The 71421-nt window shown below is 42.8% G+C and overlaps 2 protein-coding genes and 1 long non-coding RNA gene across 4 annotated transcripts; 1 reads left to right on the top strand and 2 right to left on the bottom strand.

Annotated features, from left to right (window-relative positions):
* Positions 1-17015: 17015 nt before the first annotated feature.
* On the bottom strand, positions 17016-27177 carry RAB33A (RAB33A, member RAS oncogene family). Its single transcript, XM_004465670.5, has 2 exons — positions 26136-27177; positions 17016-17601 (listed from the first exon to the last, which is right to left on the bottom strand). Exons 1-2 carry the CDS (start codon positions 26391-26393, stop codon positions 17146-17148), a joined length of 714 nt encoding a protein of 237 aa, XP_004465727.1. The 5' UTR covers positions 26394-27177; the 3' UTR covers positions 17016-17145.
* A 3764-nt stretch (positions 27178-30941) lies between these two features.
* Positions 30942-31403, bottom strand: LOC139438032 (uncharacterized). Its single transcript, XR_011647898.1, has 2 exons — positions 31267-31403; positions 30942-31145 (listed from the first exon to the last, which is right to left on the bottom strand). It is a non-coding gene; the product is annotated as an uncharacterized lncRNA (long non-coding RNA).
* A 406-nt stretch (positions 31404-31809) lies between these two features.
* On the top strand, positions 31810-71017 carry AIFM1 (apoptosis inducing factor mitochondria associated 1). Of its 2 annotated transcripts, XM_004465667.4 has the most exons (17): positions 31964-32101; positions 37942-38005; positions 38822-38964; positions 45267-45366; positions 46832-46956; positions 47081-47211; positions 48453-48543; positions 60762-60846; positions 61521-61597; positions 62718-62826; positions 63625-63732; positions 64070-64158; positions 64545-64685; positions 66699-66841; positions 68605-68729; positions 70227-70423; positions 70748-71017. In XM_004465667.4, exons 2-17 carry the CDS (start codon positions 37981-37983, stop codon positions 70817-70819), a joined length of 1761 nt encoding a protein of 586 aa, XP_004465724.1. In that variant the 5' UTR covers positions 31964-32101; positions 37942-37980; the 3' UTR covers positions 70820-71017. The 2 variants fall into 2 exon arrangements, with proteins under 2 accessions (XP_004465722.1, XP_004465724.1); XM_004465665.5 differs by lacking the exon at positions 37942-38005 and having other exon boundaries at positions 31810-32101.
* Positions 71018-71421: the final 404 nt, after the last annotated feature.

Genomic DNA, 71421 nt, shown 5'->3' with positions numbered 1-71421 from the left:
CTTTTTAAAAATAAATTTTATTTGGAAATAATTTCAAACTTACAGAACAGTTGCAAAAATAATACAAAACTCATAGAGAGGGCCCCAATCACTATGACAGAGTGAGATGCTTCAGGGCTCCGCCCCCCCTCCCCCCCGCCCCAGAAACTTTGAACAACCAGCAAGAACTGGCAGAAACATCTTTCTCAGAGCTCCAGGAAACCGTTAAAAGGACTGTAGATACAGAGCAAGTACTGAATCAAGAAAAAGGCTATTGAAAGTGGTAGGTTGTAGTTCATGATGAAATTTGTTATATTACTAATAAAGTAGAAGAGCAATAATGGGGGGGGTGGAAATGGTAGGATCTCCAAGTCCCAAAAATGCCCCAATATCACACCTCTTTTCCCTCTCCCTGCCTTCAGCAACTGCCATGGCCACTGTCTCCACATCAATGATATAATTTCTTCCATTGCTAAGAGTCACAATAATAGTAGAATACCAGTAAGTCCACTCATCCATATTTTCTCATGATGCCCTAGCTTGTGTCTCTCCTACCCCTCACAGGCTTACCATCTCAGAACTTGCCATGTATATAGAAAGCTGACAAAGCTGTCCTACAGAATGCTATGGGAGAACAGTCAAGTCATGGCTGCTGGGGCAAGGGACTGCTAGGGATAAGACAGGACAGTGACCAGGACCACGAGGAATCTGTTTCCTGAGGAAAAGGGGACATTTTGTATTCATGTAAATGCAAGATTTCTTAGGGCCACACATGCACAACTAAAATAAGACGTGCAGAACGAATCAGGGAGGCCCCAAAACTTTGGCATGGACCTGTTCTCTAAAATCATTTTATGGATAAGCGCTGAAGAAGAGCACTCACAGGTCAGTCTGCAAAGACTGGGAGAGATTCTTTTATTTGTTTTTGTTGTTATCTCCTGGTATTCAAGGGAAGCTCTCTCATAACATTAGCTGGATATAAGCTAAAGAACAGATGCCTCAGATTCTAAATTCCAGCAATAACTCCTTAAAATATCAGAATGTCTAGGTTTCAACAAAAAGTTAAAAAACATACAACAAAACAAGAAGCAGTGACCCAGGCAAAGGAGACGATTAAAGCTTTAGAAATCATCAGGAGGGCCAGACCAGGAATATACCAAAGACTTTTTAAAATAGTCCTAAATATACTTAAAAAAAAAACAAGGAAAAAAGGGCAAAGAACAAAAGGGTATCAGGAAAATAATAGATGAACACAAAGAGAATGTCAGTAGAGAAATGAAAATTGTGAAAAGGAACCAAACAGAGCTGAGGACCACAGTAACAAATTTAAAATTCCCTAGAGTTCAACAGCAGATTGCAGCTGTCAGCAGAAAGAATTAGAGAACTAGAAGATAAAATAACTGAAATCATTACTTCTGAGAAGCAGAAAGAGGAAAGAGTGAAGAAAAGTTAACAAAGCCTGGGGAACCTTTGAGATACCATCAAGTGTACCAATATATGCATTGTGGGAATCCCAGGAGAAGAAAGAATGGGGCAGAAAGACTATCCAAAGATAAAATGGCTGAAAACTTCCCAAATCTAATGAAAATCATGAATATACACAGTTAAGTTGCTCAATGAACTCCAAGTAGGATAAACACGAATAGACACATCACAGCTTATTATAATCAGACGTCAAATGCCAAAGCTAAATAGAGAATTCTGAAAGCCACAAGACAGAAACTATGCATCACATGCAAGGGAGCCTCAATAAGATTAACTGCTGATTTTTCAAAAGAAACTGTGGAGGCAAGAAGGCAGTGGGATGACATTACTAAAAGTGCTTAAAGCAAAAAATTGCCACCTAAGAATTCTGTATTCGGCAAAATTATCTTTCAAAAATGAGGAAAAATTAAGACATTCCTAGATAAATGCTGAAGGAGTTCATCACCACTAGACCAGCCCTGCAAGAGATGCTGAAGAGTGTTCTGCAGGTTGAAAGGAAAGGACAATAGACAATATATTGAAGTCACATGAAGAAATAAAGATCTTTTGTGAGGGTAATGAGATGGGTAAATACAAATTTCAGTACTATCATATTTTTGGTTTGTAACTCCACTTTTTACTTCCTATAGGATCTAAAAGGCAAATGCATAAAATATGTCAGTGGGACTCATAATGTATAAACTTGTAATTTGTGACAAGAACTACATAAAGGTTTGGGGACACGGGTATAGAAATGTAGTTTATGTATGTATTGAAGTTAAATTGGTGTGGCAGTTTGAGATTATTTATGAATTCCAAAAAGAGATTATGTTTGTAAACTGGTCTGTTCCTCTGGGTGTGATTCGCCTTTGTATTAGATTCAGCTGAGATGTCTTTGATTAAATTATGTTAAGACTAGGGCTTTGATTCGACCATGTCAGTAGGGTGTAACTCAGGGTTGAGTTCCCGCCCCCTTGGTGGGCCATATAAATGAACACTCACTCATGAAGACACATGGAAGAAGATACACAGAGGAAGGGAGCTCCATAGGCACAGTAGAGGAGAGAACTTTGATTCAGTGACCCCAGGAAGAGAGGAGCTATTCACCTGATAGTTTGCAGCTGAAGAGAACAGAGCAGCTGAGCCCTGTGTCAGCCTATAGCAGAGATCAGAAGAAGCTGGGCCCATGGAGCCTAAAGAGGAAGATGGAAGGAGAGACCAGGCAGACATCACCCACCATCTTGCTTCCACATGTGTCACCTGACTTTGAGTGAGAAACCAATCTTGAATTGGACTCTTTAGGGACTTGTAACTGTAAGCTTTTACCCCAAATAAATACCCTTTATAAAAGCCAACAGATTTCTGATACTTTGCATCAGCACCCCTTTGGCTGACTAATAAAGCAAACAAGATTTTTATAGATTTAGGATATTTAAGACCCATGGTAACTACAAAGAAAATATTATCAAAACTCATAGAGACATAGAGTAGAGTACAGTTTACTAGGGGTGGGGAGCAAGGGGTATGGGGTGTTAATACATAATGGGTATAGGATTTCTTGTTTGGGGAGATGGGAAAGTTTTAGTAATGAAAGGTGTTGAGGGTACTGCAATATTGTGAATGTGATTAATCCCACTGAATGGTGTGTTTGGGAGTGGTTGAGATGGGAAAGTTTATGTTGTATATATGTTCCCACAATTGAGGAAAAAAAAAAGAGCTAAAGAGATCGTGACAACTAAATGCAGTTTATGATCCTGGATGGAATCTAGCAAAGGAGGATAAAAAGCTCTAAGGGGCGGCGGACTTGGCCCAGTGGTTAGGGCGTCTGTCTACCACATGGGAGGTCCACGGTTCAAACCCCCAGCCTCCTTGACCCGTGTGGAGCTGGCCCATGTGCAGTGCTGTGCGCGCAAGGAGTGCCCTGCCACGCAGGGGTGTCCCCCGCATAGGAGAGCCCCACACGCAAAGAGTGAGCCCCGTAAGAACCGCCCAGCACAAGAGAAAGAGCAGCTTGCCCAGGAATGGTGCCACACACACGGAGAGCTGACACAACAAGATGACGCAACAAAAAGGAACACAGATTCCCATGCCGCTGACAACAACAGAAACAAAGAAGATGCAACAAATAGACACAGAGAACAGACAACCGGGGTGGGGGGGGGGAGGGGAAGAAGGGGAGAGAAATAAATCTTTTTAAAAAAAAGCTCTAAGGGACAGTATTGGCACATGAAGAAAAATGAAAAATAGGTTATAAGATTTATATCAATGTTACAGTTCTTGAACTTGAAAAGTGTAGTTAAGGTTGTTACATAAGTGAATATCCTTATTCTTAGGAAATGTACGTGGAAGTATTAAGTGTTCAAGGATGATGATGCATACAACCTACAAGTGTTTAGAAAAGCTTTATAAATATATAGACAGATGGGTAGATAGATGGATGGCAAATGTGGTAAAATGTTAAAATAATGGATCTGGATATCTGAGGTGGAAGGAGTTCTTTTGGAGTTCTCTGTATGTGGTTTGTATTACTTTTTTAAGTGTCCTATAAGAATTTCAAAATAGAAAGTTTTTTTTAAAAAGCAAACCAAAAACAAAATCCATACTGAGAACTCCCTGCCCAAATACCCAGATCCACCAACTTTTAATGTTTTGTCACATTTGCCATATCATTCTATCTTTCCATCGTCTATCTATCTGTTCATACACTTTCTCAACATTTTGGAGTAGGTTGTGTACATTATGCTCCTTGAATACTTAGTACCTCCATGCACTTTTCCTTAAGAACAAGAGTATTCAATTATGTATCCACTTTCAGCACACCTGTGAAAGTTCAGGAACTTTAACATTGATATAACACTTATATTCTATATTCCAATTTTTTATATGTCCCAGTAATGTCCTTTTGAGCATTTTCTCCTCCATTATTAGATCCTGCCCAGGATTATGTATTGCATTTAGTAGCTATTGTCTCTTTAGTCTCTCTCTTTTTTAAATTGTGGAAACATATACAACATAAACTTTCCCATCTTAATTGCTCCCAAGCATATAATATAATGGGATTAATCACATTCACAGTGTTGTGCTACTCTAACCACCATCCATTGCCAGAACTTTCCCATCACTCCAAACAGAAACCCTGCACCTATTAAGCATTAAATCCTTGCCTTAATTTCCCAACTGCTATCACAAATACCGTACAATGGGTTGAGTTAAACAATGGGAAGTTAAACAATGGGAATTTATTGTCTCAAGGTTTTGGAGACTGAAGGCTGGCTTCCTCCTGGGGTTGGTAGCATTCTGGCAGGCTGGCAATCCTTGGGGTTACTTGGCTTTCTTGTCAAATGGCGATGTCCTCTCCCTTTTTGTCCCATTTTCAGCTCCTGCCTTCAAAAGTCTTCAGTAATGGAATTAAGACCCATCCTAATTCAGATGACCGTAACTAAAAATCATCACCAAAAGGTCCTATTTACAATGGGTTCACACCCACAGGAATGAGATGAAGAACATGTTTTTTTCCTAAGGTACAGAATTCAATCTACCACTCCCCATTCTCTCCCCCTCTGTCCCCATCCTTGGTAACCTGTAGTCTCCTTTACTTTCTGACTATGAATTTGCATATCTTAGCTATTTCATGTAAGTGGAATCATACAATATCTGTCCATTTGTGTCTGACTTATTTCACTGAGCATGATGTCTTCAAAGTTCATCCATGTAGGAGTAGTCATCAGAGCTTTGTTCCTTTTTACAGCTGAAGAATATTCCATTGTAAGTATATACCACATATGCGTTCAAACATTTGGGTTGCTTCCATCTTTTGGCTATTGTGAATAATGCGGCTATGAATGTTTATATACAAATATCTGATCATTTCCTTGCAAGCTTGCCATAAAGATTAGAGATAATATACATGTGTACCTCAGAGAAATTGCGAGTTTGATGCCAGACTACCACAATAATGCATGGCACATAAATTTTTTGGTTTCTCAGTGCATATAAAAGGTATATTTACACTATGCATCTACTAAGTGTGCAATACCGGTCTTTAAAAAAAAGCAATGTACATACCTCAATTAAAATGGGACACAGAGACACAAAGTCAGCACAGGCTGTTGGAAAAATGGTGCCAATAGACTTGCTCAGTGCAGGGTTGCCACATACCTTCAATTTGTGAAAAAATGCAGTATCTGCAAGGCACAATAAAATGAAGTCTGCCTGTTTATAAGCTGTTTGGTCCAGCCTGACAAAAAGTAGGTGCCCAATAAATGCTGCTGCTGCTGCTAATACCACTACCACTACCATTACTACTATTCCTGCTGTGGCTCCAGCTGATATTGTTTTTACTTATACTACTGAGAGGAGACCCTGGGAACTAACTACACATCAGGGGAATCTTCTTTTCATTTTGAGTTTTAGTGGTACTCCATCAGCACTGTGGTGATTTATAACTTTGGCTTATAGCTCCCGGGTCTTGCAATATATTCCTCCTAACTATTGCATGGATGAAGTCTATCACAGTGCTTTCATTACATGCAATGTAATTCTGTAATGTCAGAAATGCATGTAGTTCTGGCTTATCCTGTCTAAAACCGTGAAAAACACTGCCTTGTTGAAAACGAGTGCGGAATCCTATCTGATTTTGAACTTACAGCACTCCTTTAAAAGAAACAGCTTTATTAATGATTACCAGGAATTAATTTCCAGAAATCTTGACTATATATCCAATAATATTAATTTTACAAAAATGTATCATTGTAATTAGAAGTAATAAAGTGACTTTTTCTTTTGTAGGACTTTGAAACGATTAGTAAACACCTGCTTTTCTCAGAGGTTCAGAATGGACAGTCACTCAGTCATGAAATTGCTCTTTTCTGTCTTTGTTTCTTATCTCCATCTTTCCCTTCCTCCACATTCGTCAGTACACCCACCTGAAGAGAGTCATTATAACATAGAAGTAAAATTTTATGTTGTGCAATTTTCTTTTTCTTGATGAAAGTTTGGGAATAGAATAGGATATTTCTACGTAGAAAATCTTCAGAAGTTCAGAGCATAAGAATCCTTGGTAAGTCAGTATGTATCTCAAGCTTGGAAAACCAGGCTACTTGACCAGTTGCCTGTCTGTTTTACTGGCTGAATAAAATATCCTAAACACCACAACTTGAAGTGATTTTTAAAAGTTGATGTAATGGGCAAGCAGATTTGGCTCAACTGATAGAGGATCTGCCTACCACATAGGAGGTCCAGGGTTCAAACCCAGGGCCTCATGACCCGTTTGGTGAGCTGGCCCACGCACAGTACTAATGTATGCAAGGAGTGCCAGGCCACGCAGGGGTGTCCCCTGTGTAGGGGAGCCCCACGCACCAAGAGTGCACCCCTCAAGGAGAGCCACCCCACGTGAAAAAAAGTGCAACTTGCCCAGGAGTGGCACCACACACATGGAGAGCTGACGCAGGAAGATGATGCAACAAAAAGAGACACAGATTCCCAGTGCCACCGACAAAGAATGCAAGTGGACAGAGAACACACAGCAAATGGACACAGAGAGCAGACAACAAGGGTGGGGGCGGGGAAGGAGAGAAATAATTTTTTTTTAAAAAGTTGATGTAATGTTCCTAGGGAACATCAAAGTTTGTTCTAAGCAAAGTACAATGGAAAAAGCATTGTCAAGTCAAAACCCCAGAGTTGAATACTTGGCCCTCTCAATTGTGGTCAAGTCACCTCAGTTCTGAATAATCTTTAAAAAAGAAAGGACTGCATATATGGATATATTCTACACAACTTTATTTTTTAAATTGAATGATTGGGAAAAATCTAAATGGTCTTCCCTTTCTATTGCCTCCTAGTGCCCTTTAAATCAGGGTAATTTAATAAAGTACACTATGTAAATTGTTATCCATAAAATACTTTTCACATGTTATCTCATTTAAGTCCTCAGAAAAAATACTGTAAAGGTGACTTTCAAACCCATTTTACAGATAAAAAGGTGAGATAACTTGTCATTCTGAAAATGGTATCAGGAAGTACAATGTGTTCACATTACAGAAGCACATACTCCCCACCTTAGTGTTAGTTAAATCTGACCATAATCTATAATGGAAAATACCTGCTATTTAAAGCTGACTTCTGATCCATGGGCAAATAAGCAACCTTTATCCAGAGTCCTACATCATTATCTTCATAGCTGTCTTAAAATATACCTAGCCATAGAAAAAAGCTAGTGCATATTCACTCTATATTTGTTGTTATTGTTCAAGTCAGTATGTTCCTAGATTTTCTGTCCCCCTGCCCTGCCCTCCCCTAATGGGAGGATCATTTTATCCTTGTGTGCCTTACTCAACCCCTATCCCCAGGTTCTAGGCCTAACCCTGAGCTGAGGTATAGTTCACCAGCTCAAGCCCGGGCATCTAATACCAACTCCCATCTACTACTTGATCCTGAATGAAGCTAAGATGGAGCCCAGGCGGAGGCATAAGCCTCAGGTCCAGGAGCACTTACTCCTTTCAAGCCTCCTGCCTCTCTATATAAATCTCCAGAAGGAGGGCAGAGGCCAACCTGAGTCACGCCTCACTGACTTAGTCCAGTCATAAAGAGCCCTACTCCACAGAAATGGAGTAGTTCAAAAATATAATCTTTTTTGGGGGTTCACCAAATTCAAACTGTCACAAGAACTTTAAGTGTAGGGGGTCACAATTCTTACTTTATCACTAGGGAAAGGATGAAGTACCAACCATAGGGTCGCTTTAGGTCATGAGGTCCATTTCTCATTCTATTTTAATTGTATCATGGCTTAGGTGAAACTCTCTGTGCTCCCAATGGTCTCTCTTGAGACTACCAGAGCTATTTACCCACCCAGCTTCAAAATCTATTGCCCTCTATGGGCCCTATTTTGGAATTTGTACTCCTGAGCATGATGGAGCTAGACTCTGATGTGACCTTTCTACACATGCCTCTTCTGTCACTTTTACTGAACCTGTGGTTGGTATGAGGGATGGTGTATGCTGAGACCAGCTCAGCAATAGGTCTGCACGAAGGGAAGGTGACGCAGAACTAAAGAAATAAAAGGACAGAAAGAAAGACAGGAGAGGAAACAAAGATAGGAACAGGGAACTTCACAGCTTTGGAAACTGAGAGCCTCAACCCTAGTTTCCCCATCGTATTTATTTGAAAGCTAATGAGCAGCTGTGGGCTACAAGAAAAACTTGCAACATCTACAATAAGGTAATTTACAATAACAGGGGGCAACTCAGAACATCTTGTACAATAACAAGAAGCAACTAATAGGTAAGCCAGTTTCCCACAACAGGTGTATACTCAGGAGACCTGAATCTCTGGACTGCCCATGTGCCAGCTGGGCCCTGAGCCTCAGCAGGGTTGCAACTCCTATGCTCTGGTTTGTTGGACTTACCCAGGTCAGCTAACAGGGAGGTGAAAATGGTCAACCACCACACCATGGAATCAAGAGTGCCTGCAACTACAAGCAGAAGAATTGCACCCATCATCCATGTGGAATCTAAGTCCCCTCTTGATATAGAGGTAGAGTGGACATCACCATCCCGGGGTCCACAGGATGAAGGAATAAAATATGGATCAGAGTAGACTTACTAATATTCTACTATAAAACTATTGTGACTTGTAATAGAAGAAATTTTAGCATTGAGGTGGAGAAAGTGGTCACAGTAGTTGCTGAGAGTTAAGTCTCTGGGATTTGGTGACAGTAGCTTCAAGGCACCTTCAGCCTATTTCATTTTATTAGGGTAACCTTTCTACTTTCAGGCGTCTAATTGCCCAAGCTGGGACCAGGCTTTGTTCCTTCTAGAAGGAAATAGTGCCAGTGAGAAAACGCCTACTAGTAAACACTGTCCTTACTTCATGAATTCTACCAGCAGGGGGCGCACAGCAGCCATGAAATCTCTTTATTGTATTGGCAATCTTTGTGTCTTGAATTCAGAATGGAAGTGTTTATTCTTAGGTTGGGCCATCAATTGGCCCTCATGGTTAAGAGGCTCTTGCCTAGTGGTTTCAGGCAAGCAGTCTAAGGACATTTTTGGTATGACTGGAACAGTTTCATTTATCAGGGCCTGAGAGGATCCATCTCACCAGATTGGGTTCTATGTTTACCCAAATTGCCCTGTGGCTCACACAGCCAGTTTTGAAACTCTGGCTCAGCAAAAGTAGTTTCTGATTTTAGGGTTCATCAATAAAGGCCCCTCTCAATGAGGGGATGAGGGAAGAGGTAGGAGTAGGAGTGGGCTCTACAAGCTAAAGCAGCAATTCTGTCCCTCAGGTTTTATGAGAGAATAATTACTGGCCTCTCTGCACCTGCTGCTCACAGTTGCAGGAGAAGCTGTGCTGAGCCGTGCTTTCCAGGTTGCTCTCAGCATATCTCTACTTCCCCCCAACCCCCACACAGGTTGGGCTGCAGTCAGCTTCACTTGGGGGGGGGGGGCTTCTCCTGCTGTTCTGGGCTGGATATCCCTCCCTGGCACAGTTCTAGGTGGTGGCGCTCAGAGCAGCATCCGATCTTGGGCTCTCTGAATGAAGGACCCTGCTGAGACAGTTCTCAGCCGCAGCGAGCTTCAGCAGGAGCAAATCCTCAGACTGTATCCGGGGACCTGAGCAAATGAGCACATTTTGGGGGAGGGGAATTCTAGGGAGCCCAGTGGCAAGATCCTACAGCCCCAGTGTCTGAGCAGCATAGTCCTGCCAGCTGTGTGGCTACCAGCTCTTGTCCAGGGCAAGGACATCTTCGAGCTCCTTTGGCCCAGTAGCTGAGGTTCCTTCTGTCAGTAGGCACTCGGACTTCTTTCTGGTATCTGATTAGGTTGCCCTATTCCAGGAGGAATGTCCTGCTGACCAAGCCTCCATGGGTGGGGGGACTGGATGAACTAAATTCCTGCAAGGATTGTAGAGCTTGGAACTAGCTGAAAAGGCCAATATAATATCTTAGAAAGAGCCTAGACTTGAAGCAGACCGATCTCACTTTGCCACTTAATACCTGGGACAAGTCACTGAAATCTTTCCATGTGCCTGTTTTCTTATCTGTAAAATGGGAATCCTTATTCCTACCTTGTAGGTTTGAAGGAATGTTAAATGAGATGGCAAATGAACGTAAAGTGCTTTAGCACGGTGACTGGCACATAATAGGCATTCAAATGTTAGTAGTCCTTCAGGTCCTATCTTATAGCATGGGCAAAGCCCCAAGAGTACAGGTCTGGAAAGTAAAGACTAGCTGTAGAAGAGAGACAGCAGCCATCAAGGATGATTCCAGAGACAAAGTGAAGCCAAATGAGATGCTGGGAAGCACCCTGCTTCCCTTGAATTCCTCCACACTCCACCACCCTCACAGGCACAGTTATCTCACAGTTCTATTGGCCTCCTGGGTTACCTCCCACAAGGTACAGGCCACTCCCAAGTCCTCTCCCTTAACCTGGGGGAGATCCGAGCCCCACTGTGCCGCCCAGCCGTTGCGTCAATCAGTTCTGAGGCTGGGAAAGGGATCTTAATAGCCATGCTGAGGTCTCACTAAATTTCCTGACTCTGTATTTGAATACTACCTTCCCCTGAATTCCCATCACCAGGGAAGGGGAACTGGGGCACAAGGTAAGGGATTGAGAGATCTGTGTGGAGCTCAGAGATTCTCATGTTTCCCAGGGCCACAGTAGGACACCTCAAGACTTCTTAACTATCCCCAGGCAGCTGAGGGAGAATAATCTCATATTGGGGAGGACAGGATCTGGCAGGTGAGGCACAGAGGATTGGTAAGGTACAGTGGATGAGTGCCTGCCATTCACAGCAGAATGGCCAGAGCCTTGGCAGGACGAAAAAGTGCTAGTCTGGGGAAAGGTTTCAGAGTCTGGTTTTGAAAGTGCAGGCCTTACCCTGCATGAAAGTGGCAGCCCTGACACCTACACTCAGCAATCATCCAGGGATACCTATCCCTCTCAGAGTAGCTAAGAAGAAGTAGGGGCTTTCCCTCTTGCAGGTCAGCAAGGCTGTGGAGTCTTTCCACAGGTTACTGAGTCCAGATAATGCTAGAACCTTCCACTGGCTTACCACCGCATTTATTTTATTTTATTTTATTTTATTTTTTTAGATTTATTTTATTTCTCTCCCCTCCTTCCCACCCCCCCCCCCCCCGGTTTTCTGTTCTCTGTGTCCATTTGCTGCGTGTTCTTTGTCCACTTCCGTTGTCAGTGGCACGGGAATCTGTGTTTCTTTTTGTTGCGTCATCTTGTTGTGTCAGCTCTCCGTGTGTGCAGCAACATTCCTGGGCAGGCTGCACTTTCTTTCGTGCTGGGCGGCTCTCCTTACAGGGTGCACTCCTTGCACGTGGGGCTCCCCTATGCGGGGACACCCCTGTGTGGCACGACACTCCTTGCACGCATCAGTACTTTGCATGGGCCAGCTCCACACGGGTCAAGGAGGCCCGGGGTTTGAACTGTGGACCTCCCATGTGGTAGACGGATGCCCTAACTACTGGGCCAAGGCCGCTTCCCCCCACTGCATATAAATAACATGCAGGGACCTGTTTGACCTGGCCTTATCTACTTCTTTCCTCATTTCCTACCACTCTCTCCCTTGCTCACTCTTCTCACCACACTAGCCCTCATTCAATTATACTCAGTTGCTTCTCCCTGGGAATCTCTTCCCACTGATCTCAACCGCTCTTCTTCCATTCAGGTCTCAGCTCAAATACCATCTCTTCAAAGATGCCTTTTCTGACCACTCTAATATGTTTGCCATTCTCTCACCTCCTTCACTTTCTATCCTTTGCCACATTTGATTGCCCTTAGAGTCCTTATCACTAGCTCAGATTATTTTTTTTAAGATTTATTTTATTTGTTTCTCTCCCCTTCCCCCCCCCCAGTTGTCTGTTCTCTGTGTCCATTTGCTGCGTGTTCTGTCAGCGGCATGGGAATCTGTGTTTCTTTCTGTTGCGTCATCTTGTTGTGTCAGCTCTCCGTGTGTGCAGCGCCATTCCTGGGCAGGCTGCACTTTCTTTCGCACTGGGCGGCTCTCCTTACGGGGCACACTCCTTGCGCAGGGGGCTCCCCTATGCGGGGACACCCCAGGGTGGCACAGCACTCCTTGTGCGCATCAGCACTGCGCATGGGCCAGCTGCACATGGGTCAAGGAGGCCCGGGGTTTGAACTGCGGACCTCCCATGTGGTAGACGGACGCCCTAACCACTGGGCCAAGTCCATTTCCCCAGATTATTTTATTTCACTTCTTGTTTAGACTCTATCCCCACACTGAAGCTTTGTCTTGGCCCTGGTATAGCAGAAAGAGGCAGACCGGGGAGGGGGCGGGGGCGGTGCCAGGACCTGGAAATCCATTCAGGACGACAAGGGCACCTACAGCAATTGAGAGGCAGCCAGATCACAGGAGCCAAAATATACCACAATAGCAAGTCAGGAGTCGTACCTGGAGTCTAACACGAGGTCCTGGGGTATTCCATCAGAAGAGAATCATAGCAACAGGAGTTTCAGGCGGCAGCTCTTCAACTGTCAACAGGATCCCAGCCTCTTGGGGATGAGATTCAGAGACAGGGCGTTGGATGGAGCCAACTGGTAAGAAACTGCAGCCCTACTTGGGGTATTAGGTAGGTTCCAAAGATCAGGACCCCGACAGAAGCCACATGATGAGAACGAGACTGGGGGCTGGGCTTCGCCTGCAGGTCAGGTGTGAGTGGAGTGGAGAGGAGGGTATTAACCAGGGAGGGAGGAAGAGGGCTCCTGAGATGAGCCAGGCAGGACCTGACAAGCTCTTATTTCTTTAGGTGGGAAGCACGTCTGGGGAGCGTTGCCATATGCTGTTTGGGGGCAGACCTACATCTGCCGGCCAGAGGAAAGTGCTCAGGGGCTTTCTGCCAGGGACCCTCTTGCAGTGGGATTCTAACAAGAAAGATCTCCTTAAGGAGCAACCTCCCCAAGCAAAGAAATCTCCCTGGGGCTATTGAAGGTATGCCTTTTCTAACCACTTTCATTTACATTAACAATTCTATAAGAGGCTTTCACATCAATAGGACCAACGGTATAAGAAATACCCACAGGACTCCTACTTAAGAACCACCAAAAGCTCCCATTGGCTAAAAAGCCAAGTGCAAACTTCTTATTGTGCAGGCCTTCCCCAGCCTCTGCTCCCCAGTTCTGGCTGCTGAACTCTCATTGGGCCAGACTCCAATCATCCTCCTGCCCAACCACCAAGTTCATTCCTGCCTCCCTACTTTTGCCCACTCCCCTTCTCTTCAACAATCCCAACTTACACTTTAGTTGACATACAAAATCAGTTCATTGTTTTTGTGAACCTTCCCTGATTTTTTTTTCATTTTCCACTTCTCTTTATTCTCCAATTTTTCTACACTAAGAGACTATAATTTCAGTTTGAGCCAGACACATTTTCTCCCACAGCTAACAGCCAGGATGGACAGTGACTTTAGGATGAGTGTGGGGAAAAAATGAGAAGCAGTATTAATATTTTTATCCTATCTTTTAAATATTTCTATACTTTGCATTATAAATACATGTATTTTATAATGTACAGGAGACCTCAGTGAAGTAGTTATATGTGTGTATGTATGACTATATATAGTAAATAAAATCTACATTTAATGGGACAATTGACCAAATTTTTTTCCCGAAAGATGTGCATTATCAAAAGTTTGGAGGGAGCAGATGTGGCTCAAGCAGTTGAGTGCCTGCCTCCCACATTGGGAGATACCAGGTTTGGTTCCCAGTGCCTCCTAAAAATAACAAAAATAAGCACAATGCAAGGTGTTGGTGGAGAAGTGATGCATGATGTTATTATGTATGTTTATTTTGTAAGTTTATAATCTTTACACTTATTGTTTTTACATGTTCCTATAAGAATGGTATACTTCAATAAAAAATATATTTAAAAAAACAACAGATGAAAAGGCTAGCTCAGGAAAGCCAATGTGGCTCAGTGGTTGAGCGCCAGCTTCCCACATATGAGGTCCTGGATTCAATCTCCAGCCCCTGGAACCTCAAAAAAAAAAAAAAAAAAAAACCTTAGAGACTACTGGTTCAAGACACTGTCTTAAGAAGGATTCTGAGACTGTGTCCTAGTTCAACTAACTGCTACAGCATGGAAGTGGGCAGCGGCATCTCATGAGCCACACATTTGGCAGTCCTGATTTAGGAACACACACACGTCCATAAGCCTTCAGATATGTGATCTGTCACAGTCTCTGCATCTTCCCAATCAATCACAAAACAGAGCATATTCATTCTATTGCCAATCGACAAAGTAGGAAAGCTGAGGCTCAGGAAGAGGTGACACCGTTTTTAGCAAGAGAGCCTGAAATTGAACCCAGGTCTCCTGTTTCCCAATCCTGATCTCTTTTTTTTTTTGGAGGTACTGGGAATTGAACCCAGAACCATGTCCATGGGGAGCAGGTGCTCAACCACTATATATCCTCTCCTCAATGAGAGTTGTTTTTTTTTCGTTTGTTTGCTTTGTTTTGGGGAGGTAACGGGGATCATAACTGAGACCTCACATATAGGAAGCAGGCACTCAACTACTTGAGCTACATCCGCTACATACATCCTGTGCTCTCTTTCACTCTACTAAGCCAACTTCCAGCCCCGGGAGACAGCCCCTAAAGATGGGGTGGTATTTCCAGAGACCTGAGACAAAGAAGAAAGGGCATCCAGGCAAAGGAAACAGGAGGGACACAAGCAAGAAAGCGTCAGTGTGAGTGGGAACTGGGCAACAGGACTGGAATCCTAAGGCTGGTGCTAAAGCTGGTGCTCAGGGACAGGAGGAGGGGAACGACAGGAAGTCCTGACTTCGAAGAATTGTCAAAGGGGCTCCTGAGCTCCCGGCACAGCTCAGACCAGCCGGCAGACCTGGGCACCAGGAGACAAAGGCAACTCTGGTAGCTGGGCTGCATGGGACTTGCACTGCCAAATCCCGGGGGCCGCATTCACACAGCCCCTTGGCTATGTCAAGTCCAAGGTTTCTACTAGAAAACTGCCAGCTTGGGAATGGAGACCCAGCCCTGGACATCAGTGGCTCCACCCAACCAGTGGAGAGGAAATGCCTCCTGGTTAAACAGAGAGATAATTGGACACTGAGGGGTCACATGGATTCACCATCTTCTGATCCCAGGACTGGTGCTCATGGCTGTGTGGCCTTGGGTAAGTGACTTAACCTCTCTGAGACTCAAATTGGTTCTCTGTAAAAATTTACCCTCTGTCGAGGACTGATGGGAGGATGACATGCAAGTACCTAGAGCAGGACAGTGCAGAGTAGGAGATAAGTAAGACTTGAGTTCCTTCTTTGAAGGCCCCTAGGAAAGAAAGACCACCTCCAGGAAGGGCCCCCTGAGCACACTTCCTGACAGATACATGCTCCCTGGGAGCTGGAAGGGACACCACTGTTGCCAGCAGAGGCAAAAAGAGTGGACCCCCTTCCAAAACACAAACAACCTTCCCTGATTTTGAGTTCATGATGCTCTCAGTTCCCATAGCACAGCCTTGTACTTGATGATATTGTTATCTACCTTTTGTCCTCAAGCCATTTCAGTGTGTACATCACTCCCTCCACTCGATCATAAGGTCTTTGAAGATAGGGAACCAATCCTCCTCTTGTCAAGTTTCTTCCATAGTACCCAGCAAAGAGCTGGAGCACAATAGATATTGGCTTGATCCCTGCCCCATCCAAGGAAGGGCAGGAAAAAACATACACATATTCTTTTGGTATCAGAGACTGCTTGATGAAAAATGGGAAACAGGATCTAACTACTCTGGAAGAAACTGGGCCTCTTGGGCAATCCATACTATTTATGTTTAAACTTTCAGAAACAAGGAGAGAGCAGTCTTTCAACATGAGTCAAAATCTCTTTTAAGGGAAGCGGACTTGGCCCAGTGGTTAGGGCATCTGTCTACCACACAGGAGGTCCACAGTTCAAACCCCGGGCCTCCTTGACCTGTGTGGAGCTGGCCCATGCACAGTGCTGATGTGCGCAGGGAATGCCCTGCCATGCAGGGGTGTCCCCCGCGTAGGGGAGCCCCACGCGCAAGGAGTGCGCCCCATAAGGAGAGCTGCCCAGCGCAAAAGAAAGTGAAGCCTGCCCAGGAATGGTGCTGCACACACGGAGAGCTGACACAACAAGATGACGCAACAAAAAGAAACACAGATTCCCATGCCACTGACAACAACAGAAGTGGACAAAGAAGAACACGCAGCAAATAGACACAGAGAACAGACAACGGGGTGGAAGGGAAGGGGAGAGAAATAAATTAAATAAATAAATCTTTTTAAAAAATCTTTCAAGACTTCTCTATCCCATCAACTGCATGGGCTCTCTAGAAAAACATATCTGGCCTGTGACCCATGCCCTGTGGGTATTTCTGCCCGCTGATGACACTGAGTGACAGAGTGAATTAGTCCTGAAGAAGTGACTCAAGTCATGAAAATCTCAGGTGGCAGCGAAGGCTGGTAGGGGGTATACCTTGGCACATGTATGTCACCCTAGTAGGGCGAGCTGCCACTTCTACACATCACAATCAGAAATGTCTTGGAAGAAAGCAAGACATGAAGGCATGTGGTAATCTATACAAATTTTATTTTAATATCAATTTTTATGGAAACAAACAGGTGTCAGCTTTATGCAGGCATGGAAAAAAGGGAAAGAAAAATCTCCAGTGATAATTTATATTCTATTTACACCATTTGGTTTCAACAGGGACAGGAAGTTTTACTGTTGGTTTCCTGTGGGAACTCCAGTTTCTGCACCTTCCCCTGCTGCCTCTCAGCATCACGATACAGCAGGGATTTCTGGGCCTTCAATCGGCAAGCCAGGCACATGAAAATTGACTCCACGTTCTGGCTCTCTTTGGGGTCCTTGGCTGATGTCTCAAACAAGAGCATGTTGTGGGCATCGGCAAATTTCAGGGCTAAGTTAGAGGGTACCTGAATCTGTTCCCTCAAGTCACACTTGTTGCCCACTAGCACTTTCGGGACTAGTGGGGGTACAGCATGCCCATTGCATTCTTGGATCCACATTTTGAGGTTGGTGAAGGATGTCATCTTGGTGACGTCATAGACAAAGACCACTGCGTGCACATTGCGGTAGTAGTGTTCCACCATGCTCTTGCGGAAGCGCTCCTGACCTGCTGTGTCCCACACCTGAACCTGGAAGATACAAGGACCCATAGCCGGAGTCAGCAAAGAAAGTATGAACAGATAGGAGATAACATGGCTCTGGGGCATTTATAAAACTGAGATTACAGCTCTGATTCAGGGAGTGGTTCTCTGAGAAGTATGTTTCAGGGCTTATCAAATTTTTCTTTCAAGGTTTTTAGTTGAAACCCTAGGATGTACCTTGGCCAACCTTTCTGGAGAGTGATGTGGCAATTTTATCCACCACCTTAAAAATGTTCAAAACTTGTAGAACCTGACTCCCACTTCCAGAAATCTGTACAGAAGAAATAGCAGAGAGGGTGGGGGCGGGGGTAGATGGGAACTTCGTATTTCTTGTGTGATGTTTCTGTTAACCTACAACTATTCTAATTTTTTAAAAGTTTTAAGAGAAAGAAATAGCAGACAGGTGGGGAAAAATGTCTACAGATATCTTCATTGCAGTGTTCTTTATACTTTGATAAACAGGAAACAATCTAAATCCTCATTTAGGAGAGGTATATTATCCAGTCGTTTAAAATAATGTTTTCAAAGATGAAATGATGGGGGAATTCTCACAAAATAAAAGTAAGTGAAAAAAAGCAGGTTATAAAGTTTTTCCTGTGCTATAGACCCAACTTTTTAAAAAAATATGAAACATAGACATACGTATAGAAAAAGCCTGAAAGTAAACACACCAGATCATTAATGGTTATTTATGGGCAGTGCAACTAACTGTAAGCAATGTTTATTTTCTTGTATATTTTCGTATATTTTCCAAATTCTCTACTACAAGTGTGCATTACTTTGTTTTTGTTTGTTTGCTTGGCATTACTTCTTAAAGAAGATGAAGTTATTCTTAAAGACTCAAATTATTTTTAAGTTCACCTCATTGTTATATAAAAACTAATGTAGCTCACTGGATTTTTCTTCTGCATCTCAGCTTTTGAAAGAAAGGCCAAATTATGAGGGGGGGGCGTGTGGGGAGCTCATATCAGTAATGTATTCAAGGAAACAAGTCCCAGGAGATATCCTGGGGTCAATACATTCAGTCCAATCTATTTCCCTTTATAAAGCCAAAGTCTTGGACAAGGGAAATTCATGCTCAGAATGACAGTCCCAAGGCCCTGTACAATTCTCAGTTATCAAAGAAAATTTGATTATGGCCACTAATTGACTACTATAGCTCTTAAAACAAAGTATAGCCTTTATTTGGGGTTAGCAGTCAGTAAGTATAATCTAGTAAATATAATTGAATCTCTTTGCTGAGTGAAGATCTTACAGGGCCCCAGAGTCATTACCCTGAACATCAATTTTCATTGTCCAGGCTCCCTTGATCTCCTCCATCGACATGGTTGCCAAGTTCCTTTGGTATGACCTTCAGATGTGCCCCTTCTTCTATTTCTATTTTCATGTCCCTAGGCCAGACCATCCTCTCCTCACTCCTGGTTTATACTAAGTCTTTTTGATTCTGGATATCTCCATTCCAGTATCTCTCACATACTGCTTTTGGCCTAGCCTTCCTAAATCCCTGTTCATATCAGCATGTCATCCTCCACTTCAGGAAATCACCATAGCCCTCCACTCCATGTGACATAAAATGGAAAATTTCCTGCCTGCCATAATTTGATCCCATCCAACCTAGTTTCAAACTACTCAGCTACACCAGGTTCACTCCCTCCCCTGTACTTTTTTTTTAAAGATTTATTTCTTTAGTTATTTCTCTCCCCTTCCCCCCCATCCTACCCCAGTTGTCTGTTCTCTGTGTCTATTTGCTGCGTGTTCTTCTTTGTCCCCTTCTGTTGTTGTCAGCAGCTCGGGAATCTGTGTTTCTTTTTGTTGCATCATCTTGTTGTGTCAGCTCTCCGTGTGTGCAGCGCCATTCCTGGGCAGGCTGCACTTTCTTTCCCGCTGGGCAGCTCTCCTTATGGGGCGCACTCCTTGCGCGTGGGGCTCCCCTACGTGGGGGGCACTCCTTGCGCGCATCAGCACTGCATATGGGCCAGCTCCATATGGGTCAAGGAGGCCTGGGGTTTGAACCGCGGACCTCCCACGTGGTAGATGGGCGCCCTAACCACTGGGCCAAGTTCACTTCCCCTTCCCTCGTACTAGTCTTAGTAGGTTGTGCTTGTCTGTCCTTCCCCTACAGAATTACCTACCCACTCATTGCCCCATCTAAATCTCACCCATTCTTCAAGGCTTGATTCCTGCCTCCATATTCTTCCTTAAACCTCCTCCAACTTCTCTACAATTCTCTTTACTCAGGAAATCCTATTTACTTTGAGTCTGTACCACACCACTCAGAAGATGTTTATTTGTTCTCTGATCGTTCCATCAGTGCTCTTCGCAGCTCCTTAGCTAAACTGTAAGCTGCTTTCTGCATCAGATCACTCATCATCATCGTTGTCATTATCAGAAAGTGTTATTGGCCTGAGCCACCCAACATACAAGCAATCTGGCATCCTGAATAGACAAGGCTATTTCAGAGTGAACATCTGACTTGGGTTACACAGAAAAACATAAGTCTTCTAGCCTTTAAAAGTAGAAGACTGAAGGACTGGCTTCTGCAAGCCAAGATAGAAACGATTTTCATTTGTTTCACCTTTCTGGTGCTCTGAGCAGGAAGAAAGGGTGAGCAAGCCAGGAGATGAATAGAGGTCAGTGGAAAAAGGCAGGTATACCATAAGAATATAATTACCACCTGGCTTCTGATCCTTCATTCCCCACTCCACAGTAGTGGTAAACTCTTGTCTCTTGCCTCTGAGTGAGGCTGAATTCCTACCAGCCCTCAGGCATGTGACAGATGCTTTAACACCATGAGCTCAGGACTCTAAAAATACCTGCCACTAGCAGGAACATGGGTGGGAGTGTGTGAGGTGTTTGGGGCTGAGTAGGTTGGCTGTTTGGCTTTTCTTTGGCTTCCTAATTGTGTACACCACCCAAGTTACTGGAACTGTGGGGAGGTCCCTCTCTGCAAGAGCCCTTCTTTGCCTTTCTGATGGTACAGGAAGCCTGGAAGCTTTTATTTGGAGGTTCAACATTTAAACTGTAGTCACTGCTCCCATCCTAGCTCTTTAGAAACCCCTACTCAAGTTCTTTGCCTTCCTGTCTGCAGTGAGAGGTGAGCTGGGAAGCAGGCTGCTCACAGCAGAAAAGCAGAAGAGCCAGTGGCATGGTGTCAGAGTCATCAGAAAGGTATAGCACAGCAGGCAGGCTCACTGGACACATGAAACGATCTCATTTGGCCTGGGGGTACAATGTTCCTGTTCTCAGCATCCTCATAAAGCCCTGGCCCCTACCTGAGAGCAAAAGCATCGCCTTCCCCTTTCTCTCACCTATTCCTCCTTCCCTGTGGTCACTGCATCCAGAAGGTAGACAGGGTGAAGACCACCTCTCAGCCAGATGCACACTCTTTTCTCTCAGAGGACCAGTGGGATACAGTGCAATCAAACCAACCTGATGCAAATCTCAGCCCACCCAATCATTTACTAGTTAGGTCCTCATCTTCAGTGTCCTCATTTGGAAAATGAGGATAACCATCACAATCTTGTAGGGATCCGGTAAGGATTCATATTACCTGCAAGTACATGACACAGTGCCTAAAACATACTCTCCCTTCCTCCCTGGCCCGAAACCGCCACTACTAAATTTGGATGGACAACTACTGGAGAGGGTTGGAAACACCGCCGTAGGCTTTGCAATCGCAAGGCCTGAGTTCTGGCCGCAGCTCCTCCACTCACCAGCCAAGTCGCTTAACCTCTCTGAACTGAGCCTCACTTCCCTCATCTGCATAATGGAAACCTGAGCCTCCCCTGGTGACTGGGAGGATCCAATGAAATCCCCCATGAGAAGGAGTTTTTGCAAAATACGAAGAGCTCTGCAAATATTAGTTGCTATGCCTTGTCTCAGAAGGCCCATCAGCCCTCTCCTGTTAGTACTGCTCCTTGGATTCACTGGATGCCTCCTGGAAAACAAAGAATGCTTGGCTTCTTGAAAAAGTGCTAGATCCAAGGCAAAGGCATTCTGGTGGGGAAAGAGAGGTGAGAGGAATGCGTGCCACATGCCATGGGTGGCCGGAACAGGCCCCAACTGATATGGGTGCTGCAGGAAGGTCAAGGGGCACAGCCAGGGAGCTGCCAAAGATAATTCTAGCCTTTCTAACCATTTTCCTGGGGCTCTCACTGCCTGAGCAAACTTCAGCAAGTCCCCCACCCCCTGCACATGCTCCTAGCTGACACGGGCATTTCTTTTCCCTGGGGAACATATCTGGCATCTTTCTGTAGATGAGGCATGAATGTTCTTTTGTTGGAGGTCAATGAGGGAAGGCAGAAGTGGATAAATGGAGACAAATATATCTGTAACCTTTGGAGGATGCCCAAGTGCATGATGGGAAAAGTTTAAAAACAAATATTTTCAACCAGCTGGACTGTCCCATCTGCATCTAAGATACATACACACACACAGCTGCACAGAGAATGGCAAAGGAGGACAAGAGACAAAGAGAAACTCCTGCACAGAAAGAGGCAGCAAGGGAGGCAGAGAAGAACACACTGATGGATAATTAACCATTAAGATAACTGGCAGAAGATGGAAAGCTCAGAAGCCCTAAGAAAGACATGATGTCATTCCGACTGCAGGCAGCTTCCACGGGAATACTTAGCTCAGCCTCTGTCCACTCGGCAATGTAACACAGGAAGGTGTTTTTCCGAACGAGCAGCAGAGGAAGAGGAAGCCACAGTCCTGGGCCTTACCTGCCCACAGCCACCGCTGACTTGCAGTATGCCTAATCCTGAGGGCTGGGGCAGAGGGGGTGCCCAGCCTGTGGGAGAGACCAAACTAGAAAGGAGGGGGGCCTTCATGAGAATTTACAAGGAATGTCTCAAAAAATTAGTTTCTGAGCCTCACCTCCACTACATCCTTGTTTGGCACTTTCCAAGGCTTTTTAGACAGAGACAGGCTCTTTACAATGGAGCTAAACCTGTAGGTGGCAGGCGCATAATAGTAATTAAGGGGAGCTCCTGTTGTTGGGGGAAGCCTCCACCCTTCTTGGGCTGATGTTCAGAAGAACTGTCAGCTTTCCCATGTGATGCTCCTCCGGGTCCCAGTCAGAGGTCACCATGTTGGTTGGGTGGCACATGGGGCTAGCCCTGAGTGGAGGTTTGTATGCTCTTCTAAGCCAGTTAGCATATCTGTGGAAAGGGCACTTAAAAAGTGAATCAGGAAACACAAGTTCTAGGCCTGATTGTATGCAATCATGGGCAAGTCCCTCTCTGAGCCTCAGTTTCCAATCTGTAAAATGAGGACTCTGGACTAGAGAATCTCTAAGGTTTATGTCATCTCTGACCGTTCTCAGATTCTCATGCTGCAGGTGAGAGAGGTCAAAGTGAAAAAATGAAAACCTGGGTATCAGCTTGGTTTCCTGTGTGCAGTTGAAGGAGACATCTTGGAGGATCCCGGTCCTTGGGCTATAACCCTGGGTCCCAGGTCTAGAAGAGACCCTGAGGCTGGCTGCCTGGCATCCCAACTCCCCCTTCCCACACTTTCCCTGGGCTGTATAATTGCCTCCTAGAGTAGCAGAGTAGCAGGCAATGGTAAAGAGCATGGGCTCTGAGTCAGGGTTGAAATCCTGGCCCTGTCACAGGCAAGGCAGTATGGTGAGATGGTGAAGGGCCTGTGTTTAAGAGGCCAAGATTGAAGCTCAGATCCATGAGACATTGGGCAGGATATTTAATCTCTCTAAACACCAGTTTTCTGATCTCTAAAATAGGGAATGATAATATTAATGGCACAGATTTCACAGGGTTGCTGTGAGGCTCAAATAAGATAATACAGGTAAAGTGCCTCACCTGGGTTCTTTGTTTAATAGTAAATAAAACTTCTTATTGCCTACTCACTTGAGGCTTTCCTTGGTGTTCGCATTAACCAGGAAACACTGGATTAGAAATGTTGCAATGGGGTGGAGGAAGTGGCAGGTATTGATTGGAAAAACTGGATGGCTTCTACCTCCTATGGCTGGCCCTGGCAATGAAGAAAGTAGCCTCAAATAAACTAAATCAGTCACCCCAGCAGGCATGGCGGATGCGCTACCCTGGGACCCAGGGAGGCAGTGCAGGAGAGACCACACTGTACTCTTGGAGTGGGGAAAAGAGCTGGCTGAGAACACTTCCTCTCTCTCCCGTGAGGGCTGGTATGTTGGAGCCATACAGCCTTCCATTGCTGGCAGTGGTCTAGGGCTACTTTGGCATGCCACACTGGTCTTTTCACTCTCCCCCAAAGGCAGTCACCTCCTAGTGTGGTTTTGGCATTTGTTCCTTGAGGGGCTAGCAGGAGTGTGGGGCAAAATCTCCTCCTGTTTAGATATTACGTGCTAGCTTTCCAGCTGCCTTGCTCTGCCATCTTCTCACAGATATGCTGGCCTCTCACCTGCCAGCTTTGGCTCTGAGATTGCAGCAGCTTTCCAAGAGGCAGGGTCCCCATCTCACAGCTCCCGTGCCTCACCCTGATTTCCTTCAGAATCTGTGTAAAGGGGGCTCCTCTATGAGCCGTGTCACACGGCTTTGCCCTCCTGAAAGATATCAGCTTCCGGAAAAAGACCGTATTAAGCACTTATCTGCACGTGGTGTTGTGCTGGGCTCTGTTTCTAGTGAGTCACACTGTCCCAGGCCCTGCCCTCTGGGAAAAAGTCTGGCAGAGACTGTAAAATCCAGTTTGGCTAAGTCCTGGGGTGTGAGAAGGGAAGGAATGGTTTTCAAATTTCCCCAAAAACCACTGGGTGGTGACCCTCGTACACTCCATTTTCACCTCCCATTCCCCACTTTCTAGCTTCCTCCTCTCCTCTCTTTCTCCCTTCTCCCTTGTTTCCTAGACTCCTAAACACTTCTTTTTTCCCCCCACCTAAATATCAGAAGGACTTATAGCCCCCTTTTGAAATACTTTGGCTTAATGTGACATGATTTTAAACAAGTGATAGCATTAAATTTTAAGGATCTTGAGGGTTTACATAAATACGCTCTACTTTGGATTTACAAAAAAAGGGCATGTTTTGGAAATTCCAGAATCATACAGCCTGACATTAAAGAAGTCCTAACCAAGCAAACGTCCATGGAAGAGCCGTAGGGAAGAATAGAGACAGATACCTATTTGGACTTTAAAGAGAAACGGAGCAATTTCCTGAAAATGCAAGGGGCACAAAAAGATCCCAATGTCAAAAACATGCCCTGAATTCCTGCTCCTGGGACTCAGTTGTTTTTGTGAGCTCTCCCCTACCAGTACTGAGCTGGACCATCTTCCTGGCATCTCGTGTCTTCACCCAGTTTCTGAAGCCATTTTAAAACACGTTCATTTTAATAATCAAAGAGGCAGGAGTCTTGCACTGTTTAGAGTGTTCCATCAATCTCCCCAGTTACTTAAGGACCAAGTAGAAGGACCCTCCCCCACCCATCACTCAGAAGGGGGCCTTGGAGTCACTTTGGCTATTGAATGGCGAGAGGTTTATGTTCACCCTGACCCTGTCTAGGGTCCCCCAAAAGGCCAGCTGGGAGTCTAGTGTAGTTGGTCCTCAGTGCTGTTTTAGGTGCCTCCTTTCCCCTTTCTGCCCCATAACCCTGCCTCCCTCTGCTCCACTGACACATGAAGACGTCCTTGCCATGTCCTCCCTCCCACCATCCCCTGTGCATTGAAATGTTCCAGTCCAATAGACTTAGAGGTGAGAACAAATGGTCAGATAAGAATATTTGTACATAGACTATTTGATAAACTGATGGGGGGGGGGTCCAAGGTACTTCCCTTGGCTCTCAGATGAGTTGCTCTGCATTTTGACAAAGGCCTGCTGAAGACAATACCCTGATCCAACAGAATGAGTTCATTTAGGTGCAGTTCATTAGGTGCCCCAGACAAGTAAAGGAGTTCTCATTTGAGGGGGGCTGTTCCAAAAGAACAAGGTTTGTCTATTAAGAAGGACTGGCCTGTGACCCTGTCTCAATTACTTTAAAAGGGCTCACGAACCTGTGCAGGAACCATCACCCCTCCCCCTTTCACCCCCAGACCAACTCAGTCCTAATCGTAACTCTAAAATAAAGCAGCTTTCATTCTGTACGGATTTCCATCCTTTCCTCCTCTGTAATGCCTCCGGACTTAGCTGAAGTGGTTTTTGCAGCCTCTTGGCACCCAAGAGGTAGTCGAGCCCTCAAGATGTGTAAAGTGCTTTGGGATCCATCCCACAGAGCAGGACGGAAAGATGCCGCCTACCTACCTCTGCCCACAGGTGCCGCTGCTCCCGGCTCAGGGTCTAGGATGCTTACTCTGGCCGGTGAGCTGTCAGGCAGGGGCAAAGGGCAAGAAATGCAACCACTCCCGCCTGCCTTCAAAATAAGGGTGAGGTGGGAACGGGTCACTGGGAGAGGCGAAAGGGAATGAGAAGGTGTGGAGGGTCTTGGGCTCAGCAAACGGTGACCCAGCCATGCGCTGGACGTTTACAACCACTAGAGCTAAGGCACAGGCAAGGCCCCCTCCCAGATCCCTCCCTTCCCGGGCCTGACCATCTGGATCACCTTGATCTTCTCGCCCTCGATTTCCACGGTCTTTTCCCTGAAGTCCACGCCGATGGTGGCTTCAGTTTTGTCCGGAAAGGTGCCCCCGCAGAAGCGGAAGGTCAGGCAGGTCTTGCCCACGTTGGAGTCCCCAATCACGATGATTTTGAAGATGCGAATCTGCACGTACTGGTCCAGCGACGAGTCGAGCTCCAGGGATGCCAGGCCAGCCGCCGAGGCGGGCTGCAGGCTCCCATGGCCCAGGATGGGCTGCGCCATCTCCCCGGGACCGGACCGGGGTCCCTCGACCCCCCTCGAGGGCTCCACACAAAGAAAACGGTCACGTTCGTGCGCTCGAGGCCGAGCGAGCTTTGTGCGTGTTTGTGAGCGTGTGTGTGAGCGTGTGTCCGCCCGTGTGTGCGTGCGCCGGGAACGCGTGTGCGCGCGCGCGCGAAGGGGGTGCCACTCACCCCAGCACCCCCCCCCCTCCTCCAGCGCACCCTTCTCGACGCTCCGAGGCACCAGCACAAAAGACAGGGAGAGGAACAGGGATGGAGGAGCGTGGGCAGCCTCGAGCCTTCTCCTGCCTCAGCCCGCGGATGGGACGCTTGGGCCGGCGGTCCTAGGGGGCTCGCGGAGCCGCTGCCGCTGCCGCGCCTTTGCCTAAACCCTCCCCTGCTTGGGCCCCAGGGACACCCGGGAGAGAAGCAGCCTAAGGAGGAAAGGGAGGGGGTGGGGAGAGCAGCCCACGCCACCCCGGGATGGTCTTCCTTTCTCCTTGCTCCTATTTATGTTCTAGGTTTCGGAATCCCCACCCCCACCGTCCCTAGGCGCACGGGGTCAGCGGGCAAGGAGCACAGCTGGGAAGGACAAAGAGCTGCACCCGGAGGCATCTCTGGAGTACTTCTGCTTCGGAACAACGCAACTCGGGGTTGGTGGGGTGAGGGTGAGGGCGGAGATACCTCTTTCACCTCCAGAGTGAGGGCAGCTGAGCCGCGCCTCCGCGGGCCCCCTCCCCAGCCTCGGGATAAAAGGATGCTCTGTCTTACTGAGGAAGCAGGTGCACTCGTGGGCCCCAAGGAGCTGGGGAGGGCGCTGCCAATACACGCAGTGGGTTGTGGGGGACCCGCGCAGCTGAGGGGAGGGAGCCCGGGGGGCGGGGGGCACGGGGCTCTGTGTGTAAGGGGTCTGTTTCTGTCACAGGCTTGCCAGATGTAAAGGGGCGCGTGCCAGGCGCCAACCTCCCCTCATCACACCACGAGCACCCATCCTCTGAATGTACAGGAGAGCGGCTCCCATTGGCTGCCGGGGTCGGTTGTGTTTGGCTGGCCAATGGGGAGGGCCCGCCGCGGGAGAGGGCCATACGTGAGTAGAAGAAGGGGGGAAGCTAGTGGTGGCAGCTCCAGCAAAAGGGGACTTTATTTCTGGGGCTAACCATTACAGGTCCAGGTGGAGGGATCCGGGGCCATGGCATAAGCCCCACAGTGCCTTGCATGCCCAAGCCCTCCATTTAACCATAATAACTCCTTCCAGAAGTGTGGAATATCAAAGGGAGTTGGATGCCCCTAGGAGGGTTCGCCCCCCCTGCGAATCAATGTAGAAACGAAGTGGTTAGGTCTATTTTGCCAGAAGCCTAGATTACGCTTGGAAGATGATAAATGAACATAACTTTCTTATGATATGAGCTTCCCAAAGCTTATTAATAATCACACATCTTGATCAAGACCAGTATTCCCTCTACCAAAAGTGATCTGCACGGTCAGAATTTGTTGGTTTGAAATCAACTAAACTGAGGTACAAAGTGCATACAACAAAATGCATGCATTTAATTTAGGTTTTAAGACACACACACCCCCCCCCCCCCCATAGGCTAAGGTAATATTGACATATGCCAATAGCACCAACACATGAATTATTGCTAATAACATCAAGGTCATGGATTCCAGCAGCAAACGTGAGCTGCCCTCTTATTTGTACGTGAGACTGAGCTGCAGGAAGAAGAGAAGCGTGTGACTAAATCCACTCCTGCAAAGAGAGAAACAATTCAGTTCATCAGGGGCAGATCTGTAAGCCAAGTGGAACACTGAATACTCAGCCAAATCCAAGTTATTCAAAATGGCTAGAAAAACGGGGTCTTCTACTTAAGCTTTTTAGCTGAGTTTGCAGATATATTTACAACTAACCCTTTTATCATATATGTATGTCACCCATTTCTAAAACCCTAGATTATACTATTTAACATTAAAATCATCCAGAGAAGAATTTAATCTTAATTGGCTAATCCAAGGTCATTATTACAAATACCAATTACCACTGTACAATGCAGTATTTGGGTTTTTTTTTAATTGTCTGATGTCTACATAATAGTTTACTGGACCATTCTCCTCTGTATCTGAAGTCCCTGGTAATCATTATCTACAGAAGAGTAGCTGTAAAAATGGGGGTTAACTATTAATTAGGCCTATTCTATAGGTAGAGCAGAGAGGTTTTGCCAACTCCTAGCCAGAATGAATGGTAAATTCCTGAGTGATATAAAAAATAAATATTACAATCCCATAATAATATTATTAGATGTATGCTTCTGGCAAGAACTGGTCCCTGTGTCTGAGGATTCACATTGTATTTGTAAGGTAGAAACTGATTTTTGGGAATATGGTGTCTCAAGATGGGCACCTTGTCCTAATAAAAAATGTGATAATATTGTGGGGGGGGGACTTTCACTTATATTTCTGGAATTAGTTCGATGTGGGTACTTTTTCAAAAAATGATAAAATATAATTTTTAATTAAAAGGACAAGAAAACTAACAAAATTAAGTGTGCCACACCATGCCTCTTCTTTCTGTTGATTGAACATCATTAAATTATTGTCTTTTGAATATACTCAGTGGTTTTCATAGGTACCTGATCCTCATGATTTTGAGAGTGTTTTCCAAAGCCTCTTTCATGAGGGAATGAAATTTTGTATTTAATCAACCCATATTTATTACTGGTCTTTAGAAACATCGATACCTTAAAAATATCAAACAAAAATATTTTCCCTTATTTTGGAATTGATATTTTCAATATTTATTCCCCAGTGCAGCCCTAGGTAAACATATCATCCATTGGCTACACTTCTAAACAGTAATCTATTCTGCTTAATGGGTAAGAAAGCCCTGGATAATTTTCACCCAATAGACTGCTTCCTGGGTTAAACCTCCTAAAACAATGCCTTTGTAATTTCATTCCCTATCCCCATTTCACATACACAAAAAATCAACTTCATCATTTACGGCCAAGCTCTTGCCAGTTGAAATCTGGTCCCACCATATTTACCAATCCTTATCACTGCTTGTCAATATCTGGCTCTGCCCCAGACAGATTTCTCACTGTCCTCTGAATATGTGCCGGAATTTTGTTTTTATACCTCCAAGACTTTTTTTAAATGTACATTTTATTTTATTTTTTAAAGATTTTATTTCTCTCCCCTTCCCCCCCCCCCACTTGTCTATTCTGTGTCCATTTGCTGCGTGTTCTTCTTTTTATCCACTTCTGTTGTTGTCAGAGGCACAGGAATCTGTGTTTCTTTTTGTTGCATCATCATGCTGCGTCAGGTCTCCGTGTGTCGGTGCCATTCCTGGGCAGGCTGCACTTTCTTTTGTGCTGGGCAGCTCTCCTTACGAGGCGCACTCCTTGCACGTGGGCTCCCCTACACGGGGGGCACCCCTGCATGGCAGGGCACTCCTTGAGCGCATCAGCACTGGGCATGGGCTAGCTCCACTCGGGTCAAGGATGCCCGGGGTTTGAACCACGGACCTCCCATGTGGTAGACGAACGCCCTATCCACTGGGCCAAGTCTGCTTCCCTCCAAGACTTTTAATTTAACAAACTGTATGGTGCTTCCCATAAGACACTTTAAAAATATTACCTCATTGGGAAGCGGATATGGCTCAAGGAGTTGGGCACCGCCCTACCACATGGGAGGTCCCAGGTTTGTTTCCCACTGCCTCCTAAAGAAGACTAGCAAGAAAGCGAGCTAATGCAACGAGGAGGTACAACAAGGAAACACAAGAAGAGACACAACAAACAGGGAGCGGAGGTGCCTCAAGCAATTGGGCACCTCCTTCCCATATGGGCAGTACTGGATTCGGTTCCTGATGCCTCCTAAAAAAGAGGAGCAGACAGAAGTGCAAACAACAAGTGGGTGGGTGGAGAAATAAATAAATCTTTTTTAAAAATTACCTCATTAACAAGCCTATGAGATTGGTAGATGAGGAAAGTGAGGCACAGTTAAGTGACTTGCCTAAGGTCACATAGCTTAGGAAGTGGCAGAATCAGGATTCAACCTGAGGCAGTCTGAATCCAGAGTCAGTATGCTTAATCACTGAAAAATGTTACCTTTGGTGACAATGTATTCCTTCCATTCTCCACTCTTGTTTGAATTTACTACCCAAATTTTAAGGCACAGTTCAAGTCACACTTCTTGCATTTCTACCCCATAGTCTTTCTTCTTGCTCTGGTACTATATCAGATATTATTATTTACATGACCAGTATATGTCATCTCCCCAGCTAGACAGTGACCACTTCCTATGCTTTTCATATCCCCCCAGACTTCCTTTCACAGTACAGTCCAAGTGGCAAGTGTTCAATAAATACATACTTGTTAAATGACTATGTAATTCAAATGCTTGAAAAAAGGCATATGTTATATCCTGCATACAGCTAAAAACGTATTTCCAATTTAGCTTATATTTGGCATATTCAAAACACCTACTTACAGTCAGCCCCTCACCCTGCTCCTCCCACAATTCTGAAAGCCCTGCTGAGGATTTTTCTCACACAAAGTGGGTGAAACACGAACTCTTTATTTTTATCAGCAACAGGCTCTCAAGCACAGAAGCTATAATAGCAGGAAAGACTGCAGCACCTGGTACAGTATCTAGGACACAGAATTGCACAATACAAAAGTGATACCAGGGAGTAGATGTGGCTCAAACCATTGAGTGTCGGCCTCCGACATGGGAGGTCCCTGTTCGGTTCCGGTGCCTCCTGAAAAAACAAAAATAAACCAGCAAAACAAACGAAAGAACTCCGGGAAGTCAATGTGCCTTAGTAGTTGAGCGCCAGCTTCCTACATAATAGGTCCCGGGTTCATATAGGACAAGGTTACCTGGGTGAGGGTTATGTTGGGACTTTTCTGTTTGGTGTTTGTATTCTTGCAACTATCCTGAAAATTTGAAATTATTTCAAAGTAAAAAGTTCCTCCCCCACCCCCCCACCCCAAAGAGCACCGAGTGATTACTTGCCCCGGAAACAGAATTTGGGTGGTGGAAGCGCAGGCAATTTGTAAAAAAAAAAAACGGAAGCCACGTGCCCCAGCTCGGACCTATGGAAAATCTGGAAGTGGACAACCTCCACAGAAACTGGAAGGCTTAGTTAACGGCCTTAAACAGAACAAAGTGCGGTACTGGATCCACGCATTGTGAGGAGTTGTTATCAGCTCCCGCCAACGATACAACAGTACAAATCTGTCCAGGGACTGCTTTTCCAGCTCGCTCAGCCCGAGAAGCTGCCACCAATGCGTGGAAATTTACACCCGCGAAGAGTGCTCTTTTCAAGGTGCGCAGCGCCGGCGCATGCGTACACCCTCTCCGCTCCTTTCCTGTGTCTCACCAGGCGGACCAATTGTAAGGCGGCGCCGAGTGCTGCGCCTGCGCGGGAGGCGACAGGTCGCGGTTCCCCTTCCCAAGCTCCAATGCCCAAGGGCAGCCAGGAGGAGGGGCCTGCGTAGTGTGCGAGTAGAGCGGGGGGAGGGGGCAGGGGCGCTCGGCGTTTGACCCGTCCGTTGGTGCGTGAGAAGAGAGGCAAGGAGGAGGGGTTCGGGAGAACGCTCGTCGAAATGTTCCGGTGTGGAGGCCTTGCGGCCGGTACCTTGAGGCAGAAGCTGGCGCCATTGGTTGGGACAGTGTGCGTCCGATGCCCGAGACCCAGGAACCGGCTCCCAGGTGACTGACTGACCCATCCCGGGCAACCCCCCCGCCCCCCGACGCCCAAGCGCCTGGGCGCCGTAGGCGCGCTCCCCTGCCTGGCAGCCCTTGCCGCGCTCCCCCCCTTCAAAAAACTTCACGCACACACAGTCGCAGGAATTCCGAATTGGGATTCAAACCTTGGGTGTCTCAAGCAAAGGAAATCGGCCTTACCAGGCCGAGGTGACCTTCAAGGGGATTGAACCCCAGTAGTCCGCATGAGGCCTTTTGCTAGGAGGATTTGCTATTGAGGGATAACGGAACAACTGGCCATCTCCTATTTTTCCGCCTCCTTGCCACCCTCTTCTCTCTTTTAAAGCAGTGAGGTCGAATAGAAAGACTTTGCCATTTTACTGACGTGTAAAACTTTAAACAGAACCTTTAAGCTCTATGCTTCGTTTTCTTCTGTAGATGAGAGTACATCTACCTTCCAAAACCCCAGATGAGAACCATAGAGTTGAATATCATGTGAAACAAGAACAGTGTATTGCAAATAAAGGGTTAATTGGCGGTGCATTAGACACCAAGAGTGTTGGCCCAGGATTAATTTGAGATGTCTGGTCAGTGTCCTTCTTGGTCGTCTTTTAATGCTTAATAGGAACAATTTATAGAAAGCATCGTTTTTGCCCTTCCTGGAATTGTATCATCAAACTTCAGCGCTGTAAGGGATATTTCTGGTAAAGTGCAACCCACTCATTTTATAGATAATAAACTGAGACCCAGAAGTGAAATTACTCGCCCGAGGTCGATAGCTAATTAATAGGCAGAGCTGAGGCTAGTTCCCCTTGTCAGAGCTCTACACTGCTAACTAAAGTTTAACCTCAAAAGGTGAAGAATGAATCTGGTTCCCCTTCCGGTAATTAGCCAGATATCCGTGAGTTTAACTGAACATGACTTGAGCTTGCTTATATGTAATCTGCACAACTTCGTGGTGTAATGAATTATCCACCTACAGGAGGTGCATTTTTAAAAAATCAGTAACCTTTGAGTGACCATCCCAAGGCATTTGTTTTGAAGTCTCAGTGTCAGAAGTTAAACCCTTGGGGATTTTCTAATGTGGAGAGTAAAAAATGGACAAGAATTCCCTTCAATTGTTAAGGTTTTTTGGGTTTTGTTTTGTTTTTTTCATTTTGTTATCCTTTTTTTAGGATACATACATCACACAAAAAGATTGTTAAGGTTTTTGCAAATGTATATTTGAGCACTTTTTCCCGTTGCTATGCCTTAAGAAAATGTTTCCTGATGGGTCTCCTAAGACATGTTATTCTGGGAGCTTAAAAACCTCTGCCTTAGCTTTTTAACCAATGCCCCAGCCTGTGGACCTCATCTCTATAGATTTTGTACATCGAAATGATGGTGCTCTGTGCAATTTGCACAGAAGCTTGAGAAGTATCATTTAATCTGAAGATTTTTACCCACACTGACCTTTCAAATTTTGTGTACTTATTTTGCTGAAGACTCACAACTTTTTACCAGCATTGTGAAGTCTGCCTAAAAGTTCTTATCAGGTAAACATGGATTTGCAAAGTTAAATTGATTTATTAAACATTTGAAGGAAGTTGGTGATATTATAACTACCAAAAAAAATACAGGCTCGAAAAATGTGTTTTTTCCATTGCATGATTTTGTTCAAAGGTCATTTACTATAGAATATTTTCTTTTTGACATATCCATCAATCTCCTTGTACATAACTTTTTGTCCTTCGGCCAAGCACCAGAGTATGACATCACCTGCCTTTAAAAATGGGTGGGAGGGTAGGGTTACAATTTCAAAAAAAAAAATTATGATAGGAATTAAACCTGTTTTGTGTCTCCATTACTAGAAGCTTTTAGTCTGATTTCTTTTTCATATTATTGTATCTACCATATATGTTTTTGTGGAGGTGGGGAAATGGTTTGTACACTATTACCCCCTCACAGAATGGAGATCAATAGAAGACCAAAAAGTTTGCCCTTTCTTCCTTCCGTCCCCACCCCCAACCCCATTCATTGTCAGAATGTTAGCAAACTCTAAACTTGCCTTGCAGTTATCCCAACCATAAATGTCACCTCTGTCATGTTTATCTTCATTATAGGTTGCATTTTGTCTTAAAACTGTAAGAGATACTATTTGTTCATTTACTTTATTTGCATACTCTGCCTCCTTCCAGAAATGATTGAAGGCAATTGATAGTTACTACTTACGTCTATATTCAGCACTGAGGAGCAGGTGGGTTAGGTAATAGATATTTTCTGTCCCATAGTATTTTATTTGGTCACAAACGGTATGCTGTCCATGTGATCAAACTGACCTCTGACTCCTGACCTGAGGCTTAAATGTTTGAACATTTTCTCTCTTTGGAATCTTCTTTCTGTCCTCACCTCTTTGAATAGGAAACTGGACTCCTGTGGGCAGGCATCCAGACTTCTTGTACACTGCCAAATTACACTTTTTTTTTGAAGCTTAGAAGATGAGCCTTCTCCCACCATTTCTGCTGAGGCAGTGCTTTCCAGAAGAAAATATCTGGCAAGTCAGCCTTTTCTGAAGCCAGTTAATAAATTATATTTTCTAGAAATTTACTAACTTTTTGAGGGCATGTGTTACATGTCTTAACTTTCTTCTGAATCATTTTTCCAAAAGTTGCATGGTCATTAATTATGTGGAGGGCCTACCTCAAACCTATTGAATGACAATCTGCAGGAGAGAGTTCTGGGAATCTATATGTTAACAAGCCATTCCACAATTCGTATGATCAGGCAAGTTGGGAAATAGTATTTTGGATAAATAATGATTATCTGCCTTCAGTTCCACTGGCCTAAGAATTAAAAAAAAAAAAGCCAACTGAGAAACCTTGAGTCTCTTGTGATTTGTATCAAGCTCTTTTTTTATTCTTTTTTTAAAAATGTTACATACAAAAAATATGAGGTCCCTATATACCTCTCACCCCACAAGAGGGAAGAAGAGATATGATGTGGAGGCATTTTCAGGACTTGGAGTTGTCCTGGATGGTACTGCAGGGACACATGCTGAACATTGTATGTCCTGCCATGGCCCACTGGGTGGACTGAGGGAGAGTGTAAACTACAAAGCTCATTTTTTGATATTCAGAATCTATCAGCCATTCTCCCCTCCTAAACTATATGGTACCTGAGGACAGGGATTATGTCCTCATCTTTGGCACATACATGGTAAATTTTCAGTGACTGTTGTTGAAGCAGATGAACCCCCCCCCCAATACTTTGGAGGACTTGCCTTTGTAGAACAGTTGCTAGATTACTGTTTTGTCATCTCAATCATTTTTACTATGGTGCCTTTCATCAGAGTGGTTCACACTCTACTGTAGTTATTACTACTGTGATTTTTCTAAAATTCCAGGAAGAGTTGATGCTAAAAGAAAAAAAAAAGCTGTTAAAGATAAATAGTTGTTGGATTCCTTTTAAAGAGACATCTAGCTACAATGGACAGACCATCTAAGCATGTCTTGTCCTGTGTTTTATCCATGTTGGAAAAATATCAGATTGCCATTCAGGAAACTAGTCTCAAGAGCATATATACCTCTTAACCATTTGAAATTCCTAGGTACCTCAAATGTGTAGATATATTTCTGGAAAAGACCTTCTGGGGGTATGGATAAACAGGAGATTATGAAACCTACATAAAAGAACTTAATGGTTTAGCTACTCATTCTAATGCTGTTATTCTGTGGAATTCGAGTTTACTAATTTATTATTAGGTATCCTGAAATAAATGGGATCTGGCTAAAACTTCTTTGAAAATAATTCTTCAAATGTTCAGTCCCTATCAATAAAATCAGAATAATTTCTATTTCCTTCATTCATGCATTAATTTGACAAATATTTATTGAGCAGACACCTACTGTGTGTCAGGTACAGTTATATATAGCAAATTGCCATCAAGAATTGATTCCTAAGTGTGAAGAAGGAAGCTCTACCACTGTATCTGTGGTCTGCAGAAAATCTAAAACAAGTAAACTGGTATAATAATGAGAAGTCAAGAAGTAAAGTTGGCTTACCCAAATTAGTAAAACAAGTGAAAAGGCATGTGTCAGTCATGACGTAAAATTTCCTAAAATTTTGAAGCTATGGAGGGAAAGGTGTGGGAGTAATTTTATGGATAAAAGAACATTAAGAGAGTGGGGGATGTAAACATCCATGCAATACTTAGGACCTTTTACAAACTTAAAGTTACTTTGTAGGTAATTAAAAGTTAGTTTGTTCATGACAGTGGTGTATTATACTTCTTTTCAAGCAGTAGCTTAAATGTTAACCAATTTTAAAAACCAATTTACTTTGAATGTCTTGGGGGAGGGGGGGTGCAGGTTGAGCCAAAAGCTGCTGAACTTTACCTAAATCAACACTCTTAGTTTTATCAGTTTGTGAAAAGCAACCAATAACAGAATAAACATATCGGTATTATATTAGAACAAAGTTGGTTTTGATGTCTGGATTTAGAATCTTCTAGAGGGTTAAACAGAATAAAAAATATTTTCAGTCATTGAACTTGGGATGGAGGTGGGGGACAAAATTTAGTTCACTGAATTCTACTCAACCACATGGAGCTCCTTCTAACCAGTTTCATTTTCTAAGCTCTGACAATGATCAGTTTCTACTTCAAATACGTCATCATTTTTATTGACTTCTGAAAATCAAAAGCTTGCCCAGGTTGAAATAAGACTCTTTACCCTTTCAGGTTTTTTTTTTTTTCATGATTTGCTCTTATTTCCACATTTAAGCCATTTTTCTTACGTGTAGTGATGAAAATTTTCTAGAGCAGATAAGAAATAACAACAGTAAAGAAAAATACCTTTCCAGTTCTAAGAATATAGATCCATAGTCTTTTATCTGCAATTCAGAAATCCAAATAGCACTAAATAGCAAGTTTTTTGTAACTCATTTGCCAGTAAAGGCTAGACTGGAGAGAGGCTATTTATAATCTTTTGTTTATCTCACTTACTATGATTGGTTATAGAAATGTGAACATGTTATTAACATGTTTGACTGGGTTGCTGCCCTTTTCTCTGCTGGGTTTCAAATTTAATATTGGTATATGCGCTATATATATATGGAGAGAGAGAGACGTGCACACACACTTTAAGAAGCCAAACAATTCTGAATTCTGAAACACCCAAGGTCTCAAGGATTTCAGGTAAGAGACTTCAAACCTGAATTGGGCTTGTTTTTACCCTTCTGTGCCCTGAAATTGCAAAAGCAAGTGGCCGTGGAATTCTACTACCAGTGCCCCTTGTGTTTGTCATTTTAAAGCCTAGTCAGGGTGGGAACATATCTACCAACCTCTAGACTTGTAGCTCTTAAGGTGTGGTCCCTAGACCAGCTGCATTACTATTACCTGGGAACTTGTTAGAAATTAAAATTCTTAAGGCCTATTCCCAGATATTCTGAATCAGAAACTCTGGGGATGGGACCCAGCCATTTTGTGTTTTCACAAACGCTGCAGTGATTCTCATGCATTCTCAAGTTTGAGAACCACTGCTCTAGATCAGGGTCGGCAAACTACGGCCCACAGACCACCTCAGTTTTGCTGTGTGTTTTTGTATGCCCAGTGAGCTAAGAATGGTTTTTACATTTTTTTAATGGTTGAAAAAATCGAGAGAATAGTATCTTGTGACACATGAAAATTATGTAACACTCAATTTCAGTGTCCATAAATAAAGTTTTATTGGAACACAACCATGCCCATTCACTTATATATTGTCTGTGGTTGCTTTTATGCAACAGTCAACAATGGCAGGGTTGAATAGTTGTGGCAGAGACCATGTGGCCTGCAAAGCTGAAAATATTTACTATCTGGTCCTTTACAGAAAAAGTTTGCCTACCCCTGCTCTAGAACAACAGTCAACATGAGGAATATCACAAGCAGAGAAGGTACTGAGACCTTCCTTCATCTGAAAATGTCAGCATCCCCTGGAGAGAAAGAAATCTCTGAAACCCTTACATTTCTGTATGCGAGAGTTGTTGTGATCATAAGATCCTTACATAGCTGTACATAGTTTTAATTAAAATAATCTTTACATTATTTTGGAGGAGTAAGAGCCAAGTATTTGGTGGAACTTTTAAGTTTAGTCATTCTGAAAATTTCATAGTCCAAAATTCTTTAGTTTCCTAGGGAGAAGAAATTCATTTTTTATTGAGTTTTTGTTATTTTTTTCCCCTGAGCTTTAACATTTCTGTTCCCAGCTCACATAATTTTCATAGAAGACTGAGCTGTGACCTGGTTAGAGTGTGTTTCAGGGTTTTTTACTCTGTACAAAGTTCATGCCGTTTAGATTACTCCATAAATGATTGTCATAATGTGCCAGGTAGCCTGGGGCTAACTTTGTATATCTCTCTATTTATATTTAGTCATCTCTCTTGTTTATTTCATTAACTGTGAAGGTATGAGGGGAGATGTGTTTGCCCATAGGTTTTTCATTATTTCTGGAAGTTATAAAATTCTTCCCTGGGTCTCATTAAGTTGTACTTTAAATGCTTCAACAACTTAAGAATGTGCATTCAGGTAACTGTAGTATTTGTGTGTACAGTTTTGATTATATTTCTCTTGGTCATTTAACAGTGAACACCATACAGCCTAGTGGGTAGTATGTCTTTACTTGCATAATGCATTTATGTTTAGTCATAACTATGTATTAACTATTTTATTTTTGTATATGTGTGTGTGTCTTAATAAATTATGTTCCTTAGGCAACTTGTTCCAGCGATGGCATGTTCCCCCAGAACTCCAGATGACAAGACAAATGGCTAGCTCTGGTGCATCAGGGGGCAAAATCGATAATTCTGTGTTAGTCCTTATTGTGGGCTTATCAACAATAGGAGCTGGTGCATATGTAAGTAGAAAAGCAGCTTATGAGAAGAAGCTGCCAAACAGCTCCCGTTAATGGAGTCAGTACTACTCTGCTTTCAGACTTTTGCAATTAATTCCCTTTTCTCCTTTTGGAAGAATTTCCAAAAAGCCTTCTATAAAATGCCTACTGTTTAATATCCTGAGAGAGCCAGTTTGGGAATGATGGATTGATTGCTTGATATCTGCTCTTTTTATTCATCCCTTTACTCTTTATTTGAAAGATACTGTGTTTTCTTAGATTCAACTAACCCATAAAATTGTATCTGTTCTTTTGGATGTAAAACACTAACCCATGAATAAGGTCAGCTTCTCATCTTCATTGCAGCTCCTTAGCACAATATTTGATTTTTACTCATTTGTCAGATATTTCTTTTTTCCTCAACTTGAGGTAAACATTAAAAAACAACAGCCTTCAATCCAGAATATTAAGTACTCCTGAAAGGAAAACTATCCCTGAATCTCATCCTAAAACTAAATTATAGAAGTAGGCCTAGTAGCCCCAATAAATTTTGAATGGAGTTTGTGTGGGATTGAGAAATACGGTGTTTAACTGCTACATAGTATTGGCACAATTATAGCTACTTTAAAATGAACTCTGATCAACATAATTGGTCACAAAGGAATTATTCCGTGGTTGTTGTTTTTTTTTTTTGGCTGGGTTTACTGTGACTAAGCAGATCAATCTAAAGTTGGATCATGTAAGGTTGAATGAACCAACTTAGATAACACCTAACAATACTCTTGATTGAAGGAAGCTTTTTTTTTTTAAACTTAGAACAAGTGGTTGGAAACCATTACAGTTTTATGTCTTTATACATTGGCAAAACAGCGAACTTCTCTTTATTCCTTGATCACTAGGTTAAAAAAAAGGGACATGAAAATTATTTTTAAGTTGCCTATGTCCTCATATCCTGACCTGACTCCCAAACACACAAGAAGAGTAGAAAACTCATGCCAGTTTTGAGTCAAATCAGAGTAAGAACTAGGTGACGTTTGTCTAATGAAATTAGTCATTTTCCTCCAATCCTAGAGCAGCATTTTTTGCCCTTTTTTTTTTCTTTTTTAGCAGAGGGTAACCAAAAAATGCTTCCCTGTTTTTGTATTGAATGTTTCTTCATTAATACTTAGTGCTTTTTCTATTTCCTTTTGTTTCTTTCTTGGCCTTATCTTTACCTACAGTTGTGCAGTGTCATCACCTAGGATCCCCTTCTAGATCACTAGCGTCTACAGGTGCTTCTGGGAAAGATGGCAGCAGCCTAGTATACTTCTTAATTGTAGGAGCAACAGTCACTGGGGCAGGAGTTTATTATGTAAGATGCTTACACTAAAATATTTTGGGGTAGGGTGGGTGAGATCATGGCACTAATGAGAACTTGAGCCATTAGAATACGATAAAATATTCACAGCATATGCTTAGTAGGTATTTATTAAAGGGACATTGTCAGTCAATAGGGAGTCCCTAAATCTCATTCTTCAAACTGTTTAAGTCTCACCAGATATATCTAAAGTCATAAACTGAATGATTATTGCAAAACACAGCATCACCCCTTTCTTCGAAACTTTTGCCAATTTCATAATTATTTTTATGATGCTAAATTATATTGTGCTTTAGTGCTGCATACCTAACAAAACAGTCACAAGTAGAAAACATTGAATAAGCAAAATATAGGTAACTTGAACACCGTCCACTTTGAATCATTTTAGGTAAAATATAATTTTTTGTGTTTTCTGGAAAACAACCCCTGACTCTTATTGTGCAAAGGCATTTTATTGAATGCTTCTGAGGAGATCTAAAAAGGCATAGAAATTGCAATATTCTCCCCACTCAGTCCCAAATTTGGTTTCACAGTAAATTCGTTTGGCATTGTCCCTTTTCTAATCCCTAATGTGGTCAGGCTAGTGGCTGAAGTGGTACCAGCTAACACATTTACATAGATTGCTTTCTTAAATGTTTCTCATGCATAATTCAGATACTGTCCTCTGAGCCTTAAAGTTTCCATTCATCTCTCAATGTTTCCCATCTGTTCCACCCCATTCAGTAAAAAATAGATATAAAATATTTGGGTTTGATATGTTTGTAATAGTTTAAACCTATTAAACCTCTGGTTTATGTTGCATACCAGAGTTGGATGGCCATAACAGAGCTGACCAGGCAAATTCTCTTGATGGTGGGCCTCAAGACACAGCTGGTCACTGTTGTTTTTTCCAACTTAGAAATACCTAAGAAGCACAAGTCCTCTCAAGCCATTCAGTTAAATGCCTCATTGCCTTCTGTATTTATCCAACACTGGTAATAATAAAGCTACTATATTATTAGCAGTTCCAGGTTAAGTGATAAGCTTTTGTCTACCTGCAGTTGTTATTGAACTATTTTGTACAGTTTTGCATTAGGTTTTAAATTATCAAAAACTTGATCTGGGGTGACTTAGACTTTTTCTTCACTGAAATGGTTATTAGTCTCGAGAACTGTGAACCTAAAATCAGAGTTCAGAATTGATGAGAATATGACAAAGTCATAAGTCATAACTTTTTTTCCTCATTTGAGAAAATGTTTCTAATTTAAATATAAATCCTACTTTAACAATCTTTTTAAAGATTTATTTATTTCTGCCCCCTCCCCTGCCATTGTCTGCTCTCTTGTGTCCATTCGCTGTGTATTCTTCTTTGTCCACTTGCATTCTCAGTGGCACGGGGAACCTGTGTCCCTTTGTTGTATCATTTTGCTGCATCAGCTCTCTGTGTGTATGTGCAGCACCACTCCTGGGCAGGCTGCGCTTTTTATATTTTTTTGTGCGGGGTGGTTCTCCTTGTGGGGCGCACTCCTTGAGCATGGGACACCCCTACATGGGGGTATCCCTGCGTGGCATGGCACTCCTTGCGTGTGGCAGCGCTGCACGTGGGCCAGCTCACCACATGGGCCAGGAGGCCCTGGGTTCGAACTCTGGACCTCTTATATGGTAAGCAGACACTATCAGTTGAACCACACATCTGCTTCCCCTACTTTAACAATTAAGTATGAAAACTGCTTTAGCAATTCCTGTATTGGAAGTCCTGTACTTCTCTCCTTCCCTGCCAAAAGAAGGGAGCAGCACTGAGAACAAGGAAGGTGTTTCTGAAATGTTTGCTTGGGGTCCATACTTTAAACCAGTGACTTTTTTTTAAACATTTGATACGTAACCCATTATATAAATATAGATACATACAACTAAAACAAAATTCCAAAAAATAGTATTCTTACTATGTGTGATATACACTAAAATTTTCTAACCTCTTCTATTTTTTTTAATGCTGGTCACAGCCTACTCAACTGATCTCACAGTATTTGAAAAACACTGATTTGAACAGTGCTGGCTGCTTAGATTTCAAATATGGACTCCTGATTGGCATGAATGTGAGAGTTTCTTCTCTTTTGCTGGTGATTAGATCCCTAATCTCAGTCCTCTGTTACTTTTCAGGGAGCACAGCCAAAGCAGCCTTTAGAATATTTAATATTTTACATTTAGGTCCTTTGCCATTGTTCTTGGGATCATATTGCCTCACACAGAAAATGACCTGTTTCCTTTCAAATCCCTTTAAGTTGAATAAATGCCACTGTGTTCATCTGTTCAGGAAAAAAAATGTCTCTACTAATATTTTTCATAAATTTGTAGTTTTTCTTAACCCAGCATATATTCATGTTACTAATTGGAAATCTGTACAAACTGAGAATAGAGAATCCCTTGGGGGAAAGATAAATTTTTATTTCATATGTCTAAAAATGTACATCAAAACGTTTAGCTTCAAAGCTGATATATATTCCTGCTTTGTTGGCCCTGGGGTACAACAAAAGAGCAAAAGTGTTATTAATAAAACAAGTCATCCTTAGCTACTGCTTGTGTTTTTTTTTTAAGATTTATTTTTTATTTATTTCTCTCCCCTTCCTCAACGCCCCCCCCCAGTTGTCTGCTCTCTGTGTCCATTCGCTGTGAGTTCTTCTGTGTCCGCCTGTATTCTTGTCAGCAGCACCCTGAATACGTGTCTCTTCTTGTTGCGTCATCTTATCGTGTCAGCTCTCTGTGTGTGTGGGGCCGTTCCTGAGCAGGCTGCACTTTTTTTGGGTGGGATGGCTCTCCTTACGGGGTGCACTCCTTGCACGTGGGGCTCCCCTATGCGGGGGCACCCTTGCATAGAACGGCACTCCTTGCACGCATCAGCACTGCATGTGGGCCAGCTCATTACATGGGTCAGGAGGCCCTGGGTTTGAACCTTGGACCTCCCATGTGGTAGGCCAACGCCCTATGCGTTGGGCCAAATCTGCTTCCCTGCTTGCTTTTCTAAACTTCAATAAATAAACTCTAATGCTGTATGTTTAAAAAAATTATAGGGAAGTGAACTTGGCTCAACGGACAGAGCGTCTGCCTACCACAAAGAAGGTCCGTGGTTCAGACCCCAGGCCTCCTTGACCCATGTGGAGCTGGCCCTTATGCAGTGCTGATGCACGCAAGGAGTGCCTTGCCATGTAGGGGTGTCCCCTGCATAGGGGAGCCCCACGCACAAGGAGTGCACCCCGCAAGGAGAGCTGCCCAGTGCGAAAGAAAGTGTAGCCTGCCCAAGAATGGTGCCACACACACAGAGAACTGACACAACAAGATGACGCAACAAAAAGAAACACAGATTCCTGGTACTGCTCATAAACGATAGAAGTGGTCACAGAAGAAGACACAGCAAATGGACACAGAGCTCAGACAACTAGGGGGGAGGGGAGAGAAATTTAAAAATATGAAAAATAAAAAAATTATATAGTAAGGGACCCTTCAGTTTGAAAGGAGAGAGAAGATAGTGTATCTGAAATGTAGTAAGTGTTTAAGCAAGGTCTTTGACCCTTAATAAAAATCTGTGTGTAGTACTTGTTGTTTTGTTTTGTTTTTAAGGAGGTACCAGGGATTGAACCCGGGACCTTGTACTTGGGAAACGGGTGCTCAAACCAATGGCCTACATTCACTCCCCTAGTATTTCTTTATTTTTTTTTTAAGATTTATTTTATTTATTTCTTCCCACCCCCTCATTCTTTGCATTTGCTGTGTTTGTTTGTTGTGTGCTGGTCTTTTTCTAGGAGGCACTGGGAACCGAACCTGGACCTCCCATGTGGAAGGGAGGCACCCAATTGCCTGAGCACCTCCGCTCCCTCATTGTGTTTCCTTGCTGTGTTTCTTGGTTGCATCATCTCACTGCGTCATCTTGTGTCAGCACTAGGCGGCACTGGGAACTGAACCCGGACCTCCCATGTGGTAGGCAGGAACTCAGTCACCTGAGGCACATCTGTTTCCCATTCCTAGTATTTTTTTTTTAAGATTTATTTTTATTTATTTCTCTCCCCCTCCCCCCCCAAGTTGTCTGCTGTGTCCATTCGCTGTGTCATCTTCTGTGTCCGCTTGTATTCTTGTCAGCAGCACCTGAAATCTATGTCTTGTTTTGTTGCATCATCTTGCTGTGTCAGCTCTCCGTGTGTGTGGCGCCACTCCTGGGCAGGCTGCATTTTTTTCGTGCTGGGCAGCTCTCCTTACAGGGCGCACTACTTGGCACGTGGGGCTCCCCTACGTGGGGGCACCCCTGCATGGCACGGCACTCCTTGTGCACATCAGCACTGGGCATGGGCCAATTCATCACACGGGTCAGGAGGCCCTGAGTTTGAACCTTGGACCTCCCATGTGGTAGGCGGATGCCCTATCTGTTGGGCCAAATCCACTTCCCCCTAGTATTTCTTAATAAGACTCCATCTGCCTCGTCAATTTAGAAAAAGGATAGACCATTGAGGGAAAGAGTAGGATACAGGCAGCTGTGTTTCAGGACATCTACCAGGAAAACTTATGTCCCCGCTCCCTATCCAGGACCATGTAGATTGATTTCCCAGCTAGTGCCCAGCATAGTCCATACCTCCTTTCTATGCTTGATTTAATTAAGTTTAGTTCTTCCTAGCACTTTAGTCTTCTAGTATAGAATGTTTTCATTTTTTCTTCGGCTCTACCTTCAAAATTAAATATGAGGCCAGTTCTTTATACAGAACCCCCCCCCAAAAAAATCATGGGAACGTTTTCACTTGTTTACCTATATTCTTTTCACACCAAGTGTGTGCACACACACTCTTTATTTGTTAAGAAGAAACTGATTTTGCCTTAGTGGTTTTAACATAGAGGAATTAACTTCATGGAGACAAAAGCTTATCATTTAATTGAAAGATAATGATATTATAAATAGTATGAGCAGGCTGTATGGTAAAATACTTTTTCTCTGTGTTTGGATCCACAGGCCTACAAGACTGTAAAAGATGACCAAAAAAGATACAATGAAAGAATTTCAGGGTTAGGGCTGTCATTAGAGGAGAAACAGAAGAGGGCCACATCATCTGGTGAGTATTCTTTTCAGTTCTCACTATGATTTGAGACTCAGTATATGAAGGGAAAGTTATAAACAGTTTAGGTACTACATGTTAAGAATATTTTGTAGACGTAATGATGCTGTGAGATGGTAAACTTCCAGAAAAATGGTATTTACCCCAGAAATGAGAGAGATTTGTTAAAGTCTTTGTCTGGAACTTGGGTTTAAGAATAAAATTAGGGAAGACCAAGATAGATTGTTTTTCCTTATATGAGACTCTGAAAAGGCAAACTTTTGCAAAAGGCAGGCTTGGGCATTATAACTATGGAAAAGGAGATTGGAAGCCATTTTTTTCAATGAGAAGAATTTGAGTTTTGGAGTTTCAAGTTCTTATAGATATATTTGTTTTTAGATTTAGATTTGTCCAAAGATATAAATGGTAGGTAGATAGTTGTCTTATTGATGTATTATAGTGTATTGCCCTAGCTGTCACTTGCATCCCAAATGATTCACTTGATTTTTCAAAGAGGACTGTTTTGTTTGTTTGTTTGTTTGTTTTTTAAAGATATATTTTATTTCTCTCCCCTTCCCCGCCAATTTCTGTGCTCTGTGTCCATTTGCTGTGTGTTCTTCTGCATCTGCTTGCATTATCAGGCAGCACTGGGAAATTGCATCTCTTTTTTGTTGCATCATCTTGCTGCGTCAGCTCTCTGTGTGCGTGGCACCACTCCTGGGAGGGCTGCACTTTTTTCACGTGGGGTGGCTCACCTTGCGGAGCGCACACCTTGCACGTGGAGCACCCCTTCATGGGGGCACCCCTGCGTGGCATGGCACTCCTTGCGCAGCAGCACTGCACATGGGCCAGCTTACCACATGGGTCAGGAGGCCCTGGTGATCGAATCCTGGACCCTGCATGTGGTAGATGGATGCTGTATCAGTTGAGCCATGTCCGCTTCCCAAGAGGACTGTTTTAATCCTTTGATAAAACCAACAACCCTGGATGGGTGATCTGTAATGCTTTCTTCAGTGACACTTCTTTGTTCTTGAATACCTTACAATAATCCCCAAATGACCTGCTAGGTTTTCCCCCTTTTTTAACTAACAAAAGGTGAAAATGAACTTGATATTTTCTTCTCTTCACTAAGAAATTAATGAGAAGGGGAGAGGCAATAATTTGTATTTTGTGGTGTATTTTAGAAGTAACTATTTAAGCTAAGTTCTAGTTATGGTACAGAAGTAATGAATGGCATGGGCCAAATCATTCACCTTTTTTTTTTTTTTTTTGGTATTTTTCACTTGTGAAATGAAAGGGGTAGTTGTTTTTCCTCTCCCATCAGGTTGCTGCAAAGTTTATTAAGATTAATATATGTACAGTCTTTTGCTAGCTTTTTATTAAGGATTCAGACATGTGCAGGGTGATTTGGTTTTTCCTAGTAGTGGCAAGGAGTCATCTGACATGTTAAGAAGATTCAACCTGTCTAATCTTTTGCTTACAGCTTCAGAAGGAGAACCAGTTCCTCAAGTCAGGGTACCAAGTCATGTTCCTTTCCTGCTAATTGGCGGGGGCACAGCTGCTTTTGCTGCAGCCAGATCCATCCGAGCTCGAGATCCTGGGGCCAGGGTAAGGTACACATTATATTGCTTGGCACAGAGGGTAAATCTGCAAGCACTCACCCGACATGCTAAAACTTGACATTGGCCTCTTAAGTGACTTGACTCTCATAAGTATTATTTTTGTGTCTAAGGTACTGATTATATCTGAAGATCCTGAGTTGCCATACATGCGGCCTCCTCTTTCAAAAGAACTGTGGTTTTCAGATGATCCAAATGTCACAAAGACACTGCGATTCAGGCAGTGGAATGGAAAAGAGAGAAGGTGTGTGTACTTATATAAAATGCTCCTGGCTAGCATTTTAAAGTAAGCCTAGGGAGTGAGTTAGGATTCTGCCACTGCCCACATGCAGTGTGTTAAGAGGGACTACTTGGCCTGCACACTGGAGTCCTCTATTGTGCAAGCTTGGTAGAGCTTAGAGGCAATGGGCTCCACAATGGGCAAGAGTCCTGGATTCTGTTACCTGGTCTACAAACATTCGAGGGTATAATGTTGGCTATAAAGTACTAATGTTTCCATTTCCAGGACCTTTATGTTAGGTTTCTCTAGTGAAGATCACCTTGACCTGTTTTGCCACTTCTTTATACTTGCCTTGGCATGTCCCCATAAGAGCAAAAGAAAAGAAACTTTTTAATGGTACTTTCTTTGTCACTCTAGCAGGCATTCAGAATTGTGAACGTAAAGTAGGAACAGTGTGAGATAGAGCTCCATTCTTAAAATGTTTGCACAAGAGACTTGAAGATACAGGCCAAGATGCCTTTTCCTTCTCAAGGGCTCCATAGAGCTCTTGATTCTAGTACTATGCTCTTTGGGTTCCAGTTTTTCACTATTACTGATCCCTTTGATACTGGACTAAATTTTACAAATCTACTCACCTCTCTTACCCCCACTACTCTCCATTTTTTAAGCAGTAAGAATACTTCCAATTAAGTTAGCTATCCCTTAATCAGTGTCTCATAGTTGATGCCTACTGTTTGAGGTGAAATCACCTCAGGAGCTAGACTGGTTGTTCCATTGACCAGCAACATTCTGGACAATTCGCCTGGGTGTATATGTAATATCAGCTCATTGAGCATCCCTCTTGTTCTTACTTTGAACCTAAATCTAGATCAGAATTTCTTAACCTTGGCACTGTTGACATTGAGGGGCCAGAAAAATCATTGATGGGGGTGAGGGGAGCTGTCCCATCTATTATAGGATATTTAGCAGCATCTCTGGCCTCTACCCACTAGATAACAGTAACATCTCCCCGACCCCAGTTATGACCAAAAATGTAAACATTGCTGATTGTCCCCTAGGGGCAAAATTTTCCTCAGCTGAGAACCACTGATCTAGAATACCTCTGTGTAAGCAACTCATGACCAAGAGTTAGTGGTCTTATAGACTTACTTTGGAGAGTATTCCTAAAATTACTTTCATGAAAGGAAACATTTTTACTTATCTGTAAAGGAAGTGGATAGCAATTTCAGGTGCTTATAACATTTCCCCCCCTCTTCTCTGTACAGCATATATTTCCAGCCACCTTCTTTCTATGTCTCTGCTCAAGATCTACCTAACATTGAGAATGGTGGTGTGGCTGTCCTCACTGGGAAGAAGGTGAGCTAATAGGCTGCTTCCTTTGCCAGGCTCTGCCTATGTACACATATGAACAGTGAGTGTGGTGACTGTTGCAGTCCTACCACCATTCATGTCTGCCTTACCATTGTAGTTCTTCAAAGAAGGATTGACGCATTTTCGGTTTACTATCGCCTCTGTACTGCTTAGTGTGTCCTCCTGGGGAAAGCACTGGTATTAAAGGCTCGGGTTGCATGCTGCCTAAACTTTCTCAGGAAAGTCAAATCGTTGGGACTGTGACCCTTAAAAAGCTGTTACCTCTCTGAATTTGCTTTTCTGCCTTTCCTTCTTCCTGTTTTTCCTCACTAAAATTTCCTTGACATTCTTGATGACGAGAGATTGACAAAATGTATATTATTCAGGCCAGTAAAATAACTCAGGCTTAACTCAGCATTGGAAATATTGTTAGATTTTACATAGGGGAGTGCCTGAGTAATGAGCCATTTTTATTGGAGGCTGTTTGTGAGTTCCAGGAAAGGCTTTGTTTTGTTGTATTAGGATGTGTTGTTTGTTTGTTAAGATTTATTTATTCCCGCCACCCCATTCCCCTGTTGTCTGTTCTCTGTGTCCATTCACTGTGTATTCTTCTGTGTCTGCTGGTGTTCTTATTAGGCAGCTCTGGGAACCAATCCTGGGACCTTCTGGAGTGGGAGAGAAGCAATTATTCTCTTGCAACACCTCAACTCCCTGTTCTGCTACCTCTTCTTATTTTCTCTCCTCCATGTCTCTTGTTGCGTCATCTTGCTGCACCAGTTCTCCGCATCGGCCAGCACTCCTGCACGGGGCAGTTTTCCCGCACTGGGTGGCATCCCCATGCAGGGCAGCACTCCTGCATTAGGCAGCATTCCTATGTCTGGGCCAGCTTGCTGCGTGGGTTAGCTTGCCTTCACCAGGAGGACCTGGGCATCGAACCCTGGACCTCCTATGTGGTAGACAGGAGCCCAATTGGTTGAGCCACATCCGTTTCCCAGGATGTGTTTTTGTTAATGGAAAATATTAGAGCATGTTTCTAAACTAATGGGAATGTTCCAGTAGGGAGGAAGGGGTTATTTGAAAGATAAAACCCCAGAATAGGTGAAATCCAGAGCACAAGTGGAGGGATTGGCTTTTGATAGGGACTGGCCCACTTTTCCCCTATAATCGAAACTTAGGCAGAAAAGGTGGGTATAGGTTTGTGGATAAGCTGGTAATGAGATGTTATGTGTTAAGAGTAACACACATGCCCTCTAGAGACTTAAGAGTATTAGACAGAAACATAAACAGATAATCAAAAACATAGATGCGTAGTAAGAGAGGTGCACATAGTTGTATCATGGGAATACCTGGGAAGAGTGCCTAGCATAGTGAGGTTTCCTGGAGGAGGCAGTCTTAGAGGATGAGGAGGCATTAGCCAGACTGGAGAGAAGTGAAGAGCATTCAAGTATAAAAGAATAGCATAAGCAAAGGCACAAGGGTATGAAAAAGCATGTTTGATGCAGGGAAATATAAGCAGCTATGTACTGAAAGAGCAGAAAGTTAAGGAGTGGCAAGAGATGACACTGTGAAGCTTTGCCAGGGCCTGATAGTGGAGAGCTTTGTCATTTGAAAGAGTTTGAGCTTTATCCTAATGGCCCTGGGGAGCTGCTGAGTAGTTATAAGCAAGGATGTCAAACATTTGGATTGAATTTTAAGTAATTGCTCTATTTACCTATTAAGAGGATGGATTTCACAAAAACGAAACTGGAGACAGACCATTTCAAAGACATATTGCAATAATCCAGGCAGAAGATAAGATCTGACAGTAGGATATTAGTGGTAGTGATGATGATGATGAAGATGATGAAAGAAAGAGCTAAAATTTATACAGTGCCCTTTCTAGTACTGTTTTTAAGTGCTTTATGTGTATTGTTTTATTGTCACAGTAATCTTATGAAGTAGGTACTAATATTATTCCCAAGTTATAGAGAATTGAAATTAAAAAGTGGTTAAGGGAAGTGGATGTGGCTCAACTGATAGAGCATTCGCCTACCATATAGGAGGTCCAGGGTTTGAACCCAGGGCCTCCTGGCCCATGTGGTGATCTGGCCCACACACAGTGCTGCCGGGCACAAGGAGTGCCATGCTATGCAGGGGCGCTACCCCCCCCATAGGGGAGCCCCATGTGCAAAGAGTGCACCCTGCAAGGAGAGCTGCCCTGCGGCCCACCTAGGAGTGGCGCCACACACATGGAGAGCTGACGCAGCAAGATGATGCGACAAAAAAAAAGAGTCACAGATTCCTGGTGTCGCTGAGAATACAAGCAGACACATAAGAACACACATCAAATGGACACAAGGCAGGGGGAGGGGAGAGAAATAAATAAAAATAAATCTTAAAAAGAAAAAGAGGTTAAATAACTTGCCCAAGATCACACAGCTAACAAGTGGTGGAGATGAAATTTGAGCCCAGCTCTTCTAACTTCAGAAGTAGAACCCAGATGTTCTACTTGTATAGCCCAAGCTCTTTATAACATAACCATTACTGCTTCCTGATAGAAAGGTGATGAAAGGTTCCTGCTTTGAGAACCTTTCATGAACTTGAGGTTCTCATAAGCATGAACTTAAGGCATGCTTAGAGGCAAACTTGACAGGTCTTGGTAATTTTTTTAAAAATTATCTTTTAGAACCAGTAAATAAATTTTTAGATAAAATTAAACTAAAAGTTGGGAAAATGCAAATTTTTATCAAATATATAATATATTTAAAAATTTTATTGTAACATATACAACCGAAAATCTAGCATTTTCCAAGTCCATTCAACAGGGAAAGAATAGTCTCTTAAACAAATGGTGCTAGGTCAAGTAGAAATCCAGGTGTAAAAGAATGACTGTTGACCCCTACATCTCACCATTTATAAAACTTAATTCAAAATGGATCAAAGGCCTAAATAAAAGAGCTAATACTATACAAATTTTACAAGAAAACATAGGTAAATGATCTTCAGGATCTTGTAGTATGCAATGGATTTTTAGATTTTATACCAAAAGCACAAGCAACAAAAGAAAAAAATGGTAAATGGTACTTCATCAAAATTTAAATTTTTAATGCATCAAAGACATTAATAAGAAAGTGAAAAGATTACAGAGTGGGAGAAAATATTTGTAAACCATGTATCTGATAAGAGTTTCATATCCAGATTATATAAAGAATTTCTATAACTCAACAACAAAAAGATAAATGATCTTATTAAAAAATGAGCCAAGTATTTGAAGTGACATTTCTCCCAAGATGATATTCAAATGGCCAGTAAGTATAAGAGAACATGTTCAACATCATTAGCCATTAAGAGAAATGCAAATTAAAACCACAGTGAAATACCACTTAACACACACCAGGATGACTATTATTTAAAAAAACACAACAAACCTGAAAATAACAAATGTTGGTGAGGATCGTACAACCATTGTGGAAAATGGTTTGGTGGTTCCTCAGAAAATTAAACATAAAATTACCATTTGACCCAGCAATACCACTCCTAGGTATAGATCCAAAAGGGATATATATATATATATGTATGTATGTATATATGTATTATATGTATGTATATATGTATATGTGTGTGTGTATATATATATATATATAATTGAAAGCAGGGACTTGGACAGGTATTTGTACACCAGTGTTCATCACAGCATTTTTCACAATAGCTGAAAGATGGAAGCAACCCAAGTGTCCGTCTCCTTATGAATGGATAAACAAAATGTGTTATATCCATACAATGGAATATTATTTGACTGTGAAAAGAAGTAAAGTGCTAGTGCATGCCACAACATGGATAAACCTGGAAGACGTCATGTTGAGTGACATAAACCAGACACAAAAGGGCAAATATTGTATGATTTCTCTTATATGAAATACTTAGAATAAGCAAATTCATAGAGACAGAACCGAGAATAGTGATTTCCAGGGGTGGGGGACATGGGGAGTTATTGCTAAAATGAATATTTGTTTTGGTTTGTGGTGATGAAAATATCTGGGGATAGATGGTAAAAGTTACACAGAACTGCTGATGTACTTAATGTCAAAGAATTGTCCACTTAAAATAGTTAAAATGATATTTATGTTATGTATATTTTACAATTAAAAATAAAATTTTAGAAAAATCTCACATTTTAACCACATATATGTGTACAATTCAGTGATATCAATTGCATTCACAGTATTGTGCCACCATCACCACCATTCATTGCCAAAATTTTTTCATTACCCCAAACAGAAACTCTTTAACCATTAACCCAATACTTCCCCATTGCTCTAGCCCCTGGTAACCCGTACTCTATTTTCTGACTCTATGAATTTGCTTATTTTAAGTATTTCATATAAGTGCAATCATACACTATCTGTCCTTTTTTGTCTGGCTTATATCACTTAACAGGATGTCTTCAGGGTTCATCCATGTTGTTGCATGTATCAGAATTTCATTCTTTTTTTATGGCTGAATAATATTCCATTGTATGGGTATACCACATGTATTGGTCAGCCAAAGGAGTACTGATGCAAAATACCAGAAATCTACTGGCTGTTAAAAAGGGTATTTATTTGGGATAGGAGCTTAGAAATACCAGGCCATAAAGCATAAGTTACTTCCCTCACCAAAGTCTGTTTTCACGTGTTGGAGCAAGATGGCTGCCGATGTCTGCAAGGGTTCCGGCTTCCTGGGTTCCTGCCTTCCAGGGTCTTCTCTCTGGGTTCAGTTCAGGGTTCCTCTCTTCCTAGGGCTTGCTTCTTCCTGGGCTCAGTGTTCTTGTCTTGCTGGGGCTTCCTTCTCTTTCCTCTGTGAGCTTACTTCTCAGGGTTCCAGCTTAAGGCTTCAGTATCGTACTCCAACATCACAACCCCAACATCAAAAACCCTCCAACACTATCCTTTGCCATGCCTTTTATCTGTTAGTCCCCACCTACCAAGGGGTGAGGACTGAATGCCCTAATGACGTGGCCCAATCAAAGCCCTAATCATGGCTTAATCATGCCCAGGTACAGACTAGATTACAAACATAATCCAATATCTGTTTTTGGAATTCATAACCATATCAAACTGCTACACCGCATTTTATCCATTCATCTTTGAATGGAGACTTGGGTTGCTTCCACTATTTGGCAGTTGTGAACAAAGCTACTGTCAGTATTGGTTTACAAATATCTGTCTGAGTCCCTGCTTTCCATTCTTTTGGGTGTATACCTAGGAGTGAGATTACTGGGTCATATGGTAGTTCTATTTTTAACGTTCTGAGAAACCATCAAACTACTTTTCACAGTGGCTGCATCATTTTATATTCCTACAAATAGACGAGGGTTTCCGTTTCTCTTAATCTTCACCAACACTTGATATTTTTCATTTTTTAAAAATAGCCATCCTAGTGAATGTGAAGTGGTATCTCACTATGGTTTCAATTTGTATTTCCCTAGTGGCTAATGAGGTTAAGTATCTTTTCTTGTGTTTAGTGCCCATTTGTATAAATGTCTATTCACGTCCTTGGCTAATTTCTAAATTGGGCTGTTTCTTTTTATGTTGTTAGGGTATGGTGATTGATTAATTGAAGGTGGAAGGTGAGGGAGAGGGAAAAAGCAAGGTTGACTTTCTGACTTCTAGCTTGTATGTCTGAGTGGATGGCAGTATACCACCAACTGAGAAAAAAATTATAAGAGGAAGTTAGTTTAAGGGAGAAGATAAAATTCAGTTTTAGACTATTACATTTGAAGTTCAATATCAGTATAGAGATGTCTTAGAGGCAGTTTGATATATGACTGTAATGCTCAGAAGAGGGTGTCTGTGCTGGAGATAGTGATTTGGGAGTCTTCCATGTATGGGTAGGAGTTGAAACCGTGAGAGTGACTACGGTCTCCCAGGAAGGACTTACCTAGTGAGAAAGGAGCAGGACAAAGATGGAACACTGGAAACCCCAACTTTTAGGAGGCAGATTTAAAAAGAGAGCCTTCAAGTGAGACAGAGACAAATAAAGAGAAGTAGGCAGGCCCAAGAGAGGGTGATATCCCAGGAGCCAGGGTAGTAGAGAGTTTGAAGAGGAATGTGATCCATGGTGTCGCAGCCACAGAAAAGTCAGGTGAGAAAAGAATTGTAAAATGTTCCAATATATGTGGTGGTTTAGATATCATTGTGAAGTTGGAAAAGAGGATAAACTGCTTTTTCCAAAAGTGTTTTAAAATATATATATATATATATATATATATATTTAAAGATATTTAAATTACACAAAATTTTACACCAAAAATTAAGGGATTCCCATATGCCCCACTGCTCACACCTCCCACCCTTCCCCCAAATTAACTACTTTCATTAGTGTGATACATTCATTGCAATTGATGAACACATTTGGAGCATTGCCACAAAGCATGAATTATAGATTACATTGTAGTTTACACTCTCTCCCACTCAGTTCTGTAGGTTATGGCAGGATATATAATGGCCTATATCTGTCTTTGCAGTGTCATTTAGGACAATTCCAAGTTCTGAAAATGCCCCCATATTACACCTTTTTTTCCCTCTCCCTGCCTTCAGTACCTCCAGTGGCCACTGTCTCCACATCAATGATATAATTTCTTCCATTGCTAGAATCATAGTAAGTCTATAGTAGAATTCCAGTAAGTACACTCTAGTCCATAATTTATTCCTCCAATCCTGAGGATTCTGGGATGGTGATGCCCACTTCACCTCTAATTGAGAGTGGGACCTCGATCCCATATGGCTAGTGGATGGGACTCTCTTGATTGCAGTTGTAGACTCTCTCAGTTCCTTGGTATAGTGGTTGTCCATCCTCATCTCCTTGTTAGTTGTCCTGGGTGAGTCCAATGAACTGGAGAGTAGGTGTTGCACTCTGCTGAGGCTCAGGACCCGACTGGCACATGGACAGCCCAAAGATTCAAATCTCTTGGACATATACCTACCAACTCCAGCACAAACTATAGGTTCAGATAGAAGGGACAGAAAAGGCATGTGGGAAGCGGACTTGGCCCAGTGGATAGGGCATCCGCCTACCACATGGGAGGTCCACCGTTCAAACTCCAGGCCTCCTTGACCCATGTGGAGCTGGCCCACGTGCAGTGCTAATGCACGCAAGGAGTGCCGTGCCACGCAGGGGTATTCCTCATGTAGGGGAGCCTCAAGTGCAAGGACTGTGCCCTGTAAGGAGAGCCACCCAGTGCAAAAGAAAGTGCAGGCTGCCCAAGAATGGCGCCACACACGCGGAGAACTGACACAATAAGATGATGTAACAAAAAGAAACACAGGTTCCCGGAGCTGCTGATAAAGGATAGAAGTGGTCACAGAAGAAGACACAGCGAATGGACACAGATATCGGACAACTGGGGGGGTGGGCAGGTGGGAAGGGGAGAGAAATAAATAAAAAATAAATCTTTAAAAAAAAAAGAAGAGGCATATGTAGACAAGTGACAACTGAGTCCAACTCTGTCACACTCAGGAGCACAAACTCCAAAGTAGGGCCCACTGGCAAGGCACCAAATTCTGGAGCTATCTGCCATGACCGTAGGACTTGGGTGTCTCTAGAGCCCTCAGAAGCCCCACTATTTGGGGTAGTAACTACTTTGGTAGTCTGAGATCCTGCCAAGACATGCATAAGTGCTACCTCTGGGATGACCTCCCAACTCATTTTGAAGTCTCTTAGCCATGTAAATCACTTGTCTTTACCTTTTCCCTCTTTCATTCAAGGTCTTTTTCCAGTTGCATTGCTAGTTGGTGCTTGGTAGTAATCCCTCGGTGCCAGGGAGGCTTTTCGTTTGGAGTCATGTCCCACGCTGGGGGGAAGGTAATGCATTTATATGCTGACTTTTGTTTAGAGAAAGGCCACATTTGAGCAACATTGAGGCTCTCAGGAGGTAACTCTTAGGCACCCTACAGCACTAGGCTAAGTTGCAATTTCAAGAGCAAAGGCTCATAAACATAGTCGTCAATATCAAGTGCCCGTCAGTGGACCGTTGCTGTTCCATTAGAGAATGTGGCAGAGCTTCCCAGGATGGCAATTCAATATTCTTTCAGTTATTGTGTGAATCTCCACCCGCTGTGACAGTGCCCCATGAATATTTGAACACATTTATATACCTTATTTTTATGCCCAGGTGAACTTCCTCCCATGTATCCCCCATCACTGACACCCCACACCAATGATCCTCCCCTGCCACAGTTATAAACCTTCTGTGATCCAAAACTTCTTAAAAAATGAAGTCAAGAATATCACCAAATGCAATTAATAGGAAAAGGAAATAATAATGATAGATTTAAACATAAGAAATAAAATACATAATTTGAAAAAATAAAACTAAAAGAAAATTTTGAAATTGGGATATTAAAAAAAGAAAAATATTTGTAAAAATTTTTTTGACGTTTTGCCTTTCAACATTGTAATATCTGTTATCCTGTATCTTCAGTGACATTTTCTTCCATTTCTTCCCTAGTGCCTTGCTTTTTTCATTTTGTCTTCAAAGAAGTTTTAGTTCACATTAAAGTCAAATACAGAACACAGGGGACTCCCATGTGCCCAACATCCTTCCTCTTCCCTGAAACCCTTCCCATGTCAATAACCTTTTTACATATGGATGGTACATTTGTTACAACTGATGTACAAATATTGAAACATAGCCAATAACCATGGTCAATGGTTTATATTATCATCTACACTCTAGACCATACACTTTTATAAATTTTTGTTGAAATTCAGCATGACCTGTATCCATCATTGCAAGGTCATGCAGAACACTTCCATGAGTGGACACAACCATTCTAAATCCCCCCTCTTCCATCTACTCTATTCCTCCCCCTCCCCTTGGGGCCCACAGAGACCACCACGCTTGAATCCTTGAAGGACAGGATTTATAGTTACTTGCAATACACAGAGGGCTTGACACACTAGTCTGTCCTTTCCTATTAGGAACTGCCCATGCTCTCGAGAGATACCCACCCCTCTGTTTGAGAACGTATCAGGCCTCCCCAGGATGGGAGTCCAACTCCTTCCCACTCATTAGGTAGGTCTCCACCCACTGATACAACACACTATGACAAAATGGTCACTCATACATTCTAGAGAAGACTGCCCCAGGTGTGCCCTCTCCTGAATGCCCCTCCATCTAACACCCTAAACCAGTAAATCTTCTTTTTCATATTGCCAAAAGAGCTTTCCCAACATTGTAGTTTCAACCACTTACCCGCCAATCCCCAGTGTTCGCCTGCCCCCTCCCCCAAACCTACCCCAGTTCCACGGACTGTCCAGCCCACCCTCCCCACCCTAGCCCCTGCCAAACTTGTACCGCCCAATCCAATATTATCACTACACCCCTGTCATACCCTTTCACTGCGCAACTACTCACTTCCATCTTCTAGATTTCACCTGTATGGGCATTGGCTCACAAATCAAAAAGTTTTAATGAGGAAAAGAAGATAGTGATTGGAGGAAAACAGAATCAAAGGTGGGATTTTTAGGATGGAATAGATTTAAGCATGTTAATTGGCTGAACATGTAAGATATCAGGAGAAACAGAAAAAGAGAAAGTAGGTGGGGATGAGTGGATGACTGATGGAGCAGGGTTCCTGGAGAGGAAGGCAGGGATGGCTTCAGGCACAGGTAGAAGGATTGCCTTTAACAGATATGACGCCTCATCCCAGAAGCTGGAAGAAAAGAAGTAAAGATGGATATGGATAAGTTTTTATTTTGGGGTTGGAGAGATGGGAACCCTTATGGGAAACTGAGGATGATCACATCTAATGGTATGATTTGTTTTCTCAGTGAAATAGGATGCAAGATGGTTATCTGAGAGTAAGAAGTGTGGGTGTTGAGTAGTGGGATTGGATTGATATGTCATTGCCCCTGGAATGCTTTACCCAACGCAGCCTGACTAGATTGGGTACACCTGTCATGTGGCTCTAGAGCAATCTATACTACCTTATCATAGCATTTATCATTCTTTATTGTTTGTGCTGGTTAAATTGTCTTGGTTACTAGACTCTGAAGACAGGGAAGGTATCTGTCTTTCTCACCAGTGTGTCCCCAGCACTTAGGACAGTGCCTGACACATAGTAGGACACTTAATAAAGTAGGTGCTTAATAAGTATTTCTTGAATGACTGGTCTCACAGGAAGTAAGTAGTAGAGCAGAGACTAGAATGCTATTTTTTCTGACTCCAAAACTCAAGCTCTCAACCATAAAAAAGAGTAGGATGCAAGGGAATTAGGGTATACTGGTAAGAGAGTAGTTTATATGATCTACCATTGGCCCAGATCATATGGGGAGAAACAACCAGCAAGAGAAACAAAAATTTAAGAGGAAGTATAGGTGAGAGTTAGACTGGGAGAAACCTTGAAGGATGGAAAACTGTGATTTTAAAAAATGGGTTATTTGAGGTAGAAAATAGAATTTTAGGAGTTAAGGTTCTGAATATGGCTTAGAGGAAAAGTATGAGTCAGGTTCCAAAGTCTTCAGTGACTGAGGGGGATGGCCAGGAGGTGGCTGGATAACAATGATAGTAGGGCTATAAGTTGGTGTCCCTTAGAAGAGAATGAGAGTACAAGAGTCTGGAAGCAGGGAAGCGGACTTGGCCCAGTGGGTAGGGCGTCCGTCTACCACATGGGAGGTCCACAGTTCAAAACCCTGGGCCTCCTTGACCCGTGTGGAGCTGGCCCACGTGCAAGGAGGGCACCCCATAAGGAGAGCTGCCCAGCGTGAAAAAAAAAATTGTAGCCTGCCTAGGAATGGTGCCGCCCACATGGAGAGCTGACACAACAAGACAACACAACAAAAAGAAACAGATTCCTGTGCCACTGACAACAACAGAAGCGGACAAAGAACACGCAGCAAATAGACACAGAGAACAGACAACTGGGGCGGGGGGTTGGGAGGGGGAGAGAAATAAATAAAGAAATATATCTTTAAAAAAAAAAGGTCTGGAAGCAGCAGCAGCAGCAGTGTCAGGAAACCTGGAAAATGCCAGCGCCCTCTCCTGGTCTTGTGATGTGGATGGAGTATGGGTGGATAAGCAGTCTCTGCATATAAGTTGTTCTCTGGGGAGAGCTGAGTTTTAGTGAAGGCTGGAATTTGGAGAAAGCATTTTGTAAAAATGTTGAGGATATAGGAGAGTTGTTAACAAAGAAACAAGGGTTCCAAAGAACCAAGTAAGTAGAAAAGACTATCCTTACCCCCCATTTTCACAATTCCACAAATCATGCAGGAACTTCGGGACAGTAGTGACTTGATCTAATGTTGGCTGTTGAGGAAATTATGGCCATTTAAACTGGGTAACAGGAACTGTGGTACCAATTGTTACTTAGAAATGATTTCTTAAAGATCACTTTAGGCAAAAGCTAATTCATGAGATACTATTTCACACTCATAAGGATGACTATTTTTTAAAAAAAAAGACAAAAAATAACAAGCGTTGGAGAGGGTGCGGAGAAATTGAAGCTCTAGTACAGTGTTGGTAGGAATGTAAAATGATGTAGCCAATGTGGAAAGCAATATGGCAGTTTCTCAAAAAGTTAAATATAGAATTACCATATGACCCGGCAATTCTACTTCTAGATATATACCCAAAGATAGTGAAAACAGGGTCTCAAACAAATAGTTGTCACCAATGTTCATAGCAACATTATTCACAGTAGCCAAAAGGTAGAAACAATGTAAGTGTCCATTAACAAATGAATGGATCAACAAAATGTGGTACATACATACAGTGGAATGTTTTTCAGCCATAAGAAAGAATGAAATTCTGAGATATATTGCAATGTGGGCGAATCTTGAAAACAATGCTCAGTGAAATAAGCAAGACATAAAAGGATAAATGTTTGTATAATATCACCTATAAAAGATGTCTAGAAATAGCCAATCCGCAGAGTCAGAAAGTAGATTAGAGATTACCAGGGGATTTGGGGGGGGTGAGGAAGTATTTGTCTGTTGGATATGAAGTATTTGTAAATAAAATTAAATAAAAATATGAAGCACTAACTCGTCTCATTGGGACTGACTGCTAATAGGTATGGGCTTTCTTTTGGGGGTGATGGAAATGTTCCAGAATTAGATAGTAAGTGATGGTTGCACAACATTGTGAATTACTAAAACCCACTGAGTTGTACAGTTTAAAATGGTAGATTTTATGTTACGTGAATTATATCTCAAAAAATGTTTAAACTAATTCATCTCTGTATCTTTTTTTCTGATTTTGCCAGGTGGTACAGCTGGATGTGAGAGGCAATATGGTGAAACTTAATGATGGCTCTCAAATAACCTATGAAAAGTGCTTGATTGCAACAGGTGGGTCTTTCTGGAGATAGCTTTCTTCCTGGATACAACTTTTCAAGTTTTAAGAGTCAGGCCTTCTCTATAGAAGGCATTATTTAATCGTAAGAAAACTGTAATCCAAACTCTCTGAGGTGGGTACCTTCTCTTGGTGCAAAGCCTGGCTAACTACAAGTGTCCCAGATCAATAGCTCTTCTAGATTATCCATGTTGTTCCTTCCAGTGATGGCATGGATATATATTGAAGATGGTTTCCTTCTTCCTCTCCCTGCTTAGCCCTTTGCCCTGTGGCCTGAAAGTGGCATGGCCTGGTGGCTTCATTGCCAAGGCTAATCAGAAATCAAGATAGGTGACTGAAGCAGTTGCTTAAGCAAACATAGCTGTGATATCTGATAAGTCTGAAAGAGAAATTGGAAGAGAATCTGAAGCAAAATATAAGGCCTTTTAGCTATCTATGGGGAGTGTGGGGGCCCTTTGAAAAGACTCTTAAATCTGCTTTTCAAAGGAAATTGATAAAAGCCGGCTGTGAGGCTAGTTATAGGAAATCAAAACCGCATATCCTGTTGATGCTGCTGTAGCACCAGCAGGGAGCACACACACCACAACCCTAAATGAAGACAACTTCATTTTGTGGGGTGCTTGAGCTCACGCCTGCTTGTTAGACTAAAGAGGTTTCCTCTTATTTCCAGGAGGCACTCCAAGAAGTCTGTCTGCCATTGATAGGGCTGGAGCAGAGGTGAAGAGTAGAACAACACTTTTCAGAAAGGTAATTGTCTACTTTAGTGCTTGCTTTGTATTTCTTTGAAGAGGTAGTATAATCTTGTGGTCCCCAAGTACCCTCCTGGGATTTGGGAGCTCTAAGTTCTATTTATGGTTCTTCTACAGACTTGTTATCTGGCCTTGAGCAAGTCACTTACTCTCTCTGCACCTCAGATACCTCACTCAAGTATCTTCAGCTCCTAGGAGAAAAATACATTTAGTGTTTTATTGCTTGTTATAGTTCCTTCTGATTGCTCTTCCATAGTTGTTTTTTCCTGATGCTTTTGATTCATTGGAACTTCTTAAAGCCTTGGCATTTTTTCATTGCAAGTGCTGTTATGGGGACTGAGAAGAATAGAGTACCCAAGTGAAAAAGGAAACAGGGTTGTATGTCTTAATACTGTGCTTGGCTTTTTTTTTTTTAATTTTATTCATTTTGTAAAAATATTACATTCAAAAAATATGAGGTCCCATTCAACCCCACCACCCCCACCCACCACTCCCCCCACAGCAACACTCATTCCCATCATCATGACACATCCATTGCATTTGGTAAGTACATCTCTGGGCATCTCTGCACCTCATGGTCAATGGTCCACATCATTGTGCTTGGCTTATACAACAAAACTGCTGTAATTTTCCAGTCACTATTGTAGGTATTTGATAAGATTTGTACTATTCTTTAAGTTCTTGATAGAACAAGGTTTCTCAACTTCAACAGTGTTGACATTTGGGGCCAAGTAATTGTTAGTTATGGGGACTGTCCTCTGTACTGGAGGATATTTAAAGCATGCCCTTACCTTTACCGGTAGCATACCCTGCCCCAGTCGTGACAACCAAAACTGTCTCCAGGCATTGCCAAATGTTCCCTGCTGGGAGGTGGGGAGAGGATGAGGAGTGGGGACAAATTGCCACCACTTGACGACCACTGTTGATAGAAGGGGTGTTACAAAGAACAAAGAAAGAAATTTACATTAATAATGTAGAGGCTATAATTGAGCCACTTTATACTAGAATATTTCATCTGCAAATTACTGTTGTCAAAGATTTAGAGGAAAATATTTCCTAGTATTATTGTCTTGTGCCCTTTTGGGAAGTCAGTGGACTAAATTGGCATGACCCTGCAGATTGGAGACTTTAGAGCCTTGGAGAAGATTTCGCGGGAAGTCAAGTCAATTACAATTATTGGTGGGGGCTTCCTTGGCAGTGAACTGGCCTGTGCTCTTGGCAGAAAAGGTGAGTATTGGAGAGTGACCTCTACTTTATTCCCCTAGTCTTGTATCACAGGCTTTCTGGTGGTTTCTCACAAATTCCAGAGATGTATCTGCTAGAATCCATAGAGTTTGATTAAGATTTATATAGTGGGAAGCTAAGCACTGAGATTAGTTTTGGTGAGGATTCCTGCGTGACTGAAAAGCTGTCATCTGAGCAACTCAGCAGGGATGATTTCTTTCCTTTCTGCTAGTCCCTAGACCAGGATTCTTTAGAAATGAAATAGTAAGGAAAATGAGTCATTAAGATGGTAAATTAGGCTGTGTAGACTACAGAAAAGTGGATATCTTTTAACTGTTGCTCCCTGTAAAAAGTCAAAAACTTTCTTTCAACACATGATAATTCCCATCTTGACAAGTCTGTGGGTTCAAGTTTGAATATTTCATGGCAACCATTTTTCTTAATGTTATTTTTCAACTATGTGAAATCAGGGTATCTTCTCAGGAGAATACTTAACTATTCAGAGATCCCAAAGCATTTGCATAAAATAAACCTGAAATGACTGCTTGGGTGTCAGGGCATGATTCACAGCCAATGGTTTAATCCAAGGACAATAGTTTTGGCACCTATTGTGTTTGCCTTATGAATGAACTCTAGCATCAAGGCCCTCATCATGCCCCAGTGCCCCACAGATGGGAACTCTGGCCTGCATTTCAGCTTTTCCCTGTATTTAGTAAATGACTGCCTACTGCTGCTTTGCTTCTCTTCCTGTCTTCCGAGGGTTGGCTTTTGCCTCCAGCTATACCTACTGTTTCTTCTCAGCTCGAGCCTTGGGCACAGAAGTGATTCAACTCTTCCCTGAGAAAGGAAACATGGGAAAGATCCTCCCTGAATATCTCAGCAACTGGACCACAGAAAAAGTCAGACGAGGTAAAGAGACTGTTTCCATTCTGCATGTCTTTGAGTTTGGCCTAAGGCAAGTTTGCTTCTTTGGGGACTCCCTTGACATAAGCCATGCCACGCAGTGGATGAAATAGTTCCACTGTTCTCCAGTCAACCAAGTTTATATAGGTGTTCTGAATCAGAGGCACCAGATGCTCCCAAGTGCTAAAAATGAACTGTGGGTTTACGTTCTTGCAGCTCTCCAGGGTTTCCTCTTTATTGGTGACAACTGGATTTTGAATGGGATGCCTCTAGTTAGCTTCCCTACATGTCATGAAGGCGATAAGCTTGTGGTCTCAGCCTTGGGTCTTGCTTGCCTTTGCAGAGGGGGTTAACGTGATGCCCAGTGCTATTGTGCAATCTGTTGGAGTCAGCGGTGGCAAGTTACTAATCAAGCTGAAAGATGGTAGAAAGGTAAGGAAGGGGAGACAAGTAGCCAGAAGACCTTTCAGCTCCTCTCTCTTCTTCTCTTCTCTCATTATTCTCCTTCATTTGACACCAGTTGATTTGTTTTCTTGGCAGCTATCATTAGCTTGTAATTTTCTGAATTAACTATCCCTCCATTATAATAGGTAATGATGACAGCCAGAATAGACACCTGTAAACCACTTTCCCTTTGCCCCTTCCTTCTTTGTCATAGATTTTTGAGTCCTTATTAGGGTGGCAGATTTCTTAGATAATGAAGTGTGTGTGTTTGTGTGTGTGTGTGTGTGTGTGTGTGTGTGACATGATGTGTAGTTGTTATATCCAGAAACACAAGTGGAAATTGTGGAAATTGAATTATTTCTTTTTTTCCTCAGGTAGAAACTGATCACATAGTGGCAGCTGTGGGCCTAGAGCCCAATGTTGAATTGGCCAAGACTGGGGGACTGGAAATAGACTCAGATTTTGGTGGCTTCCGGGTAAATGCAGAGCTGCAAGCGCGCTCCAACATCTGGGTGGTAAGTGTGCTACAGGAGGACCAGGAACGCTTTGGTGTCATCAGCTTGTGAACAAGGCCACCTGGTGGTGTGCTGAAGCTTCCTCGATGGCTTAATCAAATAGGGTAAACATGTCCAGAGGCTGAGTCTAGAGAATAAAAACTTGGTGAACTGCTTGATTTACAAGGTCAGGGATGACCGCTTGCTGCAAGCCAGTGGACAGTGACCTAAGCCATGCCTGCAGGAGGATAACACTTCCTCTTGGTGGGCAGCCATCAGTATAACCCCCAGCAGGCATGCTCAGGACATTCAGACTTCTCTGCTCCTCCCTGGGCGTGAATTGAGTCCACGGATTGGAGGATGAAGCAGTTTTATAGTCCCCAGAAAGGAAAATTACTCCATTTTCATTTTCCTCTAGTACTATTTTAGTTGTTTTTAAAAATCTATTATGACACAAACAAGACTATAAAATGAAGGAACCATGAGGTAATTCTCCTATTGTTAGATCATTGCAAATGTATTGTGTTTGATTATGGACTCTGCAACTAAAATCATAGGAACCTTGAAGGGTTTTTTTTAGTTTTAAGATGAAGTGTGCTGGGTTTTTTAACCTGTTCTGAAAGTCATGTGCTCAATATATAGAAGACACAGGCCAAAAAAAAAAAAAAGGAGAAAAAAAATCGCCTGCAGCAACCATTACTATTTTGGTGTGTTTCCTTCCCTTCATTTAGAATTTTTTTTTATTATGGTAGTAATATGAAATAAAACTTTACATTTTTCCTTCCCTTTTCTTGTGCATAGGTTTTTTTCCCTTGTTTTACATGGTCATAGTGAGTAAACCATATGTTAACCTTTGTATTCTGTTTTTTTTCACTTAACATCATAATGTTTTTCACGTTTATTTCAGACTCTGTAAACAGTTTAATGACTGCATAATATTCCATTAAGTGGATATCACAGTTTACTTTGCCACTGCTCACTTGTTGGATTTTTAGGTTGCTTTGGGGAAGCTGGAATAGCCACAAAGATGAATGAAAGGTTTAAGAGTTTAAATACCACATCCCTCATGAAGCTGGCCCTGTTCGGCTGGAGGTTCTCTGTCTCTGATTGAAGCATTGAACTCACTTAATCTGACTGGCACATTATTTTTTTTTTTACATTGCATTGTAGTTTTTGAACAATGGTGTATTTTCTTCTACTAGGTTACACTCTTTTTTTTTTTAAGATTTATTTATTTATTTAATTCCCCCCTCTCCCCCAGTTGTTAGTTCTCTGTATCTGTTTGCTGTGTCTTGTTTCTTTGTCCGCTTCTGTTGTCAGCAGCACGGGAAGTGTGGGCGGCGCCATTCCTGGGCAGGCTGCACTTTCTTTCGCGCTGGGTGGCTCTCCTTACGGGGTGCACTCCTTGTGCGTGGGGCTCCCCTACGTGGGGACACCCCTACGTGGCAGGGCACTCCTTACGCGCATCAGCACTGCACATGGGCCAGCTCCACACGGGTCAAGGAGGCCCGGGGTTTGAACCGCGGACCTCCCATGTGGTAGACGGATGCCCTAACCACTGGGCCAAGTCCGTTTCCCAGATTGTACACTCTTGTAGGCATGTCAGTTTCACCTCTGCAACCCAGACAGTATAATGCCTTGTACATAATAAGTACTCAGCAAATATTTATTGAATGAAAGAATGTTGGATGACAAAAAATTTTTTCTTGGAAAAGATTCATAGATGAGGGGCAGTCAGAGCTAAAAACTAGTTCCCATGTATAGAAAAGAATATTCTGCAATATAATTATTAAATATCCCGTGTCTGCTAATGACAGAATAAGAAGAGACAAGTTTAAGGTGAAGCAAAAATTATTTAGTTTAGCTTTATGGAAGCGCAGAATAATTTTAAAAAAACAAATCTCATTTTGATCATTTAGGTAGGATTCTGACTTGGAGATGGAACAGATTAATTAGTTAACATTGCAGAATTTCTTTTATGTTTATGTAGTCTTTAACTTGCTTTTTTATCTTGTGTTTGTATTGCTTCCAAAGGCAGGAGATGCTGCATGCTTCTACGATATAAAGTTGGGTAGGAGGCGGGTTGAGCACCATGATCATGCTGTTGTGAGTGGAAGACTGGCTGGAGAAAATATGACTGGAGCTGCTAAGCCATACTGGCATCAGTCAATGTTCTGGTAATGGTTGTGTGCCTTGTGGACTCCATTGGCTAGAACACAGAATTAATGGGACCAAGGTCATGGTTTGATTTCCTTCCTACAGAGAGAAAAATTCCATCTTATTTCACCACTTCTAACCATGAGTGGCCCTCTTGTAAGAGGTGTCTCATTTGGCCTAAGACAAAGTGAATGAGTGGTGATAGCATCAGCACTTGTAGTAAAATAGCTCATTTCGACCTATAGCAAGTGTTACGCAAGTGTATTATTAGGTTTAGACAGCAGTTTACTTTATTTTGTTCTTTGCTGCTAACCCTAACAAGCCCAAATACTGATAAAAGGCAGCCCACTCATATGTAACCTTAAGATCAGCAATCCAAAGTCAGGTGTATATGGCAGTTCTTTGGGTAGAGAAAGGTTAGCTGTAGATATTCCTGGGCACTGAGGCCGATTCTATCATTTTGTTGATTCGAACAAGGTCTCAGAAGCCTCTAAGCTGTTTCTGTTAGGCAAATTCTCAGCTGATGGGAGTACATTTTAGGAAGATCACACACATTTTTTTATGAGTTGACAGCAAGGAAAAATAACATGAATTTCAGGGTCAACACATGTAAGATAATACAGTTAGGAAGAAATAATCCACAACTATACAATTATCAGTTACGGCCTAGAAACAGAATCCAAGGAGTGATTGTAAACTCTTCCCTTAAGACATGAGTCCTGGGAGCTACTGCGGTCAACAAGATTAACAATGTGGAGCACCAGAAACAAAACAGCTTGAGTATCCTAGAATACTACAAAACCTTGGTGTGTCTGGGCCTGAAATATTCTGTGAGAGTCTTAGCATATTAAGCAAGCCATGATGACGATAGGAAAAGTTTCCAAGAAGAGCAGTTAAAATAAAATGACCAGGAAAGTGGATGTGGCTGAAGTGATTGGGTTTCTGTCTACCATATTGGAGGACCCAGGTTTGATCCCTGGTAAAAATGTGCCAGGCCTGCATGGCGAGCAAGGCAGCAAGATGATGACATGGGAGTCAAGGCAAGACCCAACAGGAACCAAGAACTGAGGTGGCACAAGTGACAGGGTACCTCTCTCCCACATCTGAGGTCTCTAGGATCGAATCCCAGTGAAGCCTAGAGGAGAAAACGAGAAGAGAAGGAAAAAAAAGAAAGAAAGAAACAGATACAGAAGATTACACAGCACAGCAAAACAGCAAGGTGGGGGGAAGGGGAGAAAAATAAACAAAAAACTTAAATATTTAAAAAATTTAAATGACCAAGTGAATGAATGTGCCTCTTTATAAAAAGCCTTCCAATCTTGGAAAATGAAGGCTAAGAGGACATATACTACTGTTGGTTAGTGAAACCATAAATCATTTCAAATTCTGAATTCTATAAATACGGTACTCTTTACAGCTTCAAAATGGCAGTTACGACAAGTTAAAGGAAGATAGTGAATAATAAACATGGAACTTATCATTCCCCAGATGTAATACGGGATAAAAGCATAAGTAATTTTAAGAATGTTTAGATCATTTTATGGATATGTGACATGCACAATGGTGTGTTAAGGGAAATAAAAGCAGTTGGGGCTAATCATGTTTTCTCATGATAGTCTCTTGATGCCCAGCAGGAGACAGACGAGTTTGATATTTCTCTTATTGCTGCACATACTAAGTTCTTTAGTTGGCATCAAAGTGCTACGCATTAGAGAACATGTAGGCTACTGGGTCATTCCTTACAGACCATTGACAGGACACCCTCTTTTCTTTGCTTCCTTAGGAGTGATTTGGGCCCTGATGTTGGCTACGAAGCTATTGGTCTGGTAGACAGTAGTTTACCCACAGTTGGTGTTTTTGCAAAAGCAACTGCACAGGACAACCCAAAATCTGCCACAGAGCAGTCAGGTAAGGAAGCCCAACCACTTCTCTTGGAAGAGTGTTGAGAAGTACCTTTAGAAATTTTCCTGAACTAAGGGGTTTCTGATTGGCCAGAAAGAACTGTCAGTGACAACCTCTTAATATTATGCTTTAAAAACAACCAAATTCAAAATCCTCACTCTTTAGCGGTCTGAGATTTGGCAAAATCCGGTACCGTGGTCAAGGTGTAGACTCAAATATTGTGGATATCTGACCTAGACTTCGGACAGTGTCAAATTCAACGACTCTGCTATTTAGTTTGTCTCTAGGGAATTAGGAAGACCTGTGTGATGAAGAAAACCTTAACTTTTTAGGTTTTTTGCTTCCTGCTAATCCCAGGAACTAGCATGAAAGACTTTAGCTTAGGACCGGTTATCTTCACAGGCCCTGGGCAGTGAAGAACTGGGCTGAGTAGTTCTTGTGCTGCCTCTAATGCCATTTGTTTGGTCTTTCTTTTTTTTTTTTTTTTAATTTCTTTGTGTTTGGTCTTACTACCAGGTTTTCTTTAGAATGGGAGGCAGCTCTCTTGAAATGGACTTCTCTCCCACACACATCTCTTTTATTAACTCTGAGACCTTATTTTCTCTCCCTTTTATGAACTTGCCTCAAATTGTTTAATCCCTATGTCCTTTTGCCAGAAGTATTCCAAGGGCAGGTTGTTCTTTGAGGAGGAAACAAGACATTATAAGTTGAGCCTTCTGTGTAATTCGAGTGTATTAAGCATACCTGTGCCTTAATGCTGACCTCTCTTGGAGAGTGGATCCAGGAGAGAGACCTACGTATTTATAACCTCCAGGCCACTGCTCTGTCCACTGAGCAGTATTACTTGTAGCCTGGTGGATCTTAGAAGACAAAGTGCCTCCTTCTCTTTCCTTCCCCTCCTTTAGGAGGAAACTCCTTGACTTGGTTGTTCCATAGGAAAGCTGCCTTCTGCTTTGGCTAAAGTGTCTCTCTAGCAGTGCTGTCCAGTAGAACTTTCTGCAGTGATGGAAATATTCTTATCTCTGCTGTGTCCAATACATTAGCCACTAGCTGCATGTGGTGTTGGAGCACTCGAAATGTGGCTAGTGCAATGGACAGAAGTGAGTTTTTAAATTTATTTGATTTTAGTTGTTTTAAACTTAAATACATGTTGCAAGTAGCTACCATACTAGACAGTGCAGTTCTAAGGAAGTTTTTCAGGGGACAAGAGAAATTCATCTTCAGTTTGAAGAAATCTACAATCTAGGAAATATCCATAGCAGAAATTGAAAATGAGTTAGTAAAGGAGGGAAGTTTAGGGTCATATTGACCCAGTGCCCAGGGGCTGGCAAGGAAGGGCTTCTTTGGCTTTGTCTGTGGGAGAGGGGCTAGAAAGGGCCAGCATTCACTTGAGGGAACATAGAAAAAAATCTGTAAAGCAGATCTCTAATGACATTTGCCTTTAAGTTTTCCCAGGTTCATTATAACTGAGGTTTTGACTTTGTTTGTTTCGGGGGGGCACAGGGACTGGCATCCGATCAGAGAGTGAGACTGAGTCTGAGGCCTCAGAAATCACTATTCCTCCCAGCACCCCCGCGGTCCCACAGGCCCCTGTTCAAGGGGAGGACTACGGCAAAGGTGTCATCTTCTACCTCAGGGACAAAGTAGTGGTGGGGATCGTGCTGTGGAACATCTTTAACCGAATGCCAATAGCAAGAAAGGTAGGTATTTGTCAGTCCTCTAAGAGGAAGATGGGAAGTGTGGGCTGGAAAATGTTCCTGTAACTTCAGGTGTCCTAATATGCATTGTCCACCCAGGTCAAAGTGTGCCTATGCAGAACATAGGTAAAGTCTTGGCTCAGAAACATTTCTTTTATACTGGGTGGACTGGGAGTTGGCACACTGCTCATTTTGAGTTAATAGAAAGCTATTCCTTCAACTCCCTCACAGTGTGATGTGGGGACTAGTCCCAGCTGTACCATACTGTGGGTCTGCACTGAATGCACATGGAGCAAGTTAGTAACTTATTGTTACTCTCTCCCTCAGATCATTAAGGATGGGGAGCAACATGACGATCTCAATGAAGTAGCCAAGCTATTCAATATCCACGAAGACTAAAGCCATTCGGTGGACTGGGCAAGCACTTCACTGTCCCTCTCAGTGGGCGGGGTGGGTAAAGCAGCATTTTTTATTCAGCAAACTCCGTCTGTGTGTATATAAGTGTGAACGATCAAGTCCTTTGTGCATATTTTCAACCATGTAGACAAATTCCTAATGTTCACATCACAAAATAAAACCCGATTCTTCTAAATTAAATTCTGTTGTCTTTTAAAGGGGATGGGCGAAGGGAGGAAAGCAGTGCAGATTAGAGAGCATGCAAATTGGAATGGTTACAGAGTGCAAGAATTTTCTCAGTCATGTATTCCCTACTCCAGACTTTTAAACTTGTTCAGTTCCCTAAAATTTCTCTCATGCCCCTCCAGGTCTTTCTGTACATACTAACCCTGACCTCTTCCTACAATGTTTGGCCCCTCTCCCCTCCCCTCAAGGGAAGCTCATCACCTCTGTGAGGACTTTCCTGACCCTTCCAAACTCATTCCTTGTTTATGTATCTCTGCTAGGTGGTGGGCTTACTAAAACCAGGAATCATGCCTTTAATGTCTTGCTCATGGTTACATCTCTGGAGCTTAGCACAGAGTATGGCTCATAGTAAACCACTT

This window comes from Dasypus novemcinctus, chromosome X, assembly GCF_030445035.2.
Source record: "Dasypus novemcinctus isolate mDasNov1 chromosome X, mDasNov1.1.hap2, whole genome shotgun sequence".
NCBI lineage: Eukaryota > Metazoa > Chordata > Mammalia > Cingulata > Dasypodidae > Dasypus > Dasypus novemcinctus.
This window is presented reverse-complemented; position numbering and strand designations above follow the sequence as displayed.

Excerpts from the sequence above, each read along its gene's own strand:
- RAB33A (XM_004465670.5), bottom strand. The coding sequence starts at position 26,393 with ATGGCGCAGCCCATCCTGGGCCATGGGAGCCTGCAGCCCGCCTCGGCG. Across the intron at positions 17,602-26,135 it reads TCGAGGGCGAGAAGATCAAG|GTTCAGGTGTGGGACACAGC; the intron begins GTGATCCAGATG and ends TGTATCTTCCAG.
- AIFM1 (XM_004465665.5), top strand. The coding sequence starts at position 31,996 with ATGTTCCGGTGTGGAGGCCTTGCGGCCGGTACCTTGAGGCAGAAGCTG. Across the intron at positions 38,965-45,266 it reads CAATAGGAGCTGGTGCATAT|GCCTACAAGACTGTAAAAGA; the intron begins GTAAGTAGAAAA and ends TTGGATCCACAG. Across the intron at positions 68,730-70,226 it reads ATCTGCCACAGAGCAGTCAG|GGACTGGCATCCGATCAGAG; the intron begins GTAAGGAAGCCC and ends GGGGGGGCACAG.